This window comes from Pelodiscus sinensis, chromosome 18 (genome assembly GCF_049634645.1).
Source record: "Pelodiscus sinensis isolate JC-2024 chromosome 18, ASM4963464v1, whole genome shotgun sequence".
Classification (NCBI taxonomy): domain Eukaryota; kingdom Metazoa; phylum Chordata; order Testudines; family Trionychidae; genus Pelodiscus; species Pelodiscus sinensis.
The window spans coordinates 25,796,172-25,868,260 of record NC_134728.1 but is presented as its reverse complement, the minus strand read 5'-3'; the positions used below and the strand labels follow the sequence as shown (position 1 = coordinate 25,868,260).

The 72,089-nt window shown below is 45.2% G+C and overlaps 2 long non-coding RNA genes across 2 annotated transcripts; one reads left to right on the top strand and one right to left on the bottom strand.

Annotated features, from left to right (window-relative positions):
- Positions 1–15,762: 15,762 nt before the first annotated feature.
- LOC142818791 (uncharacterized) lies at positions 15,763–52,384 on the bottom strand. Its single transcript, XR_012896443.1, has 3 exons — positions 52,203–52,384; positions 39,441–39,533; positions 15,763–16,136 (listed from the first exon to the last, which is right to left on the bottom strand). It is a non-coding gene; the product is annotated as an uncharacterized LOC142818791 (long non-coding RNA).
- On the top strand, positions 51,353–53,057 carry LOC142818792 (uncharacterized). Its single transcript, XR_012896444.1, has 2 exons — positions 51,353–51,506; positions 52,570–53,057. It is a non-coding gene; the product is annotated as an uncharacterized LOC142818792 (long non-coding RNA).
- Positions 53,058–72,089: the final 19,032 nt, after the last annotated feature.

Below are 72,089 nucleotides of genomic sequence, written 5' to 3'. Positions count from 1 at the left end.
CATCTAAGCCATTTCTTGCAAAAATGAGCTAGGGACCTGCCTAATGCCACACACAGAGACAGGGAAAGGGGGCAAAAGAGGTGGCAGAAACTGCCTTTATGATGGTAAGCCCCCCTCAGTGGAGCAGCCATGTGAGAGGTGGACCCCAATTCAGTTCCGCCCACGGACTGATTAGAAGGGATATGAACAGGGAGTTGCCACATGTCAGGTGCAGGGACTAGCCGCTGAAACGTAGAGTGAGTCTATTTTTGGCCCAATATTGAATTATTAAACTATTTAATTAAATGGAATGGTTTCAAAAGAGAGAGCAAGTGCATGAGTGGGTGCACATGAATTATATCAGAACATGCCATAGCCCCGTGGCTAGAGCACTCACCTGAGAGGTGAGACATAACCCCAAATAAAAATCCATTCACTTAATCTGCTAGAACAGTGATTCTCATACTTTTTGGCCCGTGGCCCACCCCGCTCAATGCAAACCTTTCCACGGACCACCAGCCACCCACCCAGGCTGGCAAAATGGGAGCAGGTGAGGGTGAAGGGTCTGGATAGGCAGTAGGGTGCTGGAGCAGAGTGGGGAGGTCTGGGAGGGAGGGTGAAGCACCCGTCTTTCCCCAGCCAGAGGATTGTGCTGGGCCTTTGGCATAAGAAGCATTTGGACACCTACAGCAGTGGTCACTAGCCAGTAGATTGGGATCTACTAGTAAACCCTGGAAACTGTGATGGGTGATCCTGGAGGTTTGGCTGCCCCTCCCTCCACCCTGTACCCCATCTCCACAGAGCAGAGAGGGGAAGGGATGGAGAGATTTTGCTGGCAGTTTGGGAGTGGTGCAGGGCCAGAGTAGGGGTGAGCCTACCTGAGCCTCCTGCATCACCTCCCAGAAGCCATCTGTGGTAAGCGGTGCCCAGCTGGAGCTTGCATTCTGAACCCTGGTCCCAGTCCTGAACCTCTCCTGCACTCCAACCCAGTCCTGATAAAAGCAAGTGAGAATGGAGGATGGAGTGAGCAGGAACAGGAAGAGGCGGGAAGGAGACGGGGCAAGGGTGTTTGGGTTTGAGGTAGATCCTGGATTGCACTTAAATTCAAAAAGTGATCTCATGCTGAAAAAGGTTGGAGACCTCTGACCTACAGGGAGGGAGCTGTGTGAATGCTTCTAGGCTGAAACAAGCACTGCCTCTAAGGGGCTGAGGACTTTTACTGCAAAACATGTAGGTGCTGAGGATAGGTACCTACAGGATTAAGCAGCAATCATGCACACGTTTTCTGCATTGCAGTGGTGCCTAAGACTGGAATTTAGCTGAACTCTGGGCACATAAGTCCATTTGTGGACCGGGCCCTTCGTGACCCTTTACACAGTTCCAGGCCTGTCATCCAGCATAAACAAGCTAGAGCAGGGGTGAGGATATAACCTGATGTGCTGATATTAGTGGCTGGTAGACTGTCAGTACAGGTATTAGTATGCATGTGTATTTCAGAACAGAGTTAAAATAAGATTATACCAGCGTTCCTGCTAGAAGCAAATATGCTCAGAAGGTTGGGGTTTGGGATTTTTTTTTAAGTTGACAAAATTTTCCTTGCCAGAACTTTGAAGGCTGAGCATTGTGTAGTAATAACCAGGGCTCGACAAATAATGCAATATGCTCGCCCGTGGCGAGTAGATTGTAACCCGGAAGAGCTGGGTTCGGGCGATCTGCGCATGTGCAGATCACCGGACAGCGTGGCTGGCGAGCGGGGCTTGCTGCCGTGCGGAGAGCCCTGATAATAACAATGAACGAATGGTCACTATGAGATTGGTTTAGACCAATAGGGACCTCCAGTCATGTCTGACATCTCCCCGGTGGCCAAATGGACAGTAAGGAATTAAGTCAGTAGTGTCACTCCAGGGATTGGTGGAGGTATGTCCTTGTCAATCAGCAGGCATTTTGGATGCTCATTGGCAGTGTCAGCAGACAGACCAGGATTTAAATGGGAATGGAAACTAAAAGGCTCTTTCTTCTAAAGTCGGTTGCACTAGAACAAGGTTCAGGAATATTAGTAGAGTGTCATGGAGCCCTGATGGGCAGGAGAGGGGCAACTGCATAGGGGACTGGTGTTTTTACAGAGGCCCAGAGCTCCTGGCAGCAGCGGCCAGAGCCCCGGCCCCTTTGAACTGCTGCAGGAGTGCCGTTCTGTGCAGCTTTGAGAGCTGGGGAGGAGGGCAGTCCAGGTGACACTAAGGGCTGACTGCTTTCGGTCCTACCCCTTCTGGGCATGCAGAGTTGAGCTCCCCTCCCACCTTGCCCCAGGGCCTGCAGTGGCTGTTGGCCCCACTGGCCCACTGAACTGTAAGGCCAGCACTAAGATTCCTCAGTGTGGCACCATGATCAGCATGTTTTAAGTGGAAGGGAGTCACCGATCCACACCTTGAACCACCCACACACATTCATCACCACACACACAGTAGCTAGAACATCTTTCTCCTCGCTGGAGTTCTGGGAGAACAGATGATCCATCTGCAAGATGTGTCTTGCTGGCTGAGACCCTGAACCTAGGCCTTTGTGGTACGTGGGGCAGAATGAATTAAGAGGAAAGCTTAATCAGACTCAGCCGTTGTATCAAACAAGGTACAGCTGGAAAAGACCTCTGCAGGTGCGCGTTAAATGAGCAATGACTTTTGTATGTGCCCCACTTGGGTAGGTGCACAAACCCCTGGAGCTGGGCATGGACACCCTTACCTGAAAATTTGGACTTGGTGTTGCCTTTGCTTGAGCTTTAGGCTCTTGGTAGCCTCCATCCTCAGAAATGGAGGACACTTCCATGCACAAATAGATGTTTGGGTCACTTGAATCCTGCTGGAAAGGTATAACAAGTGGGGTTCCACAGGGGTCTGTTTTGGGACCGGTTCTGTTCAATATCTTCATCAACGATTTACATATCAGCATAGAGAGTACGCTTATTATGATACCAAGCTGGGAGGGGTCGCAACTACTTTGGAGGACAGGGTCATCATTCAAAATGATCTGGACAAATTGGAGAAATGGTCTGAGGTAAACAGGATGAAGTTTAATAAGGACAAATGCAGAATGCTCCATTTAGGACGGATTGATCCGTTTCACATATACAGAATGGGAAGTGACTGTCGAGGAAGGAGTATGGCAGAAAGGGATCTAGGGATTATAGTGGACCACAAGCTAAATATGAATCAACAGTGTGACGCTGTTGCAAAAAAAGCAAACATGATTCTGGGATGCATTAACAGGTGTGTTGTGAGCAAGACACGAGAAGTCATTCTTCCGCTCTACTCTGCGCTGATTAGACCACAGTTGGAGTATTGTGTCCAGTTTTGGGCACCACATTTCAAGAAAGATGTGGAGAAATTGGAGAAGGTCCAGAGAAGAGCAACAAGAATGATTAAAGATATAGAAAACATGACCTATAAAAGACGACTGAAAGATTTGGGCTTGTTTAGTTTGGAAAAGAGAAGACTGAGAGGGGACATGATAGCGGTTTTCTTAAGGGGTATCACAAGGAGAAGGGAGAAAAATTGTTCTTTCTGGCATCCAAGGATAGAACAAGAAGCAATGGGCTTAAACTGCAGCAAGAGAGGTTTAGGTTGGACATTAGGAAAAAGTTCCTAACTGTCAGGGAGGTTAAACATTGGAATAAATTGCCCAGGGAGGTTGTGGAATCTCCATCTATGGAGATACTTAAGAGTAGATTAAATAAATGTCTATCAGGGACGGTCTAGACAGTATTTGGTCCTGCCATGAGGGCAGGTGACTGGACTCGATGACCTCTCGAGGTCCCTTCCAGTCCTACTATTCTATGATTTACACGGTGTGCCCCCTTGTGGCTAAATTTATGTAGAAACCTCTTTAGCTCCCCTGTTAACAGCCAACCAAGCCTGGGATGGCTTGCCTCTTCCCACAACTCAGACCTCCAACCAGTCACTTAGTCCCACCACTTCTGAAGTAATAATGTGTCCAATAAAGCAGATTCCAATGACTGTATCCCTGGCCTTCCATTCTCACTGGCATTGATAGTCCTTGCCCCATCACATCAGGGGCTTTTACATTCCTCTTCTTGGGGCCAAGGACCACTAAGGAAACCTCTACTGTAGGTTCCAGCCCAAAGATCCCTGTATTAAGCTGCTCAGATCTGCTCCTCAGACTTGATGCTCTTTCCCTGGGCTTCTTCCCGCCTTCATCTGCCTCTAGGAGTATGTCTAGACTGCATCCCTCTGTCAGCAGAGGGATGCAGATTAGGCAGGTTAACATTGCAAATCAGGCAGGGATTTAAATATCCCGTGCCTAATTTGCATAAAAATGGCCGTCGCATTTTGCCGACTCAGCACTTTGTCAGGAAAAAGCAGCAGTCTAGAGGGGGTCTGTCGACAAAGAAAGCCTTTTTTGACAGATCCTTTATGCCTCCTGCAAGGAGGTTTACAGGATCTGTCGAAAAAGGCTTTCTTTGTCAACAGATCCCCCTCTAGACTGCTGCTTTTTGCCAACAAAGTGTTGAGTCAGCAAAACGTGGTGGCCATTTTTATGCAAATTAGGCACGGGATATTTAAATCCCTGCCTCATTTGCAATGTCGACCTGCCTAATCTGCATCCCTTTGCCGACAGAGGGATGCAGTCTAGACATACTCTAGGACATTTCATGGAACAACTTTTTCAGGAGCATAGCTAAAATGGGCAGAAGAAGACTCTGGGAGCCCAATTAGCCAAGGCTGTTCTACCTTAGGTTCCACAGGCTATGTATAGGTAGACAGGGATCTGAGGAGCAGGATTCAACCACAGGGTTGCTGGGGGAATCGTTCCCATCCCCTCCCCAGCTACTTCCTGCCTTCAGTGAGGACTGCTCTTGGCAGTGTCCAGTCTGCACCTGCTGTTCAAGTTTTGGCCCTTACAGCTCAGGCAAAACCTGAGCTACCATCATCACCACTCCCAGACTTGTGCTGTAGTTGTCAATTCAATAGGGAGGAGCTGACCCAGAAGAGTGTGGAGGGCTGTGGTGGGCTAGAAGTGCGGAGGGTACAGAATGTGAGGGCATGCTAAAGTCCAGTTTTATTGGTGCCAAGTGAGCCTGAGAGTAGGCTTGTGGGGGCAGAAATCAAAAGTCCAGGGGAGAGTTGCAAGAGGCAGATGGGAAGCAGGTCCTAGACCATAGGGGAGTAGAGGAAGCAGCCAAGGGAGAGTTGTCTAGAACAAACAGGAAGTGTCTCCTGATTATAATTAATCTTTTTACTCTAAGAAAGAGTTTCCTAACGGTGCTAGATTTTCAGTTGCTTCCTAGCTCCTTGTGATGGGGCAGGCGGACCACCCGCCCTACCCCACACTGGGGCGGCCCCCGAGGAAGGGGGCAAAAGCCCGGAGGGGGAATTAGGCGGCCGAGGGTGCGCCGCCGAGAGCCGAACGGCGGCGCCGAACGACGGCGCGGCCAATAGTCTGCAGCCCGGTCCGGCGCCCCGGGGTGACGTCAGTGGGAGCACCAGCCGGGACGCCAAGGAGGGCGGGGGCCCAGGTGCAGGGGTGACGTCAGCCCACGGCGCCGAGGGGCGGGAGGTTCAAAAGGACCGCCGCCGCGGCCAGAGGGAGGGGGGTGTCCGGCCCGGAGAGGAACCCCTGAACCTGTCAAGGAGCCGAGACCCGGCGGAGGACAGACAGCCAGAAAGCCCCCGAGATAGAGGACGGAGGGTAAGCTTATCCCCACGCTGGGGGAACCAGTAAAAGGGACCGACTGCGAAGAAGGGACCCAGGGCAGGGCCACAAACCCCGCGAGTGGAGGGTTTGGGGGATCTTGACCCCCTCCACTGATAGGGGATGCACGTCCCCTTCTTAGGGCCCTGGGTCGGGGCTCGGAGAGAGGGAGGGCCCGAGCCCTTGGGATCCGCACAGGTTCGCATTGCTCTGGTGGTGCCGGCGCTACAATAAGGCCAGGAGGCCAGCTGTGGAGCGAAGCTCCCACATAAGACGGTGTTCCACCCGGACTCGGGGTGGCCTTTAAGGGGACGGTTACACTCCTATACAACATTTTGGCAATCATAGAATCATAGAATCATAGGACTGGAAGGGACCTCAAGAGCTCATCGAGTCCAGCCCCCCGCCCTCAAGGCAGGACCAAGCTCCACCTACACCATCCCTGACAGATGTCTATCTAACCTGTTCTTAAATATCTCCAGAGAGGGAGATTCCACCACTTCCCTTGGCAATTTATTCCAATATTTGACCACCCTGACAGTTAGGAATTTTTTCCTAATGTCCAATCTAAACCTCCCCTGCTGCACTTTAAGCCCATTACTCCTTGTCCTGTCCTCAGTAACCAAGAGGAACAAATTTTCTCCTTCCTCCTTGTGACACCCTTTTAGATATTTGAAAACCGCTATCATGTCCCCCCTTAATCTTCTTTTTTCCAAACTAAACAAGCCCAGTTCATGAAGCCTGGATTCATAGGTCATGTTCTCGAAACCTTTAATCATTCTTGTCGCTCTTCTCTGTACCCTTTCCAATTTCTCCACATCTTTCTTGAAATGTGGCGCCCAGAACTGGACACAGTACTCCAGCTGAGGCCTAACTAGTGCAGAGTAGACAATGGAAGACCATTGTCAGCCTGGTGTGATCAGCCACTTAAGTTAGGTTTATGGAGAGCACAGAAGTAACTGGAGCCTATCAGTGAATCTTGAGTTAGGATCAAACTATCCATATAGCATCTGTATCTTAGAACAGGTACTTAGAAGAGGTTATAGATTTGTGGTGATGGCTGGCTTGTTATCTAGGCCAGGTGCCCATTAGCCAATTAGCTACAATCTAAGCAGTTAATTACTGCCAGGGAGGAAGAGAAGGGCACATTCTTTTTGACAAAACATATCACAGGTTGTCTGGGATCTGACTCCCCTTTAAAGGCGCTAGCCACCCCATGTCAGTTTATGTTTGTTATTAATTTCTTTCATTCATAAAAGCTGCTTCCCAGGTGACATCTTCTGTTCCACCCCACCTGGGAAAGCCTTTGACATTTATTGACAGCACCAAAAGACATTTTACAGGGGGGCTTGAGGTCCCCGGGAGAAATAAAAAGCATGCATAACTGTGTCTGCCTTTTCAGGCAAAAAAACCCAACAACATTTCTGGTAGCACTTTATAGACTAACAAAACATGTAGATGGTATCATGAGCTTTCGTGGGCACAGCCCACTTCTTCAGATGATCGGAGTTATGAGTTTAGGATATGCAGACCCAAAATAAATAGGAGAGGGCAGGGGGAGGGGAAAAAGGGGGGGATGGGAGACAGGGAGCTAGAGGGAATCAGTAAAAATCTGAAGATTGGGTAGTTAAAACAAAGCAGGTAAGAATCAAAGTCAGTTGATTTCAGGCAAAGTTACCACAATGGGGTGATTGGACATACAGTGAACATTTGAGCCCAACTGTAAATAGCAGTTTGCAGTCACAATCAACCCACTAGGCCCAAGCAGTCACAGTAACTGCAAGTGTAAATGCAGATACAGTTGCATGTGTCTGTTTGAGAATGCAGTCCCAGAAGCAACTGGTGTAGAGTAGCAGAAGAGAACAGCACTCTATGGCAGCTGTACAGCTAAGAGTCTACCTACAGATAGGCATTAAGAATGCATAGAAGGTGTCACTGCGGACTAAGCATAGTTGATATTTGTAAACTAGAGGCCCTGGGAATGAGATATAATCTCCCTGTTTACACACATACACACACAAACACACCCCTTGGATGTGTGAGTGTTTCAGGGCACGTGATACCGTGACTGCATTCTCACCCTGGAAAGCAAAGTAAACATGTGCGAATTACAGATTTACATAAGCATTAACAGTTAAACTGACAGATTAAGTACAATTTACATACACTGCGTAATGTGATTCTAAATCTGTAGGTCACACCCATCTACCTGGGGTTTACTAACTAATAATATATTAAATCCAGGCAGTTATATATATATAGATTATATATATATAATCTAGGTCAGTTTCATTTTTCTGTGTTGTGTGGCTGGTGTATCATATGGTACTTCCTATGCCCATTGAATCTTAGCCCAAAGAACTCAGAGCATCTTCCTGCTCACCAATCTTGTAACACAGGGGTTCTCAAAGGGACTTGGAAATTCTCAAACCAGAGGACCATTTTGTCCAATATATGGTCTCTTAAGAGTGTAAGAACCTTGAAACTTTCCTTACTTCCTGCTTCTCAATTACTTTCAGCAAGAGATTGGTTTATGCTCTCAATGGAAAAGCATAAATAAAGGGTGATCTGTTTTTCTAATATGTTGCTTACTAAGGGAAATATAGTTGTACTTTGGAATTCTACATATTTCCTGATAGGAGGAAATTCATTCCCTGCCCAAAGCCAAAGTAAATGGACTTTGTATGAGAACTATCTTGAGATAAGGGGGTAGGAATCAAAGCCTTAGAGCAAGGATAGGGTATGAAGCAATTTTCTGGGGTTGCGTGTCTACACAGCAGCCCTATTTTGGAATAACGTCATCTATTCTGAAATAATGTAGTACACGTGTACACAGCAAGCCTGTTATTTTGAAATACATTCAAAATAACTTTGAAATACATTCAAAATAACAGTCTTCTGACTCCAACTTCTGTAAACCTCATTTCATGAGGAGTAAGTGAAGTCAGGGGTAAAGCGCTCAATTTCAAAATAACTGCTGTGTAGACTGCGCCAAATGTCAACATAAGCTATTTCGACTTAAGTTATGCAATTACCATAGCCCAAGTTGCGGAGCTTATTTCGAGTTTAGCCTTGCTGTGTAGATGTGCCTTGGGTGTCCTATTCTATCCTTTAGATTGGGGGTATAGGGAACCAGTGGATCTTTGTGATCAGACACAAAACTAATTGTGGACCTAAGACAATTGACAGGGTTCTTTTAAAACACAAAGGGTATGTCTACACTACAATGTTAGTTCGAACTAACGGACGTTAGTTCGAACTAACATTCATAGCCGCTACACTAGCGCTCCGCTAGTTCAAATTTGAATCGAACTAGCGGAGCGCTTAGTTCGAACTAGGAAAACCTCATTTTACGAGGATTAAGCCTAGATCGAACTAGCTAGTTCGAATTAAGGGGTGTGTAGCCCCTTAATTCGAACTAGTGGGAGGCTAGCCCTCCCCAGGTTTCCCTGGTGGCCACTCTGGCCAACACCAGGGAAACTCTATGCCCCCCTCCCGGCCCCGGACCCCTTAAAGAGGCACAGGCTGGCTACGGTGCCCGTGCCAGGTGCAAGCCTGCCAGCACCCAGCCAGCAGACCCTGCACTTGGCACGGCACAGAGCCACCCACCCGATGTCCTCCAGCCCACCCCCTCTTCCCGGGACCAGGCTGGCGGCTCCCGGGAGCTTGCCCTGGACTGCAAGAGGTGGGCACCTTCCTGGGCTAGTGCGGACATCGTGGACCTCGTCCACGATCTCCGCACTAGGCACAGGAAAGTGGCCGTCTAGGGCAGGAGAGCTGCCAGCCTGGCCACCCAGGAGCAGGTGTGCATGAAAATCAAGGGGGTCCACTGAGACCCCCGACCCTGAGCCCTGAGCTTACAATGGCCATCCTGGGTCAGACCAAAGGTCCATCTAGCCCAGTAGCCTGTCTGCCAACAGCGGCCAACCCTAGGGACCCTGGAGGGGATGGACCGAAGACAGTGACTCTTGGGCCATTTGTCTCGTGCCATCCCTCTCCAGCCTTCCACAAACTTTGGGCAGGGACACCACTCCTACCCCCTGGCTAAGACTACTCCATGGACCCAACCTCCATGGCTTGATCTCACTTCTCTTTAAACTCTGTTCTAGTTGTAGCCTTCACAGCCTCCTGCAGCAAGGAGTTCCGCAGGTTAACTCTTTGCTTTGTGAAGAACAACAACTTTCTCTTACTAGTTTCAAGCCTGCTACCCATTCCTTTCCTTTGGTGTCCTCTAGTCCTTCTAGTCCTAGTTCATGGGAACTCATGAAGAACTTTTCTGAATGCACCCTCTCCACCCAACCCCTGCTTTTAGAGACCTCTATCCTGTCCCCGCTTCATCTCCTCTTTTCTAAGCTGAACAGTCCCAGTCTCTGTAGCCTCTCTTCATCTGGGACCTGTTCCCAACCCCTGATCATGTTAGTTGCCCTCCCCTCTCCCAGCCTTTCTCTTCCCCTCTCCCACCTCCTTTTCCCAGTCTCCCCCAGTTTTGTTCAATAAAGACAGAGTCAATGTTGGAAAAAACGTTATCTTTATTTTGTACATCAATAAGAAGGGGGGCTAGGGAAGGGTAAGTGGAAGGAGGTGAGGGAGGAATGGGGTACGAGCCCCCGATGGGGAGGACTGGGCTGGCTCTGCGGGCTTCTGGGGGTGGAAGCTCTCCTGCAGCCCCCCAATTGCCCCCTCTCCCCAGATGGCAGCCTGTGGCAAGTGCAGCCGGGCTGATGGCCGAGTGGTGTGTTGTGCCCAGTGTGGGTACTCCGGGCAGTCCAAGCCAGGACTGCTTTGCAAGCGGTGCACCCCTTAGAACTGTCTGTCCAGGATGGGGGTCGGGACCCTTTAAGCGCAGCCCTCGGCTAGCCTGAGACAGCATCTCCATGCTCTAAGTCTTCCTCTGATGCCCTCCCGGCACTGCTTCTGGCCATCCTTAAGCCCTGTTCAGAGTCCACTCAATGTGGACTTGCTAGTTCGAATTAGCAAAACGCTAATTCGAACTAGTTTTTAGTTCTAGACGTGTTAGTTCGAATTAGCTTAGTTCGAATTAACTAATTCGAACTAGCGCTGTAGTGTAGACATACCCAAAGAAAGGAAGAGAAGTTGCCTGCAAGCACACACTCCCCACAACCTGTCCCCTCCCCCAACATAGCATTCCTGCTCCTCCTTTCTCCCTGAATTGAGCTTATTTACTTCTTGACAGTGAATCAGAGCAGTGACTGTTTTCCCATTCTGCTGCCACACACTTTCATCTGAATTCTTTTGCCCTATCACTTCAGTGCCACTGTGTGGCCCTGATTCCCCAATCTAGCTGGGCTGTAAAGAAAAGCTGACACTGAAGGTGTGTGGGTGTGTTTGTGCTGCAGGAGGAGAAGCAAAGTGGAGTAGGGACCGCAGGGCTGGCCCCAGGGTTTGACGCACTCTGTGTAACATATCATCTGGGACCTTAGATAGCGCCCTCCTTATGACCAGTCATTTATTTTCTACAGAGACATGCACTAAGACTCTGCTGTTCAAGCCTCATCATGCCAGATCTCATCATCAAATTTAAAACGGGATCAGACTGCTACATTGGACTGTAACAAACCGCTATGAATCTGCGCAGGAGCTCCTGAGGTTGACAGGAATGGCTAGCATGAATGGTTAGGTAGCAGCAGGCCTGCCAATGGTGGAGACAAAGAGGATACTTCAGAAGTGGCAGCACCCAGACCCCCGAGGTCTTTAAATCAGTACCAGAGCACTGGTTGGCTCTAGGGTCTGGAAGGGGGGTGCCGTGCTCTGGGCTGCACTGAGGGCTGGGGAGGGGCTGGCCCCGGCCCTGCCCCTTCTCTTAAGGCCTCGCCCCTTTTGGGAGTGGGAAGCCAGGCCCCCTGCCCAGGGGCCCAGCTTGGCTGTCAGCTCCCCTGAGTAGCAGTGGCCCACAGGAGAGAAAGGTTATTCAGACACTTACTTGTACGGAGAAGGGTCCTCCAAAGTTACATACTGGAAGCCTTTTGAATTCTGGACCAAGGATAGTCACTTTGGGTATGTCTACACTAGCTCGTTAATTCGAGCTAGGTAGGCAAATCAGGGAACCGGGATTGCAAATGAAGCCCGGGATTTAAATATCCCAGGCTTTATTTGTGTGTTCCCATCCGGCCGCCATTTTTAAATCCCCCTTAGTCCGAACGAACTGCCCGCAGCTACACACGGCAGTTTAAAGTTAATCCGAACTAAGGATTTAGTTCGGATTAACTTTAAACTGCCGCGTGTAGCTGTTACTCCTCATGGTCCCTTCTGTAATAATGACCTACATTTCTAATTGCGAGGAAGACATTGAAATGAAAGGGGCACCCTGTGGAGTTGTTATCATAACACTTGATCTTCATCTTCCTTGTTTGTTCCTATAGCTAGGAGGGCTACATTATATTTTCCAAGAAGAGAAATTCCTCCTGTACTCTAACAGCAATAAGAGCTCTGGAGTTTTGGAGGCTCAATGATATGGAATCTCTGTTCCTGCCAATGCTACAGGACACCAGTTGAGCTGCATTTTTGGCTCAACACCATGCTGTCTAGGAATCACTTAACATCAACAAAAAATAATCAGGAGTGTTATTGAAGAAGGCAAAATTATTATAGTGAAATACCATCTCCCATCCTGTGAAGCTGGCTCTCATTAAGCAGTACATAGTATATATTTTCAAGGATGCCTTCAAAGACTGCAGCATGCACAAGTGTTGAATTTTGTACCTTCACATCTCACTGGGGCCATCTTCAATTGTGAAATATTTTTCCCCTTTGTTTCACTTCTGGTCTTTATCTTCTCCATGCAACTCAGTAGAGTCCAAATCTAAGCCCTGATGTTCATAGTGTGCACTCTTCTGATGGTGCCATCTTAGGGTGCATCCTAAACTTGAAATAAGCACCCGAAACTCAAAATAAGATATGCAATTTGCACTAGGTAAATTGCATATCTTATTCCGATTCTATTTCAAAATAGCTTATTTTGAAATTTGGCGTGTCTACACAGCACCAAATTTTGAAATATGACATTATTTTGAGCCATCCCTTAACCCTCATGGAATGAGGGCTACAGGGATGCCAACACAGTGCACCTGTTATTTCGAAAAATATTTCACAATAACAAGCGACTTGTTAAGATATCCCGAAATAGCCGCGCAGTGTACAATAGTGAACAATAATGATCCAAACATCTATTTATACAAAACCATTATCAGTTTCCATGTAGCCACTCTTAAAACTTGGAGATCTATCAATAGCAGTAGTTCTTTATTGGTACCCATTTTGCTCTAACAGCCTGAATGCCTTTCTTTTAGGTTGACTCTTCTCGCTGCTCTTTCCCATCATCCAGTTTCTTTGTCATTTGGGGAAACGTATGTGTCACATACATGTACTTAGGACTCTAAACTTAAAAATAAATATACTCCCAACTTTGCATGAATTGGGATAAGAGCAGGTCTCATGGGTTCAAGAATTTAAAGCCTTCTTAGACAGGATTCCTCTCTCCAGCTCCTTCAGATTTATTCAGTTAGTTTTTTACATGGAGACGCTCCAGAAACATAATCCAAATGACTAGAAGTGTGAATCTGAAGAGGATTCAACTTCTGTGTGGACACCCTCCTTTGGAAAAAAAAAGTGGCTTTAATTCATTTTGGCTTAATCCGCTTTCATGATGTCAGAAGTCATGGTTATTATGTCACCAGTTCTAAGGATTTATGAGTAGTCATGAGGGTCTGTGGATTGCTCCCCTGCAAGCCTCAGTGCTAAGCAGAAAAATCTGATGTTAGAAAAGTGGGACTAAGACATTTAAAACCAGCACTGGCAACATGCTAAGGGTATGTCTACACTACCCCGCTAGTTCGAACTAGGAGGGTAATGTAGGCATACCGCACTTGCAAATCAAGCCCGGGATTTGAATTTCCCGGGCTTCATTTGCATAAGCGGGGAGCCGCCATTTTTAAAACCCCGCTGGTTCGAACCCCGTGCAGTGCGGCTACACGGGGCACGAACTAGGTAGTTCGAACTAGGCTTCCTAGTTCGAACTACTGTTACTCCTCGTGAAATGAGGCCAGTGTAGACAGTAGAGATTTGTTTTGCGCAAAAAAACCCCGACCGTGAAAATGGCGATCGGGGCTTTTTTGTGGAAAAGCGCGTCTAAATTGGCCACGGACGCTTTTCTGCAAAAAGTGCTTTTGCGGAAAAGCATCCTGCCAATCTAGACGCGCTTTTCTGAAAATGCTTTTAATGGAAAACTTTTCCGTTAAAAGCATTTCCGGAAAATCATACCAGTGTAGACGTAGCCACCCAGTGTGTGCTTAAAGAAGGAAATTTCTCTAGTGGCATAGTAACAGCACCTCCCCAAATTTCATTAACTTGACAGAAGTACTTGGTCAGCATAGTTGTGTTTACCTTGGGGGAATTGCTGGCACAATTGTGTTGGTTAGTTGTGTTTCCCCTTCTCCATACATACACCTTTGAGCATCATAACTGTCTCAGCAGATTCTGTAGAGTAGTAGTACTACTAGTACCAAAAGTTGTACTGGTATAGCTACTCATGATACCATCCATGTGTTTTGTTAGTCTTTGAAGTACTGCAAGACTATTCGTTGTTTTTTAAGTTTTTACATTGGTAAAAACACCCCTCGTGACTGTTACACTGGTATAAACGTTGTGTTTAGACCAGACCTAACCTTCAATATTGATGTAATTCTGAATGGCTCTCCCATTCCTTAATACAGTTCCACCCAGTCTACTGAATTCCCAACTCAGGGAAGGAATTCAGTGTACAAACAAACAAACAAACAATGTCCCTCAAGCTGCAACGAGATCTTGAGAAGCTTTTTTTTTAAATAGTGTCTCTGAACTTGGATTCTCCTAGGAAGAATTGCTTTGATCAAGTACCACAACATTCCTAGTGATCCTTAAACCTGTTAACTGAAAAATAGACATCTGCACTGCATGTCATGCTACTGGAATGGACATGTGAAAACTTCACCTTTTCAGATTGCATATGCTTAACCAAGGGCCTCTGTTCAGAGTTATCAGTTTGCAAGGGGATATCTTTTGCTCTTTGACCTAGAATCACTGTGATATGAACCCAGGGATTATCAACAACTTCAATTACAAATCAGGTCCTGTTTGATTCATTAAGAGATGCTGGACTATCTCTATGCCTGTTCTGACTCATTAGCTTATTTGGCATCCTCTCCATTAACAAAGATAGCAATTTATTACTTTACTCTAGCTGAAGGACCTGGGGGTTAACTTGGTTTTCCCTTTTAAAATGACTTTTACAACCACAAGCAGCAGTTCAGTCTTCCGTGGCAACATATGATTCAGACTAAACCAGCCAACAACCTATGTCACTTATAAGCTGTTACAACCTCAAAAATATTTGCTCCTAAAATTATGGTTGGATAAATCTGAAGTGCCCAAACGGGGATTAAAGTAGATTGCTTCCACTGACTCCAATTCAAGATCAGTTCCCTTGTTATATAATGTCTGACATTACATCACTCTCTTGCAGTGGAATGTATAATCAAAAACCCAGAGGTTGACTTTCTCCAGAGGTTTTGGAAGAACCATTTTTTTCAGTGGGTAAGAATCTGAGCTATGACATTGTTTCTCCAGTCAAGCTTTAACTGAATCACGTTCAAATCAGCTCTCTCTCTTTATCTGACAAGCTACAACATTTGTCCACCAGGATTAACGATAATACTCTTGCAATAGTCCCATGGCATTTTTAACTCTTCGAACTCCACAAATGGATTAGTTTCATTTGAAGGGTTCTAAGTAAAGGAAACTCATGTCTCATCTATTTGTTGCTCCTGGTCCTGGTTCCCATTTCTTCCCAGCAAGGGAATTCAAGCCCCGCCTAGAACTTCCTCCACCAGTGCCTAATGTGCTCCATTTTTCGCACAGACAGAACGCCTCTGTCATCTGTTATTAAGAGCTTCTTGATCAGCCTGGAGCTACTTCCTGATTCCATGGCTCTGACAGGACACACTGTGAAGGTCCAGCTGCCCCCGGCTCCTTCTACAAAAGGTCAGAATGGACAACAGTAGCTCCCTTTAAGAGTCCTATATCCATTCCTGTTCCACCGGGTTAACAACCTCTGTTCCTCAGCAGAGTATCTTACCCGTTAAGTATAAACACCTGGAAAACTGGGGAGGCTTGAAGGTGTAAAGCTCCTCGAGACTGAGCAGCATGCTAAAGGTTTATAATCACCAGTGGCCGGGAACTTCTTTTGAACCACATTCCTCCAGAGAATGGCACCACCACCAATATCAGATAGCACCACCTACAGCCATGCTGGGGAGTTGATTTATTGCTCAATACTACTTCCTACAGCCCCTAGAAGTGAAGTTTGAGGTCCCCCATTAAAAATACTAAAGAACGTCTAAATAGATGAAAACAAAATCCTCCTGAAATCTTCTGCAGTCAAGGGAAGCCATAGCAGGAACCTAAGGAGAAGAGAGGAAGAAGGAAAGAGAAAAATCACATGGGTGGGAAGAGAGGAACATAGAGAACCAAGAGGAGAAGAAAATTAAGCGGCAATAAAATTATTTTTATTTTTATTTTTATTTTTATTTTATTTTTATCTTTTTTACTATGAGACAGGGCCACAGGCAAAACCCAAGCAGATTGTTTTGCTCTCCCTGTGGAAACATTATGAAATCCAGATTGAGCAAGTGTTCTGATCCTTTTGTGGCTGGCATTTTTAACCGGATTGGCTTCACGATGGCAGCACATTACCGCACAGCTTAATAACTAACCATTGTGGAAAAATGCCATGTGCCAACAGCTATTTTCCACAATTTTGCTCAGAAAATCTGAAAGAAATGCAGAAAATTGATTTGCAGCCCTGGCAGGGATATGGAGAAACAGTAGCATGAGGCTTCAGGCCAGTAATTTATGTTTCAAATATCATTGAGTGCTTTGCCTATAATTTCAAGAGAGAATGATAATAATTAAAAGCACAAACTCACCAGACATTTCTTACAAGGGAAAATGCTGAATGTAGTAAGTGCAAGGATTTCTTTAAGTGCTTAACTTTTCCAAAGGAGTTTCAAAAATTAAATGCAATAATAATATTTTTCAACCAAGACTATCCCAAAGAATTTTCCAGTCCATATAGAGGAAATGCTTCACCCATCACTGAAGTGCAGCCACCTCTGGGCTGAAACGTGGCAGCTAACATATACAGTGTTACACAGTGCTTTAGGACAAGAAGGGCAGCAAAATACCATGTTCAGTTTGAAACAACAGAGATTTTAGAAAGGCAATATGGCACACACAATGAAGACTGTTTTTTTCTAAAATAATTAGTTCTACTTCAAACAGGAATTCATTCAGGGATGTTTCATGTCCTGTGTTCTACAGATTGGACTAGGTGACCGCTGTGGATCCTTCTAGCCTGGTAAATTGCTGAACTAGCCACAATGGAATCTAGCTAGGATTTTGGAGCAAATGTCTACTTCTTATTGAAAGTAGTAATTAAAGAACTCATGGCAGAAAGACCCAGGTCCTTGGTTTTATGCCTCATTCACAGTGGTCAGGCCCCGGTTTAATACCAGATTTTGTACTCTCATTGGGAAGAGCACTTTCTATTGAATAACACCCCACCACATTTACCACAGGACTTTTAATTCCACTATTTTGGGAAGGGCAAATTCTATGTAGCCAGTAGAGTTCTGTGTCCCCTGCCGCATCGTCTCCTTTGTGCACACCCCGGCCTACAGAATCTTGAGTTTCTTTAGATGCCTTCTATCTAAACACTGACCATGTCTAACTCCGCTCAGCCTGTAATATCTGATATGCTACATTTTTTTGTTTAAGGCACTGTATTTAATAGTTGAGACTGCTTTAAAGAATGTTACAGGACTGCTGCAGCACAATATTGAATTACATTGATCTTCTATTAGGCACAGATTTTCAGAAGAGCTCATTTCCCACTTAGACACTGAGGGTATGTCTACATTTGCTCCCTAGTCCGAACTAGGGATGCAAATGTAGCATACCAAAGTTGCTAATGAAGCACGGGATTTAAATATCCCATGCTTGATTAGCATTATCGCATCCAGTCACCATTTTAAAAATCCACTACTCCGAATTAACTCGCTGCGTGTAGACGTGGTATTCCGAAAGAAACTCCTTCCCTCGGATTCACTGTTACTCCTCGTGCAATGCAATGCAATGGCGACCAGATGCGACTATGCTAATAAAGCGTGGGATATTTAAATCCCGTGCTTCATTAGCAACTTTGGTATGCTACAGTTCGGACTAGGGAGCAAGTGTAGACATACCCTTAGTTAAGTGACCCGATATACAGGCTTCTGTTCTATACTTTCATGGGACTTCCTTGTTCCTTGTGGGGGGACTGCTTGTCTGACCTGCACATGAGCACATGTACAAAATGGATGGGTGCATGTATCACTGGATAGGCCTGAAGAGAGAGGCCCCACACTTACATCAGGGCTGATACTGAAGCATACCACACCCTGCTAGGTTCTCCATCTTTCTCCTAATCGCTTAGGACCCAAAGCTAGATTTTCTCTGGGCTTTCTCTTCCCTCTATTGCTCTGAAACCTTCCCCGGCCTATGGAGCCTCTTTATTACATCTAGAAGAATCATAGAATTCCCTTTCTCCCCATAACCTCTGGTCCACCTTCCAGGTGCCCTAATTGAGCATGTGAGTTCCTGTTAACTATATTAGAGCCAGGATGTGATATACACCACCATCACCAGAGATATTTGTGATGTTTGAAAACAACTCAACTTCACTAGTTCCTGGTGCATGTTGGGAAAGAGCTGAGACTGACCTCAACCTTTGCTGAAGACAATTTGTAGAATAATTGACTTAAATGTTTGATTGAGACCTGGTTTACCATTGCACAGGTGCAATTTGCATCTATACCTGAATCTACAGATTGCTAAGCACTTGGTAATTAGTATATTTATGTAGCTGACCGGAGCGGTCAGTGTAGAAGAGGTAGATACATTGGAGGGCAGGGATAGGGTCCAGAGTGACCTGGACAGATTAGAGAATTGAGCCAAAAGAAATCTGATGAGGTTCAACAAAGACAAGTGCAGAGTCCTGCACTTGGGACGGAAGAATCCCAAGCATTGGGGACCGACTGGCTAAGTAGCAGTTCTGCAGAAAAGGACCTGGGGATTACAGCGGATGAGAAGCTGGATATGAGTCAACTGTGTGCCCTTGTAGCCAAGGAGGCTAATGGCATATTAGGGTGCATTAAGAGGAGCATTGCCAGAAGATCCAGATAAGTGATTATTCCCCTTTATTCGGCTCTGGTGAGGCCACATCTGGAATATTGTCCAGTTCTGGGCCCCCCACTATAGAAAGGATGTGGATGCATTGGAGAGGGTCCAGCGGAGGACAACTAAAATGATTAGGGAGCTGGAGCACATGACCTATGAGGAAAGATTGAGAGACCTATGAGGAAAGATTGATTAGTTTTGTTTAGTCTGCAGAAGCGAAGAGTGAGGGGGGATTTGATAGCAGCCTTCAACTTCCTGAAGGGAGGTTCCAAAGAGGCTGGAGAAAGGCTGTTCTCAGTAGTGACGGATGGCAGAACAAGGAGTAATGGTCTCAAGTTGCAGTGGGAGAGGACTAGGTTGGATATTAGGAAAAACTATTTCCCTAGGAGGGTGGTGAAGCACTGGAATGGGTTCCCTAGGGAGGTGGTGGAATCTCCATCCCTAGAGGTTTTTAAGTCTCAGCTTGACAAAGCCCTGGCTGGGATGATTTAGTTGGGAATGGTCCTGCCTTGGGAAGGGAGCTGGACTTGATGACCTCCTGGGTCTCTTCCAGCTCTATGATTCTATGTCTGTTTGATCTGTACATGCATTCTGGTAGTTACAAGTACAAAAAACTGCATTTACACCCACAATCCAAAACTTTTGTGGATTCTGAGGACACTGTTGTTAGATAAGCAACCACAGTTAGAGTTAAGTTATGTCAGTGGGACAGAAGTGTGTGCATTGAGAAGTGAACATTTTGTATGCTGTAAATAGGGATCATTTGCAAATGGTTTTAAACCACACAGTAAAATTATACTCTTACCTTCACACATCTAGAATCAAAGTCATGGGGATATTTTAAAGCATTTATTACATCCCCAGAGAGAAAAAAACTCTACACAGTATTGGATACAGCTCAGTAATATTACTAAATGTTTATATTTTCATAGGTGATTGTAACTACAGAGCAAAACGTCGATGCTCTAGTTATGAAAACAAGAAAGGCAAGAAATGGGAATGGCAGCTAAGAAAAATCTCTGGGCTAAGAAAATGTTTTAGACTTACATTTTCAGCAACATGATTTGACCGGTGTATTATGACTCTATTTTATAATTATTTTCATACAAAATGCATCACAAAAATCTTTATTGAGATAGCTGAAGAGTTAAACAATAAGCATATATTGTCATCTGTTAAGAAAAATATTAACCAAGTTGTAGTTAAACTCAACATTTGCTCTGGATCACCATAGAGCATGATAACCACTGACATACAAGGTCAGTGTATGCTTTCTTGCACACATTCCCATCCTGTTCCGTAGAATTTCCTGGAGACTTCTCTGTTTGGCTGGGAATAGATCATGAATTGGGACAGCCTGCAGCAGGACAGTAAACTGGCACCTTTCCCAAGCTAACCCCCAAATCTGAGCATTTATAACACAAAAAAAAAGCCAAGTAAGCCTACAGCTCTTCTAACTGAGAAAAAAAAATCTTGAACATGTGAACCAAGTGTGAGGGAGGGAATGATGGCTGTCTGAGTTTGAAAGAGAAGCTCTGAGAGGCATGAAACTCCCCTTTCATCGCAGTGAGGAGTTAATTTAGTTATCAAATGACAATAATTTAAAATCACAATTCAGAGCCGCGGACAGTGGGGACAATATGGGTAATTGCACAGGGACCTGGTGATTCAAAGGGCCTGGGGCTCCTAGCTGTTGCTGCTGGTACTGCAGCAGCAACAGCAACACCCAGAGTCCTGGGCCCTTTAAATTGCCACTGGAGTGTCGTGCCGTGTGCTCTAGGGCTGCCGGTGGGTCAGGGGAGGAGGAGGAACCACGCTTTAGGCAGTGTGGAGGGCTGGTTCCCATCCGTTCTGCCCAAGACTCTGCTCCTTCTTGGAGTGTGGAGTTGGGTTTTCCCACCACCACCTGGTGCAGGGGCCCATGCAGGCTGTACACTTCCCTGTCACCATTGATTACTATTTTACTGATCATCAAAGTATAAAAGAAAAGAGGGGGAAGATCACAGGATACTACACAAGCACATTGGAAAGGGCAGTGCTGGAAGGGCTACCACCACTAAGAAGGGTATCAGAGATTAGAAGACCATCTGAGTTTCACCAATAGAAACCAGTTCCAGGATTATCCATGGGTATTCAAAATTCATTCTCAGGGCGCAACCCCAAAGATCTCTGTGGAGCCCAAAGGGCATGCGTGATCAGATGTTGACCATCATCAGATGCTGCACTCTCTGCTTACAGCACCACCATATTTATGTATCTCGAGTGGGCAGATATATGTATCCTGGGACAGGAGCGTGGAAAAGCATCCACTATCTTTTCTTTTGAAACTACAATACTGAATGTCAATAAGAAGAAATTAGAGATAGATGAATATCTAGCTAGCTAGCTATCATGTTCCATGAAGGAAAGATTTCCCAGATATCAGTACAACCAGCAAAATGCATGCTTCCTGATCACATTTCAATCTCATAACACTAATAAAAAATAGAGTGTTGTATGCATGACCAGCCTTCATGTAGATACTTTGTAGCAACCCTGGCTATCAGTTACACCAATGCAATATTAAGTATTTACTCAGGGTTAACAAAAGGCAGAATTTGGACCTTAGTTCTCACCAGCTCATTGCTATCCCAGAGTTCCTTGAACCATGAAGTGTAGCTTCCCATTCTAGGATTGCTATTGTGCACAAAATAAATAACAGGCAATTATTAACATCAATTAATGAACGCAAATATTTGATTGTACTGTATAGACCTTCAAACTTGATTAATTCAACAGTACATAAAATATCCCAGTCCTTGTGGTTCTAGGGGCAGCTTTTGGAACACTTTGGCAACCTTGTAATGGCCTGTCATTAACAAGCATGGCCTAATGTGACATTCCACTTCAGCAACCTCTCTGAAAAGGTTTTTCCCCCCCCTTTGCAGCAGGGGGGTGAAGACTAGGTTATACACAAAAAGCAGGTGTTACAGCGTTGCTCCCTGTGGAGGCCAGTGCAAAACCCAAACGTCATTAGTACTGAGATACAGTACATTGTAGTACAGTAAATGCGTCATACTGCACTGGCTTCCTCGGCACGCTAGTGCATCCTGTAATGTATCATTGTGGGCTGCTGTCAGCAAAGGTTGTTTGAAAGGGAGGGACTAGGCACCATAGGTAATAATAGTAGAAAACTATAGGGAAGAATGAAAGTCAGCGATTTTTCACTTACAGACCCTCTGCATCCCCTTCACAGGTTTAATCTTTACATATTCTAACTATTTTATGTCAAATTCAGACCTGGTTTAAGTGGAGGAAGTTGCCAATGAAAATCACTGGGCCAAAGTCAGCAGTGATGTAAATGGTAGCACAAGTGGCAAAGTACTACAATGTACACTGACTTGGATGCAAATTCTGTCAGTGTAAACTGATGTAGTTCCACTGAAGTCAATGGACCTCTGCTAGTTGACACCAGTGGAGAATATGGCCATTATTTTCCTTTGGCCTGTATCTTGGGAGGTCATTTCCACTAGTGCAAAGTATATGTAGAATGTGTTCCTGATTTTTTTTAAATTCTTGGCACTCACGTTACACTCACTTTGCACTAATGTATATGAGGTTTGCAAGATGCTGGGCAAAGGAATCAAGTCCTTGATGCTCAAAGGATGTGCAAGGAGGCAGAGGAAGTGGTGTAGCCAGAAAAACAATTTACAGGAGGGTGCAGGATGGAAGGGGTGCGGGGAGAGGGGACTGTATTATCTTGAAGACTAGTTACAAGCTTTTTTTAAAATTTCTTTCCCCCTTCCATGGTATGTAAATTACACTGATTTTGCATACCCCCAAATGCCAAATCCATTCACGTTGCACTTCACATGCCACATCGCTATTTATGTCCCCCAGGAATTAGCACCTTCAGGCCTGAATCTCCACTGCCTTGTGTAGCCATTCATACCACTGAACAGTACACGTAAAACACAATCACTGCTGTGAGTGGCAGAGTTTGATTTGATAGTCTTTTCCCTATACTTTGCACAGGATAAGGGCCCCATCCTCAAAGAGTTTTAGGCTCCTATCTCCCATTGAAATTAATGGATGTTAGAAATCGATATTCCGTTGAGGATCTGCAATTCAGTAACTGCACAAAAATGCCAGGCAGTGGATAATTCAACTCTCCAATGTTGGCCTGTTATTCAAGAGAGACAATAATTTCACCAACCCCCAATACGCTGAAATCTACTCCTCAGCAAAATGGAGGCCAATAGCAGGTAGTGCCGACTTTTAATTAAAAGATTAAGGGCCAGCTTCTGCTGTCAGATACACTGCTGTGATTTCAGAGCAACACAGACTTACTGTGGATTTGCACTCAAGTACCTAGGAGGAGTCTGAAATTACTCCATGTGATAGGGTATCAACCATATATAAGTGAACAAAGGTTCATAGGCATAAGAGCTCAATTAACTCAACTAGATGCACCTGGAGAGTGTCAGGCTGGAGTATTGTCAGACCCGGATGGATCTTCTTCGTACTGGAGAGAAATGGGAGCTACTTGCCTGCAGGGAAGGTTAAGGAAGGTTGTGGTTCTTTCATTGCGAAAGGGAGCTGAGTGAAGCTGTAAAAGAGGAGATAACGGGGGAACAAAAAAGGCTCTAGAGAGGTGGTTCTGGTTGTTGGGCATTCTGGAACAGAGATCTGGGGAGAATCCAGCAGGGCTAAAAGTTGAAGTCTGGATGGGCAGAGGTTGCTTAGCTGGGTTTGTTTCATGTGGAGTTTCCTACGCTGTGCTGGAGGATGTCACTCAGGAAACCTGTAAATGCTGAAGGATTGTGAAGAGATTAGGAATCTATTTTTATGGGGTGCTTATACCATGGAAGTGGTGAGACTTTAAAATGACCTGGCTGGAGGACTAAGCCATGAGAAAAAGCAAATAGCTGTAGGGCTGGAGTAGCGAATGGCTGATGAAGAGACCCTGCTACACAAGGCCTAGCCGTGAGTCATTCTTCTGTATTCCAATTTACATCAGTGGAGTAGAGTCTGGTTCTTTGTCAGGAAAATAGTTCATAGCTGATATAATGTGAGATGTTTGGAGTGCACAATGATTACTGGACATATCTGAACTGATTTAGCCGACCCTTTATGAAATCCTTAATGACAGTTGGGAAAGGGTTCTATGCCCTTTGGCTGCATCTAGACTGGCAAGTTTTTCTGCAAAAGCAACTGCTTTTGCGGAAAAACTTGCCAGCTGTCTACACTAGCCGCTTGAATTTCCGCAAGAACACTGACGATCTCATGTAAGATTGTCAGTGTTCTTGCGGAAATACTATGCTGCTCCCGTTCGGGCAAAAGCCCTCTTGCACAAATGCTTTTGCACAAGAGGGCCAGTGTAGACAACGCAGTATTGTTTTGCGCAAAAAAGCCCCGATCACGAAAATGGCGATCAGGGCTTTCTTGCGCAAAACCGCGTCTAGATTGGCATGGACGTTTTTCCGCAAAAAGTGCTTTTGCGGAAAAGCGTCCATGCTGATCTAGACGCTCTTTTTCGCAAATGCTTTTAATGGAAAAACTTTTCAGTTACAAATATTTGCGGAAAATCATGCCAGTCTAGACGTAGCCTTTGAGTCTGAGAAAGGTTTCATGTTCCTTAGCAAATTTTTCATAGTGAGAAGATAGGAAAAGATTGCAAGGCTGGTAGTATGAATTGAGTTGACTGCTAATAAAATAAAATAATATATATTCAAGTGTCCTGCAGGCCGTGCTTCTACCACCATTTTGGAGAGCCACACTTTGATTTCTGTTCTGGTCCTTTGCTTTCAGGGCTAATCGAAGCTCAGTGTGTTGCAGAGGTGTCAGTCTATAGCACTCACCAGTGACCATTCTGATTGAATAATGGGTCACATAGGTAGGTCCCAAAGGGAATGCAGCCCATCTCATCTGGATAGCACTGGGAGGGGTGAGAGACTGTTAGGGCTTTATTGAGGTCATAGGACTAGCTCTGGGGTTTAAAAAGGTAAATGACACACACCCCAGTGCCACAGCGAGTCAAGAAGTGGAGAATTCAGAAACATATTTGCTGGAAAAAGACTATATTTTTAAAACATGTGGCTCTCAATGAAACCACACTTATACAATTCCAAACAATGTATGTTTTGTGGCTGTTGGGACTGACTGCAATGCTCCTCACGGAGGCTTAAATCTTTTAGTATGAATGCAGAAGCCCTCTTTCTGCTTTGCTGAATTGAGAGACCTCCAAAAAGCCTGAATGTGAAAAGAATAGTAACAGCTGAAAATTCCAGCCAGCGGGTTCGAGTTTTCCAAGGTCTGTTTGCTTTGGCCTGCCTCTGCCATTCCTTTCTTTCTTTCTTTAGAAGTGTGAAACTGGTTGGTGGCTGGTGTTTGTTCTGTGGTCTGTGCTAACTGTTCCATCTGTGTAAACTGTACCTTGCCAGCCTGGGAGTTTAACAACACTTTCCCTTCAGCTGGCTCGAAGGAAAATGAAGGTCCTGTTAAGAGGGACTTTCAAACTTTATAAAACACTGCATGGAGTTTGAACACAGACCTGGCATTAAAGCTTTTCAGCAGTCGTACCAGTAGCCTAAATATCTCTGGTCTCACTCTAGTTCTGAAGTAAGTTTGATCCCTCTTTTGTCCTGCCACATCAGCTGTGACCTTGGTTCAATTTCAGCTCTGGATTGCTAGATTAGTACTGACCTGGCAATCTAGAACCCAAATCGGTACCAACGTAGGCATACTATGGGTCTGGATTGCCGACATTGTGATTCTAGCTTTGGGGTGATGGCTGATCTGTGGACCGTGGTCTGAGACCTGCTGTGGAGCACAGGTTGAATGGCTCCATCCCTCGATCACAGGTTGGCTTTGTCCCACATCTGACAATAGCCCAGGATTGACTGGTCAATTCTGAGAGAGGTTTGAATCTGGGTGGATTGACTCTGACCCATATCTGGTGGCAGCTCCGGAGTGCTAAATAAGTTCTGATCTAGAGCAGAGTCTGGCTGAGTTCTTTTTTAAAAAAAGTCTATGGCTAGCTTTGCCTCAGTTAGAACTTTCTCAGGCTGTCATTGACATACAAATGGTGGCTCGTAACACTGAACGATTCACCACCACGGTGCCTCCTGCTGGTCACTTGGGAATTAGCTTCACCCTTTCCGACTGGTGTCTCACCCACTGTTATCTATTTAGCAGCTCTCCACCACCATCCATCAGGGCTCATGTCCCTCCAAGACCACAGAGTCCTTCCCTTGGGGTACAGCGCTGAGGCAGTACCCCCACACTCTGGGGTCCTCCCCCTCAGGGAACACCTAACCTCCTATACCCACCTTGTCTCAGGGACCCTACTGCCAGTCGTTATCTAGCCCCTTCCCCCAGGGCAAACTGCAGTCTGACATGGCCAATCATCACTGGCAAAAGGTGCAGAGGTGCTGCCTTCACCCTACCCTGGCTGCCTCCCTGCAGCCCTAATAGTCCTGAGGTTCTGTACCTAGTGCCTACACTAGCAGGCAGCTAAGTCCTTCTCCCTCCAGAGATGGAGTGAAATGGTGCTCAGCCTGGCCAGCCAACTCTTATAAAGCTCTCCTGGGTTCTGATTGGCTGCAGCAAGGCCTAACATGATTGGCACCTAGCTACAGCCCTCTCCCAGGGCTGTTTTAACCCTTTTAATGCCTACAGTAGGGTGACCACCCTGCGACATGGCCGAAATGCTATTTTGCCTCCTCTTTCTGCACTGTTCTTCTTCTGACTCATGTAAGACTTACCTTCTTGGGGTTTTTTATTATGTATTTAGAGAGGGCATACTTTTACAGCTATGCATGGGTTTGTGCTGCCAGATTCCCAGATACATAAAGCTGTGCTGTTAATATACAAGTAACACGCTGAAAATGTATTGTAAAATTTAGGCCCTGCTTATGTCACAGTGTGGGAAAGATAGATCTGCTCTGGGAAGCCAAGTGCTGCTCAGGAAGCAGCACTCATCGGATGCTACTAAAACAATGTTCATGAACATTTAAATTCCTAACAGCTGTTAAGTTTTATCATGTTTGCTTTTTAGTACAGCTGGTCCAAAAATGCCTATTTTTATGAGATCTCAATTTTTTTAACAAACTTGAAACTAACAACTGAGATTTTTTACTTTCAAAACTTTTTTTAAAAAGCAAAATGTTTTGGTTTTTAAACTTTTTTTGTTTTACATGTGTGTGTGATTTTTGACAAACTGGGAAACTTGGACCAACTTTCATTTTGCTTGACAAGTCCATGTTGGCTGGAAAACATTCCAACTAATCCTACTCTTTGAAGATTTGTCTGAAATTCTCCTAGAAAAAAGATAGTGGGGAGGAGAGAGGGGGAAGGTGTGCTTATATTTACCCCTTCCCACAAGCAGTGGTAGATGTTTATTCTGTGATGGAATATCCATTCGTAATGAAGGCACCTTGTACTGTTGTATGCCCTGACACACAAGCTCCTACTGGCTACCACCCTTCTGCTTAAGAACAGCCAGTTGGGCATTTGCATGTCAAATATTTACATACATAGGGTATGTCTACACTACCACCCTAGTTCGAACTAGGGTGGTGAATGTAGGCAACCGAAGTTGCAAATGAAGCCCGGGATTTCAATTTCCCGGGCTTCATTTGCATCTTGCCGGGCACCGCCATTTTTAAGCCCTGCTAGTTCGGACTCCGTGCCTGCGGCTACACGCGGCACGGAGTAGGTAGTTCGAATTAGGCTTCCTATTCCGAACTACCGGTACACCTTGAGGAGTACTTCCTTGAGGAGTAACGGTAGCTTGGAATAGGAAGCCTAATCTGAACTACCTACTCCGTGCCACGTGTAGCCGCAGGCACAGAGTCTGAACTAGCGGGGCTTTAAAAATGGCGGCGCATGGCAAGATGCAAATGAAGCCCAGGAAATTCAAATCCCGGGCTTCATTTGCAACTTCGGTTGCCTACATTAACCACCCTAGTTCGAACTAGGGGGGTAGTGTAGACATACCCATATAGATAATAGGAATGTCTTCCCATTTTAACATTATACTGTAACAAAGTCTCGATGTAGGCAGATAATTGCATGCATAATTCTTTTATGGAGACATGAGATATGATGTCAAAGCCCTGGCTGGGTTGATTTAGTTGGGATTGGTCCTGCCTTGGGCAGGGGGCTGGACTCGATGACCTACTGAGGTCTCTTCCAACTCTATGATTCTATTATAGAACAGGCACCTCTTAGAATAATTACTCCTAACAGAGGCTCAGCCTAAACTACAGAGTTAGGTTGACATAGGTCAACATAAGTTGCTTTAACTATGGCTACACTACACTATACACTATCTACACTATAGCCATTCTCCCATCTCCGTAAGTGCCCTACTACACTGATATAATAACTCCACCTCCAGTAGGGGCATATGGCGTGTGCTGGTACAGTTAGAGTGATGCAGTGTCTACCCTTACGTCAGCTGTGGAATTCATAAGAAAGGCCAGTACTTTTCCTGCTGCAAACTCTATGTCCAGGTCACATATGGGAGGTCGGGGGACCTCTGGCTGTGATCCTTGTGTGGCTGTCAGTGACCCATAATGCGCCATTTCTGTCAGTGCAAGTGCTCCTGGTAAGGACACACTCCAGCTAGGGTTGATAACAACAGCTGGCTGAACTTCTGTGGTGGCTGTAGGTCAACCTAAATTAAGTTGGCCTAATTTTGTAGTGTTAACAAGCCCTGAAGCTTAGTCTGTAATGAAATAAATGTTCATAGATCCTGCACAAGTGAAACTATCCCATTAAAGTCATTAGGACTTCAAGTAGGTACATGTTTACACCTGAACTCATATAATTGCAGGATCAGGGACTGAATCATCACCTAAGCCCTGATCCTACATTGAGCTCTTTATGGGAGGATCCTTTAGCCTCTGCAGAACTCCGGTGAAGTGACATCGAGCTGGGATTCTCACATGAATGTAAGATCTAGAGCTGTAACAACCATCAAATGTCATGACTCATGGCATCACCAACGTTGGCAACATGCAAATCTGTTTTTTTTAACTTGTCAAGCTTTTTAATTTTTTGCCCCCTCAGCACTTTGTACCAATGCTTATAAGTACAAATTATGGCATCTTAAAGTTGAATACTGGAAAGTCAAGTCAGGAATCCAGATCATATATTTTGATCCCCTCTTCACCCCCAGATAGACAAACACATCTCTTGCAAATGTGTTCAGGCTCATTCTTGAGAAAACAGTTCCAATATAGCCCTGCAGTTGTAGTGATCTATTTCAAGCCAAAGAAATGGGAGGTTTTTGTAATGGTCACAATTAAAAACAACCAAACCTCAAGGGAAAGTATTTGCTTAGAATTCTGTCTGGTGAGGGGTGATGGGGAAGCTGGATCTGGATAATTAAAATTTATGAAAGAAAGTAGAACACTGACTTTTAAACATTTCAGCAGCCTGAATAAATCACTTTAAGTAAAACAACTCTTTTCACAAGGTCTGCAGTGAACCCGGGTTTTCTTTAAATGCCATTGTGAGGATTTACATGATGCTTGGTTCTTCTACTAGGATAAGGCTCCCCTCTTTCCTGCTCCCACCCGACTTCTAGTTCAGACTACTAGATGTCAGAAGATGATGGTGCTATAAATTCTGGTTACCTGAATGTTTAGCCAGGTGCTGTTGAAGAAATGCTTATTGTCAGTTTTGACTGCAGTGCTTTTTCAATGCAGACCATAATGTAAGAAAAGCTACAGGTTCTTTATCTGAATCACTCCACCTTATTCTCTTAGGTTTTAGATGTAACTGTTGCTTATGGGCATTACTCACAAATGAGGCCATGGTCCAAGAATGTTGCAATATGAAATCCCACCATCACATTAAGCCTAGACAGAAGGTTACCGTGTGGGTCCACACAGGTGCTGGGAGATAGTCACAAGGTACTTGCTGTAGGACTGGGGCCTGCACATGTCTGCTAATCAATACTACATAGGAGCTCCCTGCTTAGCTCTTACCAGACTGTACAGGGTGGAATCATCGGGCCAGGCTGGCAACTGAAGACCCAGTTGGGAGACAAGGAATCAAAAACAGCTCCCGGGGGAAGCAAAAGGGGGAAATTACTGTAGTGTCGAGCCCGAGCTGGAGTTTTTCCTATTGTTTGTCTCTGTTAGTATACAGCCTTTGCCGTTTATTGTTACATGTGCATACAAGTGTCACGAATTGCAGGCTGATGGAAACAATGCTTGGTGTGACCTGGTCTGTTGGACTGACTGACCTATTCCAATACTTCACACAAAGAAAGTCTCTTCCTATAAGGCAGAGTTTTCCCACAAATTCTTAAAGAGCTGGGTGCGATATGGGAAGGTTGGACTCAGTTCCATGGGTCTGGGAATGTGCAGGCCCCAGGGGTGTAATCAAAATGGCAAAATCTTCTTCTTGTCTCTTAGCATTTAATGGCTAAAAGTGGAGTTTGCAAATGGTCCAGTGGTTAGGGCACTTGCCTATAATTTGACAGTCCTAGGTCCAGTTGCCTTGGTTGCCACACGTTTCCTCTGTGTGGACAAGTCACTTAGCTTCTCTGTTCCTTGCTTCCCCTTCCATAAAACAGGGCAGATGTTATCTTCATCTCAAAAGGGCACTGTGAGAAGAAATACTTTAAAGATTGTGAAGTGCACTGAGATGTTCTGATGAATATAAGCACCACAGGGAAGCTGATCAGGTGATGGTTTGAAAGTGGGGGGAAGTTGGAAGGAGAAAGTGAACACCCGGTTTCTGCTCGTACTAGTGTGAATTGTAAATACATCTATTTAAGTCAATGGAGAATTGGGCTTCATCTCTCCCGATGGATTTTGAGTCACAGCCACGGGTTGGATGAGCTAGCTACTTTCTCTCACTTGTGTACAAGTGCAATCATAAGATGAAAGAACCTCACAAGCTAAAAATCAGTTGATTGGGGTTGGGCCTGCTAGACATGCCTGCACATACAACAAAATCTAAGTCTACAGCATTATGTGGTGGTTGAATATCCACTTCAGCATTCAGCAGAAGTTGATGAGTCTGTTGAGATAAAAACCCTGAAAAATCTAATTGGCCAAAACATTGGGGCATTAATTCCTTGCAAGTACTAACTGAAAATGTGTCACACATTTAAACAAAATCAATAGTGTATTTATTTTTATTGTTGTCTGATAATAGCAAAAATCTCAGTAGGGGATATTTTTGGAGGACTAATGACCAGCTGAACCTCAGAAGTTCATCCCCTCCAAGTCAGTCATTAATCCCCATGAAAAACCCTGTGCCTTGATTGTTTACTGCTAAAGTCTAAAAGTAATTGGACCTAAATTAAATTTATGGAGATTGCCTATCTCCTAGTACTGGAAGTGACCTTGAAAGGTCATTGAGTCCAGTCCCCTGCCTTCATAGCAGGACCAAGTACCATCCCTGACAAATTTTTACCCCAAATGGCCTCTGCAAGGATTGAATTCACAACCCTGGGTTTAGCAGATCAATGCTCAAACCACTGAGCTATCGCTCCCCAATAACTTGTAATAAATTAGCTCTTATCTTCTGTCATCCCCAACCTGCCTTTCATTGAATGTAATAACATGAAATTTTATGCAGGTTTATTTCCTCTCTTCTGTATGCCATACTTGTAGGGGTTAATGTAGGGGAAAGTGCCAGCCCTCTTCCTCTGATATTAGCAGAGGGATAGCTAGCCTGATGTCTCGAGTTTAGAAGCTGAGCTCCCTTGAAGCTCCCCCTTCTGTTTCAATCCACTTGAATAAAAGCAATAGAAACGTGATTATCAGATTGGAGCCATGATTCCCTGCTTGCTTGCGTTCTTTTTCCAGTGAGGCCACTCCATGACCACTCTGGAGCCTGTCTTGATTTGCTGCAGTGCTCATAAGAGCAGAATCAGGCCCCGTAAACAGAGACAGAAATAACATGGACCTAACATTGTTAAAAGCAGCAGCTTTTTCACAGCAATGCTCATAATTGTTAATGTATTTACTTTGTTTTGTAAGGCTTGACTGGGATTTTGAACTAAACAAGAAAAATTTGCACAAGGAGTTAAGAGCTGGAGCTTTTCATAGCGTACTTTCTCAACATATTCCTTGGTTCGCTATTGGGATGTTTTAGCTGGGGCCAGATACTTATCGGACAAATATCTCATAATACAAAGACATCAGCAAGTCACTTACTAAGCCCTGTAACAGAAGAGTAAAGAAAACTCAATGCAAAGTAAACTAACATCCTGCACAGGCAAACTATCTATTTGATACTGTTTCCTAGCCGGACAGCGTCTCCATTAAGATTCCAGTGACAGTGGATGGAAGACAGGAAGCTAGGAGGCCTCTAGGAAGGCTTCTTTGAGGCAGTGCTAACGTTGCTTTTAGCTGCAATTACAAACTCAATTAGAAAGTCATCTTGGCACTAATGACACAACAAATGGCCAATGGTTAATGGGCTTGGCAGGCCAGTCAGCCAGTACACAACACAGCCAAACAAATCAAAAGTCATGGGAGGTCAACAACAGTGTCAGTTCTGTTTTCTCATTCGGTGGGCACAAGTGTGAAATGAAGCCATTTAAAATGAGCAAATCTTCTCAGCCAAAGGCCTCTCTCTAGGAGCCAAACAAAAATGAGAAAGCCAGCTCTAGATCACCACCTGGATTAAACATGCCTGAAACAAAGTCTGGGGAAGTTCAGGTGTGGGATTGTGATTAAGTGCACCACAGTTTGAAATATGGGCCTGAGGTTTCACTTTATACCCATCTCCAGGTATGAATGTGTTTGCCTTTTGGGAAATGAGGGTTAGGAAAGCAGAAAGTGTATTTTAAGTTATCTATACCAGAGAGAAGCCAATACATTAGCCTGCTGTCCGGCCCCCTCCCCTCTTTGGATTTAAGCTGTGTTAATATGTGGTGGAAGCCTGGTAGTGTATTTTGTCTACACAAGCTGAGTCCCAGATTAGATTAGAAATTCTCTCTTCTGTTTAAGGAGAATCCCTGGGGATTCAGACTAAGTCATGTTGATGAGATAGGAAGAGGGGTGACTGGCTTCATTCAAAAGAAGGAAATCTCAGATTTCAATTGTGTGCCTAGAGTATCTTCCTTCAATGTGCAGTACAAAAGCATGTTGCCAGATTCACAGAGCTGTATGCTTTTGTCTGTTAACTCTCTAGTAGCCATTGAGACAGGAAACACCAAATCAAGCTGGGCCTCAGTGTGTGCTGCATAATGTACATTAAGATGGTCTTCTCCCTTACCATAATGCTCAAATATTTTGCATGTGAACACCATAGCTGTAGATGCAGAATGGGCTAAATAATATGCTTTATTATAGTCCAGCAAGATTTTGTTTACTTCTCTCCATAACTTTCCTAGACTTTTCCAATATTGCTGGTAAAACTCCATTAGGGTGCATCTATACAGCAGCATTATTTCGGAATAACGGCCGTTATTCCAAAATAACGATGCGAGCTTCTACAGAGCAATTATGTTATTTTGAAATAAATTTGAAATGATGGACAGCTTATTCCGACTTTTGTAAACCTCACTCCATGAGGAATAACACCTATTCCGAAACTGCTATTTTGCAATAGCTGTAGTGTGGACGCTCCACTGCTGCTATTTTGAAATGTTTCCTCCCCAGGGCCATTCAAAGTAATTACTCCCCAGTGCCTCCTGGGATTCTAAATCAAGGTAGCACGTCCACATTAGGGGAGCCTGCCTCAGACTAATTTTGAGGCTTTACTGTAGTGTAGATGCCCTATTTTGAAATAAGCTATTTCTTCCAGAATAGCTTATTTCAAAATAGGCATGCAGTGTAGACATACCCTTAGATAGCAGCCCCTTTGACTGCCAAAATGAAAGCTTCAGGACTTCACTTTCTTTTCAATGTAAAATAACCAGAGCAGATCAAGATCAATTACACTGATGTAAATCCAGAGTAATTCCACTGAATATGATAAATTCAAGTTTCATTCATTATAAACCAGTGGTGCTGGTATAATTTCTCTATTACTCTGGTGCTTAGGGAGCAGTATCAGAGGTTAGAACCCCCTTATTATAGGCCTTGAATATACATGAAAAAGACAACACTTTTTCTGAAGAGCTCAGACTATACACTTTAATCATCTTTAGTGACTTCAGACTAAGGCTGTCAAAGGGCTTTGTAAATATGAATTCAACACCTGTATTGCACAACATGTCTGCAAAATAGGTGAGTATTTTACTTATGGGGAAACTGAGGCACAAAGCTGTGGACTGGTTTACTGCATAATCTGTTCAGTGTCTGAGTTGGAAATAGAATGTAGAATCCTAGCAACACCTTCTGCGCTCTCAGACCACGCCCTCCTTCATTAGCACAGGGTAGCTTGCATGTTGGAACTCCAGTTCCATGTGACTAAAGATATAGCCTTTACATGTAAAGGCTTAGAATAGGGTTGCTAACGCTAAGGTACAAAAGCCCTGAATATGGATAATAAAATACCTTCCTTACTCTTAGGCCACGTGATCCTGAATTTTTCATAACATGCTTGGCCTGTCTCCGGAGAGACTGCTGTAAAATGTGATTGCTGATCCCATCTCCAGCTCACTCCTGCTAATTAAACACCTTTGGTTCATCTCTCTTTAAAAAAAAAAAAAAACATTTGGCTGGTTCCAAGAGGATATTATTTTTAGCTCCCGAGGGTTAAAGGGGAAGGGAATTGTGCCAGATTCAGGTTGTTAGGAGATGGGGATGAAGGAAGAAACTCAGAGGGGGATCTGTAATGATTAAAATTCCATTTAATAATAAGACTGAATCCCCGTGCATGGGCCTAGCCTAAATTAAGCTTCTGAATTGGGAGCTCTTTCCAAAACTCCTCTCTAGATGATTTAATTAGGTGACAGCTATTTCCGGGCCCACATGGCTCCACTCGACAATCAATAAAGGCTCAAGAATTCAGCCTAGAATCTGATGAAGAAAACAAAACAAAGATATTCAGCATGAGACAAAGTGGCGCGTTGCAGGACTGGACCGGCTCAGCGCTCAGCTGGCATGCTTTCTGCTGAGCCGCCTGACCCACGCCCAGCCATGATAATAAATGGCATACTAGCACAATCCCGATTAGGGGGCCAGCAGGTTAATCTCCAGGTCTCTGTCTGATAAAGTCCATATCCAGACACCCTACTGTGCAGTCTATTGATAATCTCAGAGCTTGCCATTATTTAGTGTCGGCGCTGGATTGAGGTGTACAGTCTGGTCCTGGCTCAAGCCATGCAATCAATCTAAGTCAGGTTTGCTCTTTTCTTATTCTGCTTCTCCCCATGGGCCCCTCCTCCCTCTCTGTTCCGGTGATTAAAGATGCAGGATTCCTCGCTGTTTACTGGCGATGCCGAACGCTGTCCAAGGCAAGGCGAGCCTGTCACGTTAGGCAGTCGGGAGGAGAGATGAGGGAGAACTCTCACTCCCACCAACCACTAAGCTCTTTAGTCTTAATTCACACTGAGCACAATGAGGCGGCTGCCTTTTATGGCACAGCTTCCTTTGGCGCTAATAGATCTGTCTCCTTCTTGCTCCACAGTGAAAAACAAAAGTTTGTGTTGCTATTGGCCCCATAGGGGTGGGGTGGGAGGGAAACTAAGCAATTTCATCTGATATCCTACACTGGTTTTATTTGGGTGCACTTGGTGGCGTGGCAGGGGCAGGAGGTGCAGAGATTATAGCTGCTTCAGACAGGAGGGAGTCAAATGTTTCAGGCAGGATCCCTCCCATCCCACTGCTTGCTCCCAGCTCCCCAGGATCTACGGTCCACTTCCCTGTCTTCAACCCATTAGCTCCCTTCCCCCCCCCCCCCCCCCCAGCCCTTGAAGAGAACGTTGAGAGGCTGCAGCGGTGTTAGGCTCTCTTGGATCATCCTATCTGGGTCACAAGGACATACTTTGTCATCCCCAGTGCTGGACAGTGGGTTTTCCAAAGGAGCTCCAGGGAGTGAGGGACCTTAACTGCACTGAAATTCAGTGAGGTAATATGTTTAAATTCCTTAGGTGCCTTTCGACATCCCCACAAGAGTCGAAAAGAAAGGGTCCTCTAATATTTGGGTGTCATCTTGAGATACATAGGGCTTGATTTGTTTCCAGAGATGGTGAGGAAACATGGACCCTAAAATCAGTGGACACTTTGAAAATGTTGGTCTAACTAAATAACCAGCTGATCAATAACACCCATGGGAAAGATCACTTACTTGTTACATATCTAGCCATTAATAGTGGCCAATAATCTGAGTTTATTACGAGGCAACATTATTGAGTGTTTAGAGCACGTCACCAGGAATCCTCAATTCCACAGCTGCTCTACTACTGATTTACTATTGACCTTGACCAAATCTCCTTGATCCATCAAGGCGCAAAGCCATGCCACTGAGTTCAATGGGGATGTGAGTGGTCAGCACTTCACAGCAGGCTTGAACCCATGTATGTTACACATTCCTTGTCTGTACGATGAGTATTTGGCCCTCCCATAAAGAAAATTGGTCTTCGTGTATTATTGTTTGTAAATAACTTGAAATAGTCAGGAGTATATATACTTATTAAATATATAATAATGATTCAATTGAATCTGATGAGAACCACCTAGTTATCACACTGATAATTAAATGTCATTTGAGTGTTTTAAAAATACTTAGAGGTCTTAGAGTGATATAGAATATAGAGCCATTATTACCCTCATATTTCATTTAGCAGTAGGTAAGCAGTTATTATTTGACAAAGACTTATTAACTAACTTATAATCAAGTCTATTAGAAGAAGTCACTGGAAGTAGCAAAAGTAGCAAAAGTCTAACTGCTGGACATTTTAAAATTGGACTGGCCAAAGCAAGGTAAAAGAGTGCTCATTCCTTCTCCCGGTAAATTCAATAGCACTTTGTCACTGACTTCCATGGAACAGCCTTGGCACCATTCTGTGCTGGCAGAGGATAAGCTAGATAGGATTGATCAAACTTCATTGCACTGTGACCCGCCCCCCCCCCCTCCCCTTCTGATCACAAAAATAGCCCCATGATCCTGGGATGAGGGACTGAAGGCCGAGCCCCGCTGCACTGGCAGGGAGCAAAACCCAAGCCCCACCTTCCTGAAGGGAGAGTCAAAACCAAAGCTTTTGGTCTTCAGCACTTGAACAGGTCAGGGGGCTTTAAGGTGAGCCCTGCTGCCCAAGGCTGAACCTCTTGTGTTTCCACTTCAGCCTGGGCGGTAGAGCTCACACATTGGCTTCAGGCCCGGGCCCCAGCAAATCTAATGCCAGCCCTAGTGATCCTATTAAACGGGGTTGTGATCCACTTGGGGGTCTCAACCTGCAGTTGGAAAGCTCCCTTCCAGTATTTCTCAATCTATGCTACTGTGAATTAAGCTGTGAATTTGAATACACAGAGTGACATTTTCAAAGTGACCATAACCTGCCCTCCCATGGGTCCCAAACTGGAGTGGTACAATTCTTACAGTAGCATTTACAGAGAGGTGAGGGTATGTCTACACTACAGCGCTAATTCGAACTAACTTAGTTCGAATTAGTTAATTCGAACTAAGCTAATTCGAACTAACGCATCCGGACTAAAAAACTAGTTCGAATTAGCATTTTGCTAATTCGAACTAGCATGTCCACATTAAGTGGACCCTGAACCGGGGTTAAGGATGGCCGGAAGCAGTGCTGGCAGGGCATCAAATGAGGACTTAGAGCGTGGAGCTGCTGCCTCAGGCTAGCTGAGGGCTGTGCTTAAAGGGTCCCGACCCCCACCCCGGACAGACAGTTCTCAGGGGTGCCCCGCTTGCAAAGCAGTCCTGGCTTGGAGTGCCCGGAGTGCCCACACTGGGCACATCACAACACTCGGCCATCAGACCGCCTGCACTTGCCACAGGCTGCCATTTGGGGACAGGGGGCAATTGGGGGGCTGCAGGAGAGCTTCCACCCCCAGAAGCCCGCAGAGCCAGCCCAGTCCTCCCCATCGGGGGCTCATACCCCATTCCTCCCTCACCTCCTTCCACTTACCCTTCCCTAGCCCCCCTTCCTGATGTACAAAATAAAGAAAACATGTGGTCAAAAATAGAATCTCTCTTTATTGAACAAAACTCGGGGAGACTGGGAAAAGGAGGTGGGAGAGGGGAAGAGAGAGGATGGGAGAGGGGAGGGCAACTACAATGATCAGAGGTTTGGAAGAGGTCCCATATGAAGAGAGGCTAAAGAGACTGGGACTTTTCAGTTTAGAAAAGAGGAGACTGAGGGGGGATAGGATAGAGGTCTATAAAAACAAGAGTGGTGTGGAGAGGGTGCATAAAGAAAAGTTCTCCATTAGTTCCCATAATAGAAGGACTAGAGGACACCAAAGGAAAGGAATGGGTAGCAGGCTTCAAACTAGTAACAGAAAGTTGTTCTTCACAAAGCAAAGAGTCAACCTGTGGAACTCCTTGCTACAGGAGGCTGTGAAGGCTAGAACTAGAACAGAGTTTAAAGAGAAGTGAGATCAAGTGATGGAGGTTGGGTCCATGGAGTGGTATTAGCCAGGGGGTAGGAGTGGTGTCCCTGCCCAAAGTTTGTGGAAGGCTGGAGATGGATGGCCTCTTGCGGTCCCGGGCAAGCTCCTGGGAGCCGCCAGCCTGGTCCTGGAAAGAGGGGGAGGGCTGGCGGGCATCGGGTGCCTGGCTCGAGCCGTGCCAGGTGCAGGGTCTGCTAGCTGAGTGCTGGCAGGCATGCACCCAGCATGGGCATAATAGCCAGCCCATGTCCCTTTAAGGGGGCCGGGGCCGGGAGGGGGGCAATAGAGTTTCCCTGGTGTTGGCCAGAGTGGCCACCAGGAAAAGCTGGGGAGGGCTAGCCTCCCACTAGTTCGAATTAAGCGGCTACACACCCCTTAATTCGAACTAGCTAGTTCGAACTAGGCTTAGTCCTCGTAGAATGAGGTTTATCTAGTTCGAACTAAGCGCTCCACTAGTTCGAATTAAGTTCGAACTAGCGGAGCGCTAGTGTAGCGCCTATCAAAGTTAATTCGAACTAACGTCCGTTAGTTCGAATTAACTTTGTAGTGTAGACATACCCTGAGTGAGGTAATGTCTTCTATTGGACCAACTTCTGTGCAGGAAAGACACAAGCGTTTGAGCCATTCACAGCTTTTCACCAATGGAAGTTGGTCCAACAAGAGATTTTGCTTTACCCAACTTGTATCTGTAACATCCTGGGACCAACATGACTACAGCCACACTGCATACACCCATACTCTTAGTTGTATAGGTCAAGGCCTTCATGTTTCCTTCGTGGACAAGTTCATTAAAACATTAAAATATTTCTAATGAGTTATAAGTGAATAAAAAACACCCATCAGATTAAGGACTTGGGTTTTTTAGTGCTATTTGGAGCGGTTGCTGAATGGCAAAGGAGGAAAGCACCAGGAGTGAGACTGTGTTTAGTACTGTGATACATATTTTAAAATCACTGCCAGAAAAAAGAGGAGGGGAAGGGAGAGAGAGGAAAAAATAGTTCAGTTCTTACTTACCTGACTTACAGCTTCATTTCCCTGTGCTCACCATATGCATCACTCTTCATCCAAGTGCAGGGTTTCCCCTAGTGCTGCCAACCGGACAGCTAACTATGAAGACATGAAGGGGAAAAAAAAACAATGAATGCTGCCCATTAATTGCTGGGGTTTTTTTTTCTTTGGTTTCTGCCTAGCACGACATCTTCCATCTGAGAAAGCTATTACTGTGGAGAAGACGGGCACTGAATAAGCATTTAGCTGGAAATGGGACGTGTTTGCTTTCTTTGGAAAGTGAGGGGCTGGAAGAAATAAAATTTGACAAAAGGGTGAAACTGCAAAAATAAAGCATGTGTTCCTCACCATAAAACCTTCTTCAGGATTTTCATGCATACTTACACCATACATCTAACAGCTGCCTCAAAATACCACACTCCAGGCATAATGTTATATGGGCCTAGCCTCTGAGGATTTTCCATATGCTTTTATCACATTTATACTGCTAAATTTGGATTTCATTAAAGTTATGCCTAATATAACTGTACAGATGATAGCGACCCAGACTGTACACAGGCAGGTGAGGTGCAATGTTGTCCATACAGCTCTCCCAAGCACGTCTTCAGTACCATCAATGCTATTGCAACACATTTTTGGCAGTACCCCTTTAGTCTGGCCCTGGAACATTGTGTTTAGACTAAGTACTGGGAAAAAACTGTCCCTTGTTCATATTCAAGTGATGTATGATTTGTGCTCATGCCCCTTTTTCATCATCACTGCAACCATTTTGCCAATCCATGTTCACTTGTGTGGGAGCTGGTGGGAACAAATCTTCAGGCTGTGCATGCACACAATTTAGTTTGACCTTAGCCATAGCCCTTGAGAAAGCAGTGGTATGGTTGCATCAATCCAGGAATGACCACGGATGACATTTTACTTCATACACCCTTTTGTGCACTCACTCCTCCCCTACTTCTTCCTTTGCATGTCAGGCAGGAATTTACTGGCCAATAGCAGCTAAGAAAACTGAGGTCAGGGGAGGACCCAAGACTCCAAACAATTCCTGCCAGCCTTCTCTTGTGTGCCTGGGCCTAAGGTCACGGTATCCTATATCAGATGTAAGGGAGGTTCTTGCTCCTTGTTTAATTCTGAGGCTCCTGTGAGAATCTAGCCCTTCCGGTCAAGCAATGAGAGAAAACAAAATATAAATTCATCACCCAACCAAGAAATTACAGTTGCCTAATTTTTGCATGAAGATGGTCCAAAGCTAAGCTATACAACTGTATAAAACTCCCTTGTCCTGTTTATCTAGCCTTCTCCCTGAGAGAGCCAAAGCCTCAGAAGTTTCTTCCATGCCTCTTCTGGATTACAAGGATACTATCTAATTACAGATCAGAAATTATACCATGTGATGTGCAAGCAGTTAATATCCAGGACAGACTGAATTCTAATTTTTGAATATTAAATCTGCACAGAGAACTGTCCATGATCAACCAGTACATATATTTTTTTTAAAAAAAAAGGGAAAAAAATCAGAGTGAATTTGAATAACTAATGCATTTGAGGAAAGTGCAATCAGCTAGAAGACCATTCTGAAAACAAACAGACTTAATTAATTGATTAAATTATTTGTGGCAAATGTTCTCATTTGGCTTTGATCATGTGTTCACTCCTGCAGTGGGACTCTCCACAGATCGAGCAGCACACCTCAAGCCTGACCTGCAATATTCTTTTCTTTTCCACTCTTTACCCAAAACACTCTGCTCAGTTAAATATCTTTGTTTATTGATAGGCAAATGAACATTGGGGAGTAGCCTGAGACTATATAAATCTTATTTTCACTTGCAAACAAAGTAGGATTTTCAGCAGCAATAGACTAACATATTAACCCTCCGCCATCAACTAAATTTCTCCTGCCTGTCCTCCACCACGCACTATGGTTTCACTTAGTTGTTTTCAACATTACTGTTTTGACTGTTTCGGAAGTACTAGTAAAACATTCTGATCTGCTAAGCTTAGCCCAGTATCTCCCAGATCCAGGGAGATTCTTGGGGGGAAATATGAAAAGGAAACTTCTCTCAGAACAAAAAAAAAAAGCATTCATTGTTGGTACTCACTGAGTCAAAGCCTGCTTTTCCAGGAATTTATCAATCGCTGCTTCTCAGACTGAAAGGTACCCACCACTCTGCTCACCAAGCTGATTGTATTGGCCAATGTAATCATCAGATTGATATGTGTTTGTTTCAACTAAAACCTCATGAGAAGCACTGAGAGAGGAGGACAGCATGTCCTACTCATCTGCCCTCCCTTACATTGCCACCACATCCCCTCTATTTTAGGGTTGCACGGGAGAATCTTGTTCAGTGAAGAGAATTCACTCCCGTGGGAGTGTGCTCGCTTCGCACGCGAGAGGCAGTGAGATTGGTGCCTCCAGTGGCAGGGGTGTCCCCTTTGTTTCTTTTTGGTCATACTTTTAGCAGGGGGTTGGACTCAATGACTTCCTGAGGTCTCTTACCAATCCTAGGCTTCTATGATTTTGTGAATTGCTGGAAAGCACTGGAGCCCATATTTGGCCATTCTGTCTGCCCCTCTTCACTGCAATCCAACTGGGAGAGGCTTGACAAGGGTTTCGGGAGCTCTCTCGTGCCTGCCTGCAGGATCTGTCAGCAAGTGCCTGGTAAGCCCAGCAGTTCACTTATTATGCAAACCGTTCCCAGGGCCTGATTCTGTGGTAGGAGTTTTGCCTGAGCAGGCACGTCAGGATTTAGTCCATAAACAGCAATGGCTTTCACATTATGTAGGTGTGTGCATGGTGAGGTAGGCGGGAGACTAAACTGAACAGAGAAAAAAGATAGGAAGAAAGTCTTCATTGGGAAAAACATTATGTTAGGACCAGTGCCCTCATCTCCTTTGTGCACAGGGCAGCAGAGACGCTGCTGGAAAAGCAAGCAGGACGTCAAGAACCGTTGTGCCTGCTGGAAGAGAAGCTGATCCCGAGATCTCCTTTTTCTATCTCCTCCTTGCTATTGGAGAGAGGAAAAGGGAGAACTCCAGAGCTTAATGAACAAGAACATGTTCAGTTCCTATATGTACCTTGCAGTCTGCCCCGTATGCTTCCTATCTACATCTCCGCAAGCCCTTCTGAGCAGAGAAAGGAACAATGACTCCCTCCTGGAACACACAGGGATGGTGTGATTTGGTTCACTGAGCTGCTGAGCCTCAGTGGGTGAATTACGGGCAGTTCTGTGCAAACCACTTCAGGTGAAGAAGGAGGCAGTTGTGATTGATGCCAAGAACTTACTGAGCGGAGGTGAAAACTGTTTGCATAACTCAGTGTGGTGTGACATATCAGCCCGTCCAGTTAGAAGGTGCTCGCTTGTACAACTCCAGCAGAAGGGCTGTTCTTTCATGGTGTTGACCTACACTATGAAGGTTTCAGCTTCACCTAGAATGTCTTGCCCAGAATTTGTACTTTATCCTCATACCCAGGCCTCTCTCCTCCAGCATACAATACAAAAATGTGGCAAAAGGCCAAATCCATCCAAGTAAATGACTCTGCAATGCAGACCTGGTTATGTGCAATAGCTGAATCATTGACAATGATTGGCTGAAGCCATCATTCTACAGCCATTTATGCACATGCTTAAGTTATGTTCATACATTGTCCCATTGAGTTTCAGGGCTGCATTCTTTAGTTCTTAGCTCTATTTGTTGAATCGCCACCAGCAATAGATACAGGCAAAGATAGGTCAATCTTCAGATGGAGTTGGTTCTACAGCATGGGCCTGGATCTAGTGGTAGGCACCATCCACTGGGAATGGTGTTAACTAAGTTAAGAGAAAAGACATCACATGCGGACATTGAACCTGCCCTTTCCAACTCTGAAACCTGAAGAAACTATAACTAAAAAGCCATGTCTTTGTGTTGTATCAGCATAACAGCCAAAGCTGACACTGTGGCTATGTCTACACTGGCATGAATTTCCGGAAATGCTTAAAACAGAATAGTTTTCGTTATAAGTATTTCCGGAAAAAGAGCATCTACACTGGCAGGCTGCTTTTCCGGAAAAGCCCTTTTTCCAGAAAAGTGTCTGTGGCCAATGTAGACGCGCTTTTCCGGAAAAGAGCCCCGATCGTCATTTCCGCGATCAGGGCTTTTTTCTGGAAAAGACTACTGGGCTGTCTACACTGGCCCTTTTCCGGAACAGTGTTCCAGAATAAGGACTTATGCCTGAGCGGGAGCAGAATAGTTTTTCCGGAATAGCGTCTGATTTTGTACAGTTCAACGTCGTTGCTTTTCCGGAAATTCAAGGGCCAGTGTAGACAGCTCGCAGCTTATTCCGGAAAAGTGGCTGATTTTCTGGAATAAGTGGCCCAGTGTAGACACAGCCACAGTCTTTGAATACCCAGAATAAGGGGCAAAAGATATACATGCAAAGTAGGAATGGCTCAAAGGGACAGACCTCTGAGACACACCAGCCTTCAAATGGATGCTTGGGAAGAAAACCTAGCATTTCGGAACAAACAATTCTATAGCAAGAAAACTCAAACTGAAATGCAGAGAATTCAAGTCTGGAATACAAAAGGTTACAAGACAATACAAGAGATTACTTGCAGATTTTACTGAGAATAAAGATAATTCCTAACCAGAATTCCTGCAATACTGATGTTTAAAAGCTGCCTTAGAAATCTATTGTAGTACACTCTAAAACATAATTCAGTTTGCAGATTTCTATTAAACAAAGTGATCAACAATCCTTTTAATTTCTTTAAGGCTAAGTCTGAGCAATGAAATTCAGATACTGAGTCAGAACAAGGCCTCAAATTCTGCAGATTTCCAGGGGTTTCCCTTTAGATCCATCCTATATAGATGTACCAGTGTAATATGGTTTGGATTTAGATCTGAAATGTTCTGGAGTTCAATAGGATTCTGATATATTCCTCTAGTTTGGGCACATCTCAACAAATTAATTAGGGGTGGAAATGATTGTGCTTGTTTTATACAAAAAAACTACCTCCGGTGTGACTAAAGATTTCCTTCTTCAAACTCTGTTTAGCTTTCATACGACACTGGTTTGTAAACCTTGCTCAGCTGTCTCCCTAATTCAGTGAACAGGTGTGAGTGACATACTGATAGAATCAGAACTGGAAGGGACCTCTAGGGTCTAGTTCCCTGCACTCATGGCAGCACCAGGGGTCAGTGACCTATGGCTCTTGAACCAAATATGGCTCAGTATGGAACCAAATATGGCCCTTTTGTCATTCCCAAAATACACGCAACATTTTAAATTAAAATGAAAAATTAATTCAACATTTTTTAAATGTATAATTACTCATGTCAAGATGGGTTTCTTTCCCCCCCCTTTTTTTGGTCTATTGCATCTTTAACTCCAAGTGAAAGTAAGGTGGTGCGCCCTGGTAAAAACCAGCTTCACTTTTCTCGTTTAAAGGGCCGGCTGAGGGCATGCACTAGGGCAGTGGTCCCCAACCTTTTGGGGTTGCTGGGCACCTGAGGGCGGGGCCACTCACATGCCGGGTACCTGGGGTGGAGCCACTCACACGCCGGGCACCCGGGGGCGGGGCCGCGCACGTGCCTCGGGGTGAGGCCACCCATACCCTGCATGCCTGCAGCTAGCGCCACCCATGTGCCGCACTCCCGGGGCGGGGCTGCCATTGCCCATGTGCTGCGTGCCCAGAGCCAGTGCCTGTGCCACGTACCCAGGAGCCAGCAGCGCTCATGCACCGCTCACCTGGTGGCAGGGCCGCCCATGTGCTGCACGCCCGGGGCCAGTGCCACCCCTATGCAGTGTGCCCGGGTCAGCACCGCCCATACGCTGCAAGCCCGTGGCCAGCACAGCCCTCGCACTGCTCTCCTGGGGGATGGGGCTGCCCATGTATTGCGCGCCTGGGCTGGCACCGCCCATACGCCACATGCCCGGGGCCAAGGCTGGCATACACCTAGCGCCGCGCATCCGGGAGTGGGGCAGCCTAACTGCTGCATGCCCAGGGCTGGGACTGACCATGTGCTGCGCGCCTGGGGCCAGCGCCGCCTATGCGCCCCGCGCCTGTGGGTGTGGCCAGCCCCGATCACTCGGCGGGTGCACAGAAATGGCCTGGTGGGTGCCATGGTGCCCACGGGCACCGCGTGGGGGACCACTACAGTAGGGGATGCATGCACGCACCCAGCCAGGATAGTGAGACAGGCTGGCAGTGGCAGATGCCTCCCTGTGGCCACATTGGCCCAACTCCAGGCCCCATCTAACGACCATGATCTGTCCTCAGCTGCCGTGTTCCTGGGGCAGACCCTGTGACCCAGCCATGGCAGCTCTGCAACTGCTGCAACAGACCAGCCATGGCAGCCTGGTTTGGGCTCTGGCTACGGCACCCTGGCCAATAAGGCCCCAATCAGGGCCCAGCCTCCATCTGGCTGCAGTGTCCTGTCCTTGGCCCCAAGCCTGGGGCAGGCCCTGTGGCCTGGCCCCCATCTGGCAGCAGGAAGGGCTGGAGGTGGCCCCTCTCCCGCTGCAGCATGAGTAGGATGGGAGGCCATGGTCAGGCTGCAGTGATGCTGGCCCAGCCCCTCGTCCAGTAGCCCAGCCTTGGCCAGGTAAGGACCAAGGATCCAGCCTCAGGGCCCCCCACAAACTCTACTTCCCACCCCCAGTGCCCTGCCCTGCCTCCTGCACCTCCCACATACCCCAACCCCCTACCCTGAGCCCCTCATACACCTCGACCCTGACTCCTGCACCACAAACTGCATGCCCAGCAGCTGCAGAAATCCCATTAAATAAAGTCTGTGAGTACAATGTTTCATTTAAGCTATTATTAATCATCATGTCAATTATCAATAATATTAAGTTGTAGATTTGCAGTCATGCAAATGGGCATTTTTGTACTGACTCTTCGTTAACCACTTGTTCTGAATTTTGTGCTTTTTTTGCAACTGTGTTACACTGTTGACTCATATTTAGTTTTTGTTCCACAATAAGCCCTAGATTCGTTTCCCCAAATACTCTTTCCTAGGCTGTCATTTCTCACTTTGTAACTGTGTAATGGATTGTTTCTTTCTACGTCGAGTACTTTGCATTTGTCCTTATTGAATTTCATTCTATTTACCTCAGATCATTTCTCCAGTTTTTCCAGATCATTTTGAATTTTCATTCTGTGCTCCAAAGCACCTACAACCAGTCCCACTTTCGTATCACCTGCAGACTTTAAAAGCAAACTCTCTATGCCATTATCCAAATCACTGATGAAGACATTGAACAGAAGTAGTCCCAGAACTGATCCCTGTGGAACCCCACTCATTATGCCAATCCAGCAGGACTGTGAACCATTGATAACTACTCTCTGGGAATGGTTATCCAGCCAATTTTGTACTCAGTAGCTTCATCTAGGTTGTAATTCCCTAAGGGTATGTCTACACTACCCCGCTAGTTCGAACTAGCGGGGTAATGTAGGCATACCGCACTTGCAAATGAAGCCCGGGATTTGAATTTCCCGGGCTTCATTTGCATAAGCGGGGAGCCGCCATTTTTAAATCCCCGCTGGTTCGAACCCCGTGCAGCGCGGCTACACAGGGCTCGAACTAGGTAGTTCGGACTAGGGTGCCTATTCCGAACTACCAGTACACCTCGTTTCACGAGGAGTAACGGTAGTTCGGAATAGGAACCTAGTCCGAACTACCTAGTTCGAGCCCCGTGTAGCCGCGCTGCACGGGGTTCGAACCAGCGGGGATTTAAAAATGGCGGCTCCCCGCTTATGCAAATGAAGCCCGGGAAATTCAAATCCCGGGCTTCATTTGCAAGTGCGGTATGCCTACATTACCCCACTAGTTCGAACTAGTGGGGTAGTGTAGACATACCCTAATTTCTTAATACAGGCCATGCAAGACTGTATTGCAAGCTTTACTAAAGTCTAGATATACCACCTATACCACTTCTCCCTATCCACAAGAATTGCTACCTACTCTATTGAAAAAAAGTTATCAGATTGGTTTGACATAATTTGGGACTCTGAGCCCACTAAAAACTTGAATGTGAGTCCATCTCTGTCCATCTTTTGAGCTTTATGTCCAAGGAAGGCAGCATGATTTAAGGGACATCCTTAGCTGTACCCTGAGTGCCTGCAGCGGTTACAGAAGAGGGTCGTGAGTGGTGGTTATGGTTATGCCACAGGGTGTCTGAGTGGTGCCTACTAATCTTGCAAATATTTCTGGAGAACTTCTTGCTTAGCATTTGCTCAGTGCTCATCCTTAGAGAACTGCTAGAAATGAGACTCTTCTTATTCACATTCTGTTAGTTACTCGGAATCTGGAATTCCTCAGTGCTTTACTATCAAATACTCTTTATAGGCGACAGTGGGTTTCCCTTCTTGTGTGCCTTTTTTCACGGGACTTAATACTACGAATGCTTCTGTTTGTCATCTCTTGGGACTGTCCTCTCTACACAGCATCAACCAGTGGTTCACATTCTTGAGACACGGACTATGATACCAATACAAAGTACATTATTCTTAAGGTGGCTCCTAAAATAGTCTATTATTACACATGTGATCTTGTATGGACAGGTTCCTGAACACAAGATCTTGCCTGTGAGGATCTCATTGGAGAACTAGGAACCTCCTAAGGAGCCTGTTCGGCTATCTTGTGATGTTACTACATGAGAAAAAGAAATGTCCGGTGTGGTTGTTGTTTTGTTTTTAAACCTATCAAGTTTTCTATTGGCAGCTCCTCCATAAACGATAGATGAGCAAAATGATTAGTTACATTTACACTGTTATATTAGTTACATAGTTACATTTACACTGTTCAATCAGCATGTTTGCCATTCAGAAATGTGTCCTTATCTAAACCATTTCTATGATGACAATTGTTATTTTTAGGAAGGGAAGAGGAGGGGATATGTTCACTAACAAAATAAAGCAAAGGAGGGAAACAGAAGTGTTAACTCATTCAGGACATTTGATTCATACAAGCACTGATGAAAAAAGTCAGTTTTCAATTAAGTTTAATTTGTGAAATTAGAAATACAAATGTAAAGAAGCAATTACAGGAATTGAAACCCATAATCTATAAGCATTATACCTCCTCTTTCCTAAGGCAATTTGAGGTTAATTCATGTGAAAGACAAGATAAGGGAAGTATGAATGTAAATAAGTGGGAAAAAATTACAAAATTCATTCACATTCTTCTAGAAAAGCTATTCTACAATAACTATCTTTAAAAACTGTAAGGGTATTTCTCCAATGTGCAATTCTTGACCTACTTCAATAATCAATTATGCTCCAAGGTGAATGTGTCCAAAAATATCCAGTTACAAGGCCTTTTTGAACTAGTATATATCTGGAGTGTGATAGCTCCACTGAAATTAATAGTTACACTGACGTGGAATCAGAATCAGGCTCTGTGTAGGCTGACAAAATAATCAACATACAAATTGCTTTACAGAAAACTGAACTACCCCCCAGAAAAAAGACAACAATCGGAAAAATAATCCAGCATAGGTAACATGCTAAAAGAACTTTTCCCTGATATGCAATTTGGGGACTCTGAATACATAAATGTATGAATGGCCAGACAAGAACTCCTCAGACTAATAGGAGCTAGAGGTCATGTCACAAGTTACTGGGAAAGTAATTTCCCCTAGATTTGCAATATTGTCTTGAATTTGACCTCTGAGCTCCCATTTGTTACTATGACCTCGAGTGATCCAACTTCAGCTTCTCCTACACTATTAGGAGTTCAATGTCATACACTGCCTTTCCACATTTCCAAGGTCAAGTGTTAGATCAAATTATAGCTTATTCTGTAAAGCTACAGAAAATTACCTATTGAACAACATTGCTTGGCCATTAACTCACCATTGTTTAAACAACGAGGAGTCCTGTGGCACTTTAAAGACTAGCAGATTTATTTGGGCATAAGCTTTGGGTTTTTGCTCGAGAAAGCTTATGCCCAAATAGATCTGCTAATCTTTAAGGTGCCAGATGATTCCTCATTGCTTTTGTGGATACAGCCTAACACGGCTACCCCTCTGAGGTTTGTCACAATTGATTGTGATGTCCGAGTAATCTCTAACAGCACTTCTCACATTGTGGCTTGGAACCCCAAAGTGGGTTGTGACCTCATTTTAATGGGGTCACCAGGGCTGGTGTTGGACTTGCTGGGGCCATGGCCCAAAGCCCAAATCCTATCACCCAGAACGAAAGCAAAAACCCAAAGGCTTTGACCCCTATTGGCAGAGCTCAGGGGATAGGCTTCAGTCCTTGGGCTTCAGCTTTGGCCCCGTCATATGGCACAGTACGGGCCCCATATGTAGTAATATTTGTTGTCCAAAGGGGATTATGCTGCCATGAAGTCCAAGAATCACTGATCTATAGGCAAACCTCCAGTGGTTTTGTTTGGCAGAGTTTATTGATTTACAGCAACAAAATGAATCAGTACAGTACACTTCATTAATTTCAGAAAATGTCTCATTTACTGGGTGTTAGAAAAGCTTCTTCTTCACAAGTCAGGGTCTAATTAATGAGGATGAGCCTCAGTTGTGATGTTTTGAGCTGCATGCAGATCTGTCTCTGAACTTGCATTTTAGTAAGGTTTCTGGGCAAGTGCATTACAGACATGGATCCTGGGTGCAAGGATCAGCACAAGGGGCCTGATCCAGAGCTCACTGAAGTACCTGGGAATCTTTTTATTGGTTTTATGAACATTGCATCACGTTCTAGATTTGAATCCCTCCTTTCTCAAAGTTCAAGGAGGGTTCAAGCATAGGACAAGCAAATCTGGGATTTTGTCTAAAGTGATAACAATTTTGGCCCAAAGTGCCTCTATCCTCAGTTATAAGACATCACATCTATTCAGCAATTGATTAATAAAGAAATTCTAGCCTCTTATCAGCAAATCTACATATAATTCCTCTGCACCATATTTCTTTCTGAAGCTTCAGGTATTTAAGCACTCGAGCTGCACTTAGCAAATTTGAATTTTAATTAATAAATCACTATAAGCTACAGCAGTTAGATACGAAAGGGATTTTCAGGCTGTGGGTCTAAAGAGGCCTTGAAGTCAACTGAGTTGCATCTCCCTGTATCAAAGCTGAATATTGTCCACAGAGTGCATTAGGTAGTACACAACAGGGCCAGTTCTGGACTAAGCTATGCTGGTGAGAATCCAAAATAACTCTATTAAAGTCAATATGAGTGTCCCACCCACCAACCAGGATTAAAGTGCATTACAGGGATTAGCAGAAGCACATACTGACCATGATTTTTAAAAATGGCAATTGATTTTGAATGCCTCCATATCTGAGAGTGCAACTTGAGGAGCCTTAAAAGTGCTCTGGTTGTGGTTGTGTGCTGAATAGTTTCTGAAAAATAGGCTCCCATATGATGTTTCAGATGAGGTCTCCAAAAATGGAGACATTCGAAATCACTAGTTACTTTTAAAAATCTCAACCATTATGCATATGTCATTCCCTTGAAAAAGAACAATAAATAAGGGAAAGAAAAAGGATGCAGATAGGGTTAACAACTTAAACTGCCCCTAGAAAAAAACCAACCTGACCTAAGAAAATGAAAATTACTCTCGTCTTCTTGTCCGGCAGATGTGGCTTTTCCAAGATTACACTTTCCTGAAAGAGCATTGCTGCATGGTAAAAATGCACGTGAGCAGCAAGTATTCTGTGTCTGTCCCTTCTTGTGACTAGTGACTAATGCTGAAGGGCAATAAAGAAAAGCACTTCTGCTTGCAGATGTGAAAATAGCAGGGGAGGAGGGTAAATGAGAGGCAGGCTCCAGTGCTGCGTTTGTGGGCTGTGTTGCTTCATTGTTGCTCATGGGTCACCAACTGGTGACTCAGCATCATTAGGGGAAAGGATGATGCTGCAATTCTAGCAAACTCTGACTGGCAGCCCTTCTTTCTCACATGAGATGCGAGTTTCTTTTTTTGCAGCTGTAGCCAGTTTGACGCCCAGCTGTGAAACTCCGTCATGGGGTGCTCCTGTCAATTGTTAGGATTTATTATCTGGATTGTGCAAGTGGCTGGAGGCCTCATTGTGCTGGGTGCTGCATAGACAAACACACACCAAGAGAGGTGAGCCCTGCCTAGAATGCTTTGCAATCTTAGACAAGATCCAGACATGTCCTCGGGGGCAATGAGATTGCCATCTGTTAGGCTGTCTGCAGCAGGTAACCATAAAGTCAGTGTCACTAGACCGGGGGTGAGCCAGTCAGTATGAGGAAATGTTATGGTAGCATAGATCCATGACAGGGAGTACTGTACTACATCTTCTCTCCTCCCTGCCCCCTTTGCCAGAGGCTGGGATGAAGCGGGGGGCCGGGGAGTGCCCATAAACTTGCACTTAGGGTTAAGTGCAAATTCCTTACTGAATCAATCCCCAAGAAGGAGAAAATCTCATACAAGTTAGAGCTCTCCCCATTGGGCCATTCCTGGTGCAAGGTATGAAGTATTTAGCTGAGAATTATATCATGCACTGTACTTACAATTAGAGCCAGGTCTTGACATATCATATTGTCCTGTTGGCACAAGCCTCAAACAAAAGATCTCTGCAGTGACATCTGTAAGCGAGTCCATTTAAGACAGGGCCACGAATGGAGCAGATGCACTACTTGGCTCTGTTCTACCAAACATCTGGAATAGAGGCCTCAGGCCACTAGTGTCCTGTCAACTCTTGTTTCCCTGCATAGATTCCCCCATAGCAAAGACAGCTTCTCTCTTTGTGCTCCCCTCTGTGCACTCGTCTTTCCCATGCCTATCCCTCTCACTCACCATTTGGACTCCCCGGAGGAGACAACTATCTCCAGGAGATAAATCCCTCTTGCGAGACTCATGTCCTCCCTCAAGCACACTGCCTCTGTGCACTGCCCTCCTCGTGAGGCATGGAGATGAGGTGGTGTGGCTGAAGAAAGGAAATTAGGCTGATCTCCCTACACAAAATGAAGAGAAGTGGAGGCTTCTCACAGCCTAATCCTTCCTCCTCCTTGCAGAAAAGTAATGGGAGAGGTCACTCTTCCAGCCTCTGAAGAGAAATATGAAGAAGCAGCCTCTCCCAATGTAGCCCTTATGCCCATGTCAATGTCAAGGTAAGATGACCATGAGAAACTATTATTTACTTTTTTTTTTGCTTTGTTTTTAGAGGGACTACTTTTCATGAATGGGTGGAAGAACACCAATGCAGAGAAGATCTCCAACTGTCACAGTGCAAACCCTCTAGCCAAGAGCACAACAGTAACCCAGACTTGACTACTGCAACACAAACATGATACACCGCTGTGAGGCAAGCAGGCTGGTTCCTGCCTGCAATAGCTGCCATCTTGCCAGCAGACCAGGGATTGAAATGGTGACCTCTAGAGGTGAAAGCGTGAGTCTCTGTTGCTTGAGCTAAAAGGCTGTTATTTGCTGCTTGAACAGACTCCCCTCCATTATGGATAGGACACAAAGGGAAGCACGCTTCCAAGGGGGTTACATGTGCATGGTGTGGGTTCCAGCTCCATAGACCCAGCTAAGAATGGAAATGAAGGTTTTACTACAGGATCATGAAAATGGGGAAGAAAGAGATGAGAGATTACCGGCAGAACCAACACTTGCAAATTTGTATCAGTGATTAAAGAATCATACATTGTCTACAGGCTTCAGCAGATTTCACTGACAAAAGATTTTTCTTTCTTTCTTTCTTTCTCTCTCTCTCTCTCTCTCTCTCTCTCTCACACACACACACACACACACACAAAACAAATGAAATAAGCCATTAAGAAATATTTCCGCATAATGCAATTATTACAGCTGTATAATTGAATGGGGAAACCATTGATCTGTAGTAGAAAGGAAATTGCTCTTTTCATTGTGTTCCTATGAATATGTGAACATTAATCTCAATCTATAATCAACGTTCATTTCAAATCTGATTGCGTGCCACTAAACACCCATAGCTATGCTAACATTATGTTAATACGGTTCAACATCATAGCTCCCAGCTTCACAGCACAAATATTTTTCTTTGGCAATCAATAGTAATTTCAGCTGAGTGGATGGAAGTCACGTTTTAATAGTAATCTTTCCTCCAAGCCTCCAAGTGGAAACTCAACTGGTGCCTTAACACGTCTGCAGTGCGTTGCATGTAATCAGATAAATTAACCTAAAAGAGAGAGAGAGAGAGAGAGTGAAAAAAACACAGATCAGAAATAAAAAGCAGCGCCAAGAAGCTCTACATTTTCCTGATAGATTAAAGTGCTCATTACCATGAGAGAGAGAGAGAGAGAGAGAGAGAGATATTGAGAGAGAGAGAGAGGATTTCAAGAGAAAGTTGAATTCCTTTGGCTTTCAGCCACAACTATACAGCAGGCAGGTCACACAGTGGGGAATGCAGCATACAGTAGGAAACTGAAAATTTCTGCAAGGAATAGAATGCCAGAAAAATGAGGCAGGTTTAATTATAATTCACTGGCCTAGGGGTGTGTTCGCTAAAAGCAAGGTCATCCCTGGGGTTTGGATTCTAGTCTGGGAGTCAAAAGACAAAGGTTCAGTCACCCACTCTGTCACAGCCTTTTGGTCTGACTTTGGGCACATCACTTAGTTTCTGTGCCTCAACTGGGCATTGCAAAGGGGCTGTCAAGCTAGTATAAAGCCAGGCTAGCTAAGGATTCTCCTTGCATGGGAGGAAGGGGGGAGCTAGTCTACACTAATGCCTTCTGGCAGTTCTGGTGTAAGAGAGATTTCCAGGTGAAATGGGATACGGCTGGGTAGAGCAGGCAACAGAATTGCTGGGCCTCTGGGCAAGTTGGGTGGAGGGAATGACGCCATGCTCTCAAAAGGGGCGGAGCCTCAGGCAGAAGGGGCAGGGCTAGGGCAGCCAGCTCTCAGCACCACCTGAAATATGCACTGCCCCCCAAATCCTTAGTGTCACTTGGACTGTGCCACACCAAGCTCCAGCAGCGATTTAAAGGGCCGGGGGCGCCGGGCGCCACTGCTACCACAGTAGCAGTGATGTTAGGCCCTTTTGAATCACTGGGCTCTGATGCAATTGCCCCCTTCCCTCCCTCCCTCCATTGGCAGACCTACAGTAGGGGAATCTTTAAAGATTAACGGTTGGTGATATACAGGAGGTCAGGCTAGATGATTTAATGGCCCTTTTTGGGTTTAAGACTCTATGAAATGTATTAAATCTTTATCATTAGGTCATCCCTGGCTTCCAAAGCAATCCCTTCTGTCCATAGAAAGCCCGGTATAACTTGGAGCAACCTCAACACTGCTCTAAATTATGCTGGGAGGTGAAGTAGCCCTTAGCTTTCCTCAGAATCAGGGATGTGCAAAGCTGGACAAAAGCCACCCTGCTCACTGTCACCTATTCAAATCCCATGCTCCATGTAGCTCAGATGAGATACACAATCTCACTCCTGACCACCTGCCCCTGAAAATATAGTCAGATGTACATATGACTCCAACATGATGCAAAACTGAAAGTGTAGTGGGTACACATTTAATACTTGCAGACTTCTCTCAGTGCATGTAAAAAGGGACAATGGATTTCATTCTTCTGCGGCAGATGTCCCAGGATTTCTAGATAATGAGCTAGATCCCTCGCTGTTACATATTCACATAGTTCCTTTAGCTTCAGTGGAGCTACCTTGATTTAGAGCAGTTGAATCTTTAGCTACAGTCTTTCAGCACAAGTAAGATAATAAGATGCTGCATTATTACACAATTAAATACTTTCCTATTCTGAGTGTGATAATACACACCAATCCCTGGCCCTTGTGATCTGAGTAAAGTTGTCTCACGATTATGAGCCTCAGACGTTTATAGCACTTTTGACTGGATCAGAGGTTATAGCCTCTGCTTTTTAACACTCTGCTTTTATTTGCAGGCTATGAAGTGTAATAGTTCACCATTTTGGTTTAAGTATCACAATAAAAGTCAGTGAGGTGGAACAAGCAATAAGCAGCCGTTTTACATCACTGCTGCTGAGACAGAGTGCTTAAGTCTTCATTAACCTATGGAGGAAGGAGTTACAGAAAAGACACTGGATGTAAAATGACAGGAATGGGGCTCAGAACTCTTCTGGAATTATGCTGGCAGGCACATTTGTGTGTGTGTGTGTGTGTGTGTGCATGCGTGGCCACGTGTATGCTTGCATGGTTTTGTGCTGTCAGGCAAAAATGGTAGAAGGGCTGGAGAGCTCAGATTTAGAATAACCGGTGCACTAGAATCTGGCATCTTCTCTGAGGATGGAAATCAAATCGACATGGGTCTAGGTAGGTGAATATCATTTAGGCAATGACACACCATTTTAATATCCTGGGGACATTTCCTACGATGCATTGGCAAAAACTTTGTTCTTCACCAGGATTTTTATTATAGTTAGCCCAGTGATAGCTTTTCTCTTTCATCCTGTGACTGCCTTCTGATCTACGTGGTGGGCACGTACTGGCAGTTTATCTATCTGTTTTAGGAAGGGCAGTGAGAATATAAGTATGAGGATGAATTTCAGATTATTGGACTCCAGCACAGCCTCCAATAATGGTGATGTCAATTATACTAGTCACTTGTCTACTACTTCTGCTCTCACTAAACTTAACACCACCCACATGAGGGAACCAACTAATGTCATCCACAGTTTACAGGCCAGGAAGCCAACAGGAGAGGTTAGGCCATTTGTTGAAGGCTGCGTGTAGAGTTAGCAGCTGTACTCAGTGCTGACCTAACTCTGCTCTCACTGAAGTCAGTAGTAACGTTTCCAATAACTGCAGTGGGAACAGAGTTAGGCTGACAGTGAGTGCCTTTGAAAATCCCACTTGTGGGGAGTAGCACAGTCAGGAATAGAATGCACCGAACCTGAAACCCAGTCCTCTGTCCAGAGCACTGTAGACCCTTCCACTTTCACTTCATAAGCCAAGGCTCAAGAGCACCGTATAGGCCATTTTTTCAGAACCATACACAACTACACAGCTCCTGCACCTGCAAATGGATACATGCACTAATAATGTGCAACGTGTGCCTAAGCCTCTTCAGGAGACAGACATAAATCAGAGCCATCCTTCTAGGCGCTAGTTTATGCTGGGGATCATACCAGCCTGGAATCAGGAGAGTGAAAGGTTGGCTTAAAGACACCTTTGCTTGACCCCCGCTGCGCTGTGGGTTCTAGTCTACACCAGCAGCCCAGGCTGAGATTTGTGCGGTGTTCTAGGCCATGGTGTTTCTGTTTGCTAAAGAGCTCAGTGAGATGGCTCCTGTTCATTTTCAGTGTAATGCAGATGGTTTCCCTTGCCTGGGGGGAAGCACAGAGCAGAAATGCTGAAGATTCATGGTTCTGGCTTACTGTTGAAAGCTTTTCTTGTCCAGAGAGCAGAGCTTGCCCACTCTGCAACCCTCATGCCTTCGTCTTCTGGTACTGGCCTAGGTCTGGATCTGGGTTTTGCAATGTTGTATCTTTTGAAGTCTGTGCAGGTTCTCTCTGCCTGTTGGTCTTCTGTTCATAATCCACTGCTAACAGTAAAAACTTCCCAAACTATATACTTTTGCTCCTCTTGTGACTGACCTTCCCCCCATTTCAGACCTAAATTGCTCAGGTTTTCTATGCCCTCCCTCCTGCATGCCAAGCAGAAAAATACAAAATATGTTTGCCTTCTGATAAAAACCTGGAATGAAATAATGGATGAGGAAAATACATCCCTTCAGGATACAAAGCACTACTCGCTTCCCCCAGTTCTGCTACAAAGCAATACAAAGAGAAAGATACAGGGAGGAAGTTATGGAGGGAAGAGCGTAACTTTTGAAGACCCGTGTTGAATTCCCCAGGTCTGCCTTATGCTTTTTGAGTAACCTTGGACAAGTCACTCTTTCTCTCTGGACCTCTCTTCTCCATCTGCAAAATGGGGATAAGAGCATGCTCTATTTCACAGGACCACCAAGAGCATAACTACATTAGATTCTCCAGTGCTCAGATACTACGGTGACCAGGGCAATATGTAGAGGAGAATAAATTTAGGTTAAAATAAATGTGAAAACAATAAAGCCTCAAACTAGATTAGAACCCAGTATTTCATTTTGCATTTGATTTGCCTACACAGCTGTAGACCTCAGAGGCAAACTCCACAGAGGCCACTCATTTAGGTCAAGGGAAAAGTTATTCACCATACCTCAGGGACCTTCAGCTAAGTATCCCTGATGTCACCCTACAGGCATATGCAACAATTAGGAACAACAACCGAATGTCCATGGCCTTGTAAAGGGCTTTTACTTTTATGATTAGAGAATACCCTCTCTTTTGCTCCGCAATCATTCAGGAGCCAAGATGTACAGTGCTTCTTGGCAGGCAGTGTGTTTGCATAGCACACACGCTTACATAGTGCAGAATTGCAAAAGCTGTGTCAAAATAACATTAAGGACAGTGTTGGACATTAGCCAGTGCTGAGTTCCAGCCATTGAAAAAAGAGCCACAGCGCCTCTCAGAATAAATGAAAATGGGTCCCTTTGCCACTAGCAGCTGAATCCCAGTTCTGGTTAAAGATCATGAGACCCCAAAAGGCAGGAAATTCCAATTCCAAGCTGAAACTCAATCTTCATTCCCTCCTGTTGTGCTTACTGTATATCTAATGGGGATGTGAGAGTAACACACAATCTCACTGTACTGTATGTACCATATGTGTTGAATTACAAAAGCAAGAATACAGTGGACAGAGCTTCACCCTTAACTCTGTACTTCCTGGTTTAGGTAGGTTTGTCTAAGTGATGCTCCCCTGAACTGTCTTATTGTTCTTTATGCTTGGATGTATTTCAGTTATGATTTTTTTAATTATTAAAGGAATGAATAAAAAAGAAGAAAAAGACATTTTTCTCCCAAACCCAAAGTGTTTGAGCACTGACAGAGCAGATTTAAACACAGCCATTGCAGCTGTTGTGACCTATCACTGAAATATGAAGCAAGAGTATTTTGTTGAACTTTTTCAGTATTTTCTAAGGCTTTCGTGTCGGTGAGTGGTGCCAAGTTGACAGCCGGAGAATCGGAGGGTGCTATTTCTAGAATCACTGTGCGCTAGCCTAACTCTGCAGCCGCTGAAGTCAATGTTAAAGCTCTCACAAACATCAGAAGGAGCTGTTAGGTCAATGCTAATTTTAGGGGGAAAATTACACTCTAGAGATTTGTTTATCCTTAGCACAGGTACTGAGCTTTCCCAGACCAGCCTCGCTGCCAGCATGCCTTACTTACACCTCACACTCCAAGTGCATTGCGGCAGTGGGAGTGAATGGCAGCTTGTGTAGACTTATATGTGCTAGCTATACTCTAGCCAGCTCACTGAAAATAGAACTGAAGACACTGCTGCGGTGCAGGTTACACAAGCCTGCCTGACTTCTCTGGAGATGCACTTGTTTGGGGAGCCCATGCTGCGGCATCCTCGCGTCTGTTTTTAGTGAGCTAGCTAGAGTGGATACATCTACATGGGCTGCTATTCATAATCATGTTCAGTCTCCAGCTCAGGCAGGAAAGGGAGTGAGACCACTAATTGATTTCACATTGCTCTCTGGCAGCCAATCAGAAATTAAAACCTTTTGATCATTCTCTGCTAGCCCTGACTGAATTTGAACCCATTCCCCAATTGTATTCTATTGCCAACCACCTGAGCTATCCGATTTCTAGGCACTTTGTAAAAGGTATATTACTTTTTTAAGGAACGGCAGAGCTCCACTTCTGAAACTGACTGAAAGTACTGTGCACTGTGTGTGTATTTAGCTGGGTATTGAAATTCACACGATACACTCACTGAATCATGAGTGTTCTCTCTTTTAAATATTTACATTAGACAATTTGGGCCTCTAAAATCACCCCTGTCTGTGACTGTTTCTGCATGCCAAACCCACCAGTCAGTACTTAGGCACTTCACTGATCTAAAGTTGTGCCTGCAATTATTTGTGTCTGCATATTTTTGAGCGCAAATAAGGAGGTAACTTTTGAATATCTTGCTGCAGAGGTGCTGGGCAAGTCTGAAATACTATTCAGATGAGGCCTTGATGACTATGTGTAAAACTGAAATGCATTTATTTTTAACCTCAGTCAAAAACCTGTGTCAGAAAGAGGTTTGGGGAAAGAGAGAGAAGTAATGTTTATTAGCCCTTCACAATAGAATCAAAATACAGGGGAAAAGCTATCAGAGGTCTGTGGACTCAGACGGCTTCTTCTCTTTTGCCCTGATTTATGTATTTCTCAGACAGCTATAAATCTCAGCACTCTTTCCCCACTCTCTGGCTCGATGCATGGTAAGTAAATGAGCAGTGGCTAACCCAGACATCCCACCTCAGGGAGAGAGGAAAAAAGCTAAAATAATCCTTCCCTCCCCGACCCATTTACTCTCTCTCACCCTGCACATACACACTCATTTCCAAGACATGTCAGCACGTGCAGGGGATTTCTCAGCTGCTTTTTTACATTGCTGCTGCTTGCTTGCAGGACTTAAGCCAGTGAGAATTTTATAACCGCATTCATTAGACATGTCCAGCCTCTCTGAGTTGGCCCATACAGCAAGTACTGTGACAGATTACCAGCTTCTAGGTTGACTTCACTTGCTTCTTGAGCTACAAGGCTGAATGACAAGCCTTCTTTGGAGATAGCAGGAGATGGAGAACATGGCTATTCCAAAAGCTTCAGAGAGGTGGCTGAATTAGTCTGTAACTGGAAAAACTTAAAAAAACAACAAATACTCTTGCAGCAGCTGAGAACATAAGAATGGCCAGACCGGGTCAGACCAAAGGTCCATCAACCCCAGTATCCTGTCTGCCGACAGTGGCCAGTGCCAGGTGCCCTAGAGGAGGTGGACTGAAGACAATGATCAAGCGATTTGTCTCCTGCCATCCTTCTCCAGCCTCTGACAAACAGAGGCCAGGGACACCATTCCTTAACCCCTGGCTAATAGCCTTTTATGGGCCTAACCTCCATGTATTTATCTAAACTCTTTTTAAAACTCTATTATAGTCCTAACCTTCACAACCTCCTCTGGCAAGGAGTTCCACTGGTTGACTATGTGCTGTTTGAAGAAGAACTTTCTTTTATTAGTTTTAAACCTGCTACCCATTAATTTCATTTGGTGTCCTCTAGTTCTTCTATTATGGGAACAAGTAAATAACTTTTCTTTATTCACCCTCTCCACACCACTCATGATTTTATATACCTCTATCATATCCCCCCTCAGTCTCCTCTTTTCTAAACTGGAAAATCCCAGTGTCTTTAAGCTTTCCTCATATAGGACCTGTTCCAAACCCCTAGTCATTTTAGTTGCCCTTTTCTGAACCTTTTCTAATCTAAAGAATTGGGTTGTGCCCACAAAAGTGCATGATACCATCTACATGTTTTGAATGGTTATACCAGTCTATGTGTGCAAAGGGCATTAGGCCACCTCTCTAGAAATTGGAGCAATTCCACCACTTTCCTGTTATCTATGGGTCGCATTTATCCCAGGGCAAATTTTCATTCCACCCAATATTCACTATTTAGCAGTTCAACCTCATACAGCATGAAAAATCCTACAGGCTTGCTAAGAGGACAAGGGTATGGTAGTATTGGGTAAGGCAGCATGTTCACCTCCATCTCTTCAGTAATTCAGTCCCACAAGATCAATAGATGTACATTCTTGTGTAACCTTTAATAACAGTAAGCAAACGTTAATGGCTCAGCTCCTCACATGGTGGGAATCCATGTAGCTCAATGGAAATCAGTGGAATTGTACAGATTCACTCCAGCTAAGGATCTGGCCCCGCATGTTTTTCTGTACTGTCAGAACTGTCAGATCTAAAAATCTGGGATGAATAGTCTCACAAGAATAGGCTCTCAGGAAGTCACTGGTATAACCTGCTTCTGATGGAAAAAAACAAACAAGGACAAATATTCTTGTGGTATTTCAGTACATCAGGGACCAGCAGCTAAAGATATCAGAGTCTTTTTTTGAACCTCAGAATTGATCACTTGGCTTGGAAGCTTTTTGTTGTGACAGGAGAGGACATTCGTAATTTCTCTGCACAGTTTGACTCTGATCATCTCTACTCCTCAGTTTGATATATTGCCATCAGGATTCAGGTAATATTCAGCATGGCAGTCCAAACAGAGTAATAAAGCCCCTGAATCTCAATACCATCCATAGTTGAATAATAGCTTGAGCCATCTCCCCTTCGCAAAGGACCCTCACTTTCACTATCTGCCTTCTTCTTGTCTGGTGTTTCCTCACATCCCCTAAGGCTGGCTCCTTTCTTGGTTTGTAGGGTTTCCTCATGCTCTACTTGCCGTGACCACAGTCCGGGTAAGTGCAGAGCCTTTTCTTCTTAAGGACACTTGCCTTGGACCAGAAGTGTCAGAGTCAGTACTTTTAGGCTGCTCGCCCTTTCATCCAGGGGCAGAGATAGCTGCCAGGTCCAATGGGTGCACTATGCTAAACTATCAAGAGGGCTCTGACTACTCACAGCAGTACCAGCACTGCAACTGCTAATCTTGGCTTGTTCAGAGGGGAATCCCAAAGGGGCTGGAGAGAGAGCACACACGCAGCCCATCAGGGTTGCGACTGTCCCATCGGGCTGGGCCTAGCTCCTTGCTCAGAGCACTGCGAGCTGCTGCATGGGGTCCTAGCACCGTCCTAATCTGGCCTAGCTGATACTTGGCTCTTGCTCAGATTTGGCTTGTCATGATGGAAGGGGCAGCCAGAGCACATCTGACATGGAAGCCATGTACAATTGCACCCAGTGAATCCTTGTTAATCTGGGCCTAATTTCCATAGGTGCTTTTGAACCCATGGAACCCCTTGCTCTAAATCCATTTTCCTCGTCTTGAGCATTGCTTGGAGTAATTGACCCAAGGAAGTCGATAAATCCAAATTATCTTAAATAAAGCCAGGTTTATTTAACACACAGTAGCAAATAGAAAATAGAAAGAAAATCCATATAAACACAATTTAAACAGAGCAGATGTGGCTGAGTCTAGAGATTATGCAAAAAGCATTTCTAGTTTGCCAGGCTAAAAATCTTCAATTTACAAGCAGTAAGTGAAACTTACCGTATGTCTGTAAAGACCCTCCTATTAGCCTCCCCCCCCCCGATTTGCCTGTGATTAGGGTGTCATTATTGTTTAGTTATGAGCACCTTCCTTAGAGACATTCTCACAGACAGTCTAATAACCACAATACACTTATGTGTTCTCCACCCTTCCTACATCATAGATGTCTAATCAGTTGAGCTGGTTAAAAGTAGGAATTCCTATTCTCCGCTAAATTTTTCCGTGTCAACAATTGTTTTCATTCAAAATAATTTCAAAGTATCCCATAAAACAAACAAACAAACAAAATCAAAGGGGGAGGAATGGGGTTCATCAGAATGTTTTATTACAATTTTGACTTTTAAAAATATTAATTTGTTTCAAAATGAAAAATCAGACTGCTTAGTTCTGATCGTGTTAAGGTGGAACATTTCAACAAGTTTTTGAACACTTTGTTCCAGAGGAGGAGGGTTCAAAATATAATTTCATTGAAATCAACACATTGCTGAAAAACATTTAGGCTTGGTGAAATGGCATTTTCTCCTGGGTAGAATATACTGGCAGGAAATTTCCAACCTGCGATAGATAATTATCATTCTTTTGACCCAACTACTGTTGATGGTTAAATCATTCTATTTGGGCCTCCTTTGGGTTTCAGAGCAGGTTGGATCAAATCCAAATAGAATGCTTTTGGCATTAGATTGCCTTACAGAAGCTGAGGAAAATGTACTACAACTCTTAATTTTTTTTTTCATTTGCCTTTTCCTCAGAGACAGGTTCATGAGGGTTCCAATTTAAAAATGGCATTTTCTTAGGAACAATGAGGCTTGTGTTAATGAGGCTGCATGGTGATAGAACTTCTTCTTTTAGGGTACATCAACATTGCACACATTTAAAAATACGCTATTCTGGAAGAAATACTCTGAAATAGCACATCTACACTACTGGGAAGCCTCAAAATTAGTCTGAGGCAAGCTCCCCGAATGTGGACATACTACTTCAATTTAGAGCCCCAGAAAGCACTGTGAAGTAATTATTTTGAATAGCCCTGGGGAATAGTTATTTCAAAATAGCAGCAGTGGAGAGTCCACACTACTGCTATTCTGAAATAGCTATTTTGGAATAAGCGTTATTCCTCATGGAATGAGGTTTGCAGATTTTGAAATAAGCTGTCTGTTATTTTGAAATTATTTCGAAATAAGGTTATTGCTATGTAGATGTTCACATTGTTATTTCAGAATAACGGCCATTATTCCAAAATAACCCTGCTGTGTAGATGCACCCTTAGTGATGTGTGTAAGACTTTTTTCCATAGCTGGTTACAAGTTTAGGTATACAATTGATCTGTACAGTTTACTGTTGCTTACTGTAACTTAATATGCTTGTATGATTGTATGGCTGAGATTTTTATCTTCCTGGATCCCTGCTTCAAATGCTCATCACCCTTGGATGTTCTTTTATTTAGCCTTGTTTGATTTTTCTGTTTAAAGTGCTGTGAGAGCCAGCATCACATAGACATCTAAAAGTGATTATGATTATTTTCCTTGGATTAGCTATGTGTAAGCAAATTTTCAAAGCATTTTATGTGAGGTAATAGTCCTATGATACCATCCTCCAAATAAAGTCAGTAGGGGTCATAGGGCTAAATCACTACATGGACTACTTTGAAGATTATGGGACTATTCAGTTTAAAAAGCAGACTTCAGACTCTCCATTATCTTTTGCTGAAGCTAAACTCACTACCAACAATGTCAGTCATTACTATAAAAATCAACAGCTTTAAAAAAGAACAAATCAAAACTCTGCTTTTATCACACTCTGGCTCGCATACCAATATTTATAATGAACCATTCCCTCTGATTTGCTTATGTCATTTAATATAGCATTGTGATAAATTATGAAATGTGGAATAATGCATTGTGACCAAAAAGGACACAAAGATCCAAATAGACCCCCCCGCCCCCCTTAAACATTCAGTTTGGACAGATTAATTGCACCATGTTAAATGTGTGTTGTCAGAATCTGTGGGCAGCTTTCAATTCTCCCTGGATGCATTTCTGCTCATGCCTGACCCCTGTTTTTACATCATTTTAAGTGAGGATATTCCCAGTGCATTTCAACAACATATTTAGCATGCCATTAATTTTTCCCCTCTCAAATCTCATTTCTCTGATGCCTTGGCAGCTCATAGTAGGACTAGTTCCTTCTCATTACCAATGCTTTAAAAGAGAAGAGGAGGAAGAAAAACAGCTTTCCATCTTGCACTTTTACTTGCTTCTTTCTGCATCATTTTGAATTTTATAGTTTGTCAAAAATATCCCATGATGATCCAACTTAAAAACCAATGAACGGTCCCGCAGCACAGGATGATCAAGTGCAGTGCCACGTCAGAGAGAAATAAAATAACAATTAAAACCACTAACATTGAATCAGAAGCTCAGTCAGTTGGTTACAATTTGGGGCACCACTGAGTCTGAATGTCTACCCATCCGCCTCTTCCTATCCCTGTTCTGTGGCCGCTGCAGCCTGATGAGTCTTCCTCTGGAGAAGAGTGAGTTAACTAGCAGGTCTATTAGCAGATCATTGAACCTGTGAGCCATTCAAGGGGTAATGAAGCCAATTAACAGGTATATACAGTCAGTTTCTGAGGCCATGTCTTTACTACAGGAAGGTCCACACTGTTAGGATTGAGCTTCTAGAGTTCAATTTGGTGGGTAAAGCTCTTTGCTCCTATTGGCCTTGCACCGTGGGGATGGCAGGGAAACACCAATTAAGGTACGTCACTCCAGCTACATAATTAACATCGCTGGAGTTGCGAGTCATAATTTGACCTTCCCCTTCCGTGGAGACCTGGTCTGAATTTACTGTGTTAGTCTAGAGGATCTTAGTTTAAAATTTGCTTTAAAAACATTAGTGTGTTGTTGAAGATTATAAAATCATATCTTTAAAAACCATCCCTCCTCACAGGCTGCTGTTGGATATAGGGGCACCAGTTTGGATCTCCTTGGTCCAGCACCGCTGGGGCCTGACTAATCCCAAATGAGAATTTGTCGGCCCAGAAGAGGTCCTCTGTCACCGCTCCCCCTGCCAATCTGTCTGGGCTGTTTTCCTAGCTACTGCCAGCTCCCTAGATGTCCCGGGCTCTAGCTCCTGCAGAGAGCCTCTATCCTCACTTGTTGTCGGTTTGTAGTGGGGTAGAGACCTCCCCCACTACCGGAAGGGAGAAAACACCCCTTCGGAAGCCATTTTGGGTGCAGTATAGCCCCGCCCAGTCACCTGACCGGAAGGCAAGGGGCGGGGCTAGGACTATAAAAAGCCTGGCTGAGAGCTCAGTCAGGGCCTAGCCACTGAGGGAGATAGAGGCCTGCCCTGAGCTCCCTGATCTGGAGACTGAGGCCTGGCTGGGGCCCACCCACAGCTGCCTTCCATGCAGCCAGGGAAGACAGCCCTGCCAAGGCTGCTGAGGCCTGGCCAAGCCAGCCAGCAGAGCTACCCTCTGACTCAGAGGAACCTGGAGCTCTGCTGGTGCCTGATGAACTTGAGGACCTGCCTGAGATAGATGTCCTGCTTAAGCCCTGAGGCCTGTGGACACCCGGAGACCCTAAGGTACTGCCAGAGGACCTACGGGCTGACGGGGACCTGGAGAGCTGGCCAGAGCCGGTGGACTGGCTTGAACCCCGATGGCTGCCTGAGCCCTGGGGCCTGATGAGCCTGCTGGATGCTGCTGAGCCCCAACCTGTCGAAGCCTGGATTGGGCCGCCTGGACCCTGCTGGGATGACACTAACCTCGGCTCCCTGGCCTGCTGAAGAAACAGGTACCTGCGAAGGGGGAGACGAGGAGTGGCCCACGGGGTAGTACGGGCTGAGAGGAGCCCTAGGCCAGCAAGTTGCAGGCTGGAGCCTCTGCTGAGCCCGTAGCAGCTGAACTGCTGCATTCAGGGCCCCTGGGCCAGGGCGCAGTGGAGTGGATGGGCCTGCGCCCCCTGTCACCCACTGACCAGGTGGCAGTCTCCTCCTCACCGCTGCTGCAGGTGCGCTACCTGCCCAGCTCCTGCACTAGGAGCTCCTACAAACCTGTGTGTGTTTGTGGCCACGCCTTGCACTAGGGCCTGGCTGCCATTTCACTGCCCTGTCCTGAGATCGGTCTGGCAGTCGCCATTGTTAATTAGCTGCCCCGCCCTGTACCAAGGGCCTGGGCTCAGCTCATTGTGAATAGCTGCCCTGCCCTGTACCAAGGGCCTGGGCTCAGCTTACGGTGCTTTGCTGCCCCCCCCCCCCCGTACCGAGGGCCTAGGCTTGCACCCTGTGCTTTGCCGCCCCGCCCTGTACCGAGGGCCCGGGCTTCCATACTGTTTGGTGCCCTGCCCTGCCCAAGGGCCTGGGCTCCCGTACGGCTTTTTGGTGCCCGGCCGGGATCCGGACCGCACCTTTTAAAAGGGGCCAGGACTAGAACTGTTGCCCTGCCCATAACTGAGAATTTAGAGACTTGAGGATACGGAGAACTTCTTCCCCAGTGGCCCGAACCTGAAGCAAGGCCGGGCCCCTGAACTATTGCCTCTCTGTCCGACCTGAAACAAGGCCGGGATTAGACTCACAGACTCAGACTATTTTAAGGCACGGTAGGGCCGTAGGGCGGACTAGCCACCCACTGTACCAGGGGCGGAAGAACCGCCTCCCGAAGGCTGACCGACCGACAACCAACCAACCCCCGGAAGGGGGAAGTATAGAGGCTGTTGTGGGCACTGCCGGAGGGCAGTGTCCTGAAAAGGATCCCGCCACCTGCCCGTCAAGCTAATTCCCAAACTGACAGCAGGTGGCGTTGTGGCGGTACGTGTACCCCGCTAGACGGTTACTGCAGGGCTCTGACCCCAGCCCCATGCTCCATGGGGTTCCCATGGGACTAGCTCTGGCCCCTGTCCCGCATTCCATGGGGCTGCCGTGGGGGTCTAGTCCCACACTTCTGTGGGCTGCCAGGAGGCTCCAGTTTCAGTCCCATTCTCCTCTTGGCCCTGGCCCCAGCTGGCCCTCCAGCCCTTAGGCTCCCAGGCTCTCCTGTCCAGGAGCATCCATGGTCTAGTCAGACCACAGATGCTGCCAGACCAGAGAATGCAGGTTTTCAAAAGTGCAACCTGTACTGCATAGGTCTCTGTAAATCCTGAGGATGGCCCTGGATTTTAAGGTGCATTTTAAGATTCTCACTGTCTTATTCTCTGTGCGTGCATGTGTACACAGACACTGGGCCAAATCTTCCTCTCAATAATATTAGTGCAACTCCAGTGGTAGCAACAAAATTTCACCATTGTACATGAAAGGGCACCTTGACCTTTTAGCTTCCTTTGCCTTGCACTATGTTTGCGAAACAATACAAATGCAGAGCTACAGTGAATGGATTCAAAGTTCAAGTCTCCCTGTAGTTTTTTTAGGTTACCCGGTCTCCTGTATTGAAATGCTGCTTTGTAGCTCCTTATAAGAGCGTTCAATGGATTGTTGCCTGTTTCTGAAGTCAAAAGTACCATTAGGAGCCAGATTTTGCTCTTGCTAACCATGGTGGACATCTGAAGTATATCCATTTGTACAAGTGGCTTTTTGTGGGTTTACACAATGCTGGTGCAATGAATAATCTGCACTGGGGAAAGTGGCATCTGCCTTAATAATGATAATCATTATTAATCATTGTTATTTACCTAGTGTAATAAATGCAGATGGTGCTTTGCAATAATAATAATGTATAACTGGACAAACAAAATCTTCCTTGCCCCAAGGAACTTGTGACCAAGATAGATGAACAATTTGGTTAACACGAATAGTGGCTGTGGCCCCAGGGCAGCAAAACACTTAAACATGTGCCTAAGTCCCACAGAAATCAGTGTTAAGCATGGTAGAGAAATGCACATGCTTAAATGCTTTGCTGATTTAGAGTGAACTTATGCATGGGCTGAAAATTAATAACTTGTAACCTCTGAAGACCAACCCCAAAACAAAGTGCTGTAGTAAACCCCCTTAATCTTCTCCTCAATCAGCCTGTTTTCCTATAATGATTAACCTCTTCTTTCTCAGGAAGAGATCATGGTGGAGGAAAACAAAGAAGGTGCACAATAAAAATGTTGGGCAACACGCACCCTTCAAAGTGCATACACAGCTTTCCCCAATGTTAACAGAGGTTGCACTAGAGCCCAAAGATGGTATGCAGCCTTGAGTCTTTGTGGCTTTGGCTGTGGAGGCCCCTGCCCTGACTGTAAGTTACATGATAAGAATATGGGAATAATAATTGCCTAAAACGAAGTTGCATTCCTACCATGCTCTTTCCCAGCTCATACATTATGCTAACGGTGTTATTAAGGATTAATGTAGTCTTGAAAGAATTATAATGTCGGCCAATATATCATCCCTCCAGGAAAGCTGTGTCTTGTATTTGTTGTGTTAAAATAATAATAATTAAAAAAACCTCTCTGCAAAGTCAAAACTGCTCTCAGAAGATCAGAAGTGAGAGAGAGCGAGCAGAAGAGCTAATCTAATACTGGGTAAGCTTCAGAGATAGGAGAACTTGGCTTAACTCCCCCAATGCTTTTTAAGAGAAGCAAGGTTCAGTGAGTGTGAATCTAATGGAAAGAGAACTGTAAAAAAGGGGGCAGTTCTGATATTGAACAGATTTGCTGTTAGTTACCTACTGTAAATCTAGAGTAACTCAGTGAAGATAAGTGGCGTTGTACCAGCTTTGCATGAGGGTAACATTGAGCAGAATTTGGCTCCTATGTGCATGGGGGTGGGAGGTCACATTTGGTTGCTATCATGACAAAGCTTTTATTTTGTTTTGTTTTGTTTTATTACTAATTTTCATTCTGGTTAGCACTGCGGAGCCAATACAGAACCGGGAGACTGAGCTGAATTTTAAACTGTTTCCTGTATCCTAAACAGAATGGTTAGGTTAAATGCAGCTGCAAGGCCAAACCGAGGGCTACATTTGAAGACAATGTGTTTGTGAACATGTCACTGAGGGTTAAATCTGCTCTTCAGGATCAGTAATTAATGACTGGGAAATAACACAGCCCGACTTTCAAATACCAGGATGAGTTTGAACAGTTAGGGGTGGGGAGCAGGGAGTTTGAATTGAGCATATTTGGTTTGGAATTATGGATGCATAGTAAATATGCCCCCTCCTTGCAAAATGATTGTTCACAGAGCATCTAAGGGTATGTCTATTTCGTAATAAGCTATTTCAGAATACTTATTTGGAAATAGCTTATTTCAAAATAACACGTCTACACTGCAGGGAAGCCTTCAAATTAGTCTGAGGCTGGCTTCCCGAATGTGGATGGGAAGGAGGCACTGGGGGGGAATAACTTCGAAATAGCCCCTTACCAGGGCATTCTAAATAGCAGCAGCGGAGCATCTACACACACCTTATTGTGAAATAGCTATTTTGGAATAGGCATTATTCCTCGTAGAATGAGGTTTACAGATTTCAGAATGGCTGTGTAGACACTCTCATTATTTCAAAATAACACTAGTTATCATATATATAGTAGCCCAATGTCTGTGACTCTGTAATGCTGAAATACTGGTTGTTCCCTCTAGGCGGTGCTGTTGCCTCCTGCCGTGGCGCTCGGCTGACTTCTGCGCTGCTCAGCTCGGCTGCCACGCAGGAGCAAGTGGTGCAAGCATCTGTTTGGGGTATGCACTCCCCATGCAGCACGGGGAGCGCGGAGCCCAAACAGCCATTTGTGCTGCTTGCTACTGTGCGGCGGCCTGGCTGAGTGGCACAGAATTCAGCAGAGTGCCACGGCGGGAGGCGAAGGGGGGTGGGGCAGTGACGTGTAGCGTAACAGTGGCTCCAGGCCCCACCCCCTGGCCCTGAACATCACCTCCCCATCCCCCTTCACCTCCCACCATGGCACTCAGCTGACTTCTGCACCGCTCAGCCGGGCCACCACAGGGGAGCGCAAATGGCCGCTTGCTCCGCTTGCTTCCCCGCGGCAGCCCGGCTAAGCAGTGCAGAAATCAACCGAGCACCATGGTGGGAGGCGAAGGGGGGCAGGGCAGGGCCGTGTGGCATGACAGTGGCTTCAGGTCCCACCCCCGGCCATGAACAGACCCTGGCCTGAGTAAGGGCAGGGGAGCAAGAGTGGCTGCAGGATCAGTGCTGGGGTGAAGGGAAAGGTGGCAGGGGAACAGCTAGAGCTCATAAGCAGCTGCTCAGCTGGGCTGCCGCGCAGGAGCAAGCGACGCAAACAGCCATATGGGCTCCGTGCTCCCCATGCAGGAGGAGGAGGAGGAGAAGAGAGAGTGAGAGGCAGGAGGGAAAGGAGAAGAGAAAGAGAGTGAGAGACAGGAGGGGGAGAAGAGATGGAGAGAGAGGCAGGAGACAGAGGAGAGCTGAGAGAGGGGGCTGGAGGCAGTAGGAGGAGGGGAGAGAGACGGCGCGAGAGATTGAAGGCTCAGGAGAGAAGACCAAGGTAGAAAGGGAATAGGATGTGGAGGAGAGACCTGAAAATCCCATCTTATGACTGGCTAATTGGCTAGTCTTAAAATAATAGTGCAGTGTAGACACACCCTAAGTAGCACAAAAAGAGTATTACAAGCACAGCCCTCAGGTGGTTGGGGTTTGAGGGGGAACATGTTGAGACAATGCAGAGATGCGGGTGGATTTTAAAGTATCTGCAACATGCTTGTTTTAGAGGGCTGGGGGATTTTGCACCATTGGGGCTGCTATTCTTTTGGAAAAGCTCAATTGGACCCTATCTCAATGTCCCGGGAAACCTTTTCACATCAAGAAAGTTTTGTCTCCACCCCCCACTTCATTCGTAACTCTTCACAAAAGTAACTTGAGCAATGCTCATCCCAGGTAAGTTTATTCAACTCTTAGCTGCCCTACTCTTGCACTGGGCCTCTTTTAGTGGATGAATGACAAGTTGTCTGTCACAAGAAGAGGGCCTCTTTGGCCACTGTGCTTTCATTTCTAATTTACATACACAGGCAGTTACATATTTCCCTCATTTTTTGACTCCCAAGGGGGAATTTGTCATACCTTCATCACCATAGAGAATAAGCCAGTCCATCAAATACAGAAGAACTTGGGGAAGAAAACTAGCCCCACATTTTTAGATTCTAATTTTGATTCGGTAATGCTGAAAGAACATCCGCTATGGAACAAGGTCAATGCAACAGTAGCAGCTTGGCCCGCAGAGAGTTTCCATATGCCCAGCTATTAATCATCCCATTTCTCGAAAGGTTTTGACCAACCTCACTCTGGAAATATCATTAGTGAGTAGCTAAGTGTTAAATTGCCAGGCTTTTCCAGAATAAGGAGGTAAAGAAAAGGGAAGAAGCCCCCCCGCCAAAAGAAAGAGAAAGAGAGAAAGAAAAGTTTCTAACTTTACACTCCAGTCAGATGGAATTAGGGCATTTGTTCTCTTGCAAATACTGTGGAGATTAATGAGGTCCACAGGCAGAGCCATGAGAAAATAGAAATGCAAAGAAGCGCAGTTTCCAGAAATACAGCCAACACCGTGCCAGGGGACAGATCATTCCATACCCCTAGCAGGCACGACAGCCTAGCTCTGCTAGGTATTAAAAACTGCAGGGTCAAACTTTAATCATCTTAGACCACCCTCATTCTAAGATGCCTAGCTTCTCCTCTAAGGGGACTATGG